The sequence below is a fragment of the Mus musculus genome, chromosome 10 (genome assembly GCF_000001635.26).
Source record: "Mus musculus strain C57BL/6J chromosome 10, GRCm38.p6 C57BL/6J".
Lineage (NCBI taxonomy): Eukaryota > Metazoa > Chordata > Mammalia > Rodentia > Muridae > Mus > Mus musculus.
In genome coordinates this window covers 29811614-29883702 of record NC_000076.6, presented here as the reverse complement: position 1 = coordinate 29883702, position 72089 = coordinate 29811614, and positions in this window count along the sequence as shown.

Here is a 72089-nt window from a genome sequence, read left to right as displayed (position 1 = left end):
GCCAGCACCATTTGTTGAAAATGCTGTCTTTTTTCCACTGGATGGTTTTAGCTCCCTTGTCAAAGATCAAGTGACCATAGGTGTGTGGGTTCATCTCTGGGTCTTCAATTCTGTTCCATTGGTCTACTTGCCTGTCACTATACCAGTACCATGCAGTTTTTATCACAGTTGCTAGTTTCTAGACAGATATCAGGTACAGCTGGTTCTTAATGTGTGACTCCTAAAGGGGAAGGAGGCATTGTATCTGACTACATTGTCTACCTTTGGATCCCTATCCCCTAACTGGGCTGCCTTGCCTAGCCTTGATAGATGATGTGCTTAGTCTTGTTGCAACTTGATATGCCAAGACTGGTTGGCATCTTTTATTCATTTTAAAGGTAAGAACTCTGATCCTTAAGGAGTTTTAATATTTTGTCTAAAATACGTAGTTGAGGCAGATTTTAGACCCATGCTCTCTTATTTGGAGGACTATCCTCTTTTCTATATAGTGAGTCTTGGTTTAAATTCATGTTGGGGAATGAGTTTACAGAGGATACCATGTTGTACCTCTAGTCTATGGGAGGTTTTGAAAGATTTGGATAAGCCTTATCAGACAATATATAAAAATATAGAAGCATCCATTTGATGGATGTGTGCTTGATAAGCATGAAAGGATTATTTAAGTTATGGTAAGATAAGATACCTCAAAGTTTCAGTAGAGTTGGTTACTTCTTTAATGCTGATTCTTATTTCTTCCAATTATAAATGTAAACTTATTTGGTACTGGGGGTGGGGTGTGTGTGTGAGTGTGCTTTTCTAGTGAATGAAAGCATGATTCAACTAATGAAATTCCATCTTATTTACTATGAAGAATATAGCCTTTCCTCACTAAGGACTTAAGGACTTAGAGGACTGATGGTGCTATGTGCTTGGAGTCTCAGCATTGTAAATGCTCAGTAGCCATTCACTCTAGTTTATTTGGTGATCTCAAAGCCAATTTATGAACCTGTCTCAAAACAAGAGTGATGTCTCTCCTTTTGTTTCTGTGAATATGGTATTCAAAACTACTGAAAGACTTCTTTTATGGGTTGAGATGGTAGAGGTTTCAGCAAAGTTCAAGCTATGAAGAATACATGAGTTGCTTATCTCTGAAAACAATAAAATAACAAATTAATAGAATGTATGGGAAAGAAGGACCAATTGCTATCATATGAGGCCAAAATCTCACCCTGTTTCTGCCATTCATCATTTTTACCAGGGACAAGAGCTAGACAAGTTTTGACAAATTCCCCAGTTCTGGAGAACTACATGATCTATCTATATGCCAGACAGTTGAAGCAGAGTTTTCACATATGTCACAAAATGCAAATTTATTTGAAAATTATTGAAGGAGCTTGACTTTTATTATAAACTGTCTCATTCAACCAACACATGGGCTATCTAATAATGAAAAATCCCATTTATCTTCTCCTTAAAAATGGGTTCCAGTTACGTAAAGGGCATGATAGAGGTGTGAGAGAAAGTGATGTTTCCTATAAGGACACAGCTGTCAGTCTGCCTGGAGTGAATTCTCACCCACTTCTTAGCCATGAGCACTTCTAGTAGTTTGTTTGCTTGTTCACTCCTCCCTGTCACTCCCTTGCTATCTGGTGAATGATAATATTATCCATCTCATAGGTTCATAATGAGGTTTTATCCACAAGTATGTTTCAATTATTTAGATGAATTCTTAGTTCATGACAAAAATGAAATCAAAGTTAATATAATATCTGTTGTACATTCTAAGGAGGTTTTGTGAGATTTGTCTGTACATTGACCAAGTCTAACAAACTCATCTCTGATATTCCAGAAAGCTTATGAAGCAGCCTTTCTCTTACGGCCATGGAAAGCATCTTTTACAAGAGCTTTACCATGAATACATGGTTAGATTCCATTTGGGCTTTGGGATTTGAGTGACAATTTCACCACAAGAATCATCAGTAGACACTGTGATGCTTTGAACTGCCACTCGATGATTCTCTTCTGGATTCTTCCTTCCTCAGCATCACAGCCACATCTTCAGCCAGGCCTTTCTTCCTGCCCTCAAATCCCCAAATGCATACTGCTTGAGTGAACTTCATGACAAGTGTGGGACTGTGGCCTTTAAGAACCAGAAATATGGGCAGACACAATCTGGGGGTCATAGTTGTAAAGAGAATGCTGATTTGCTCATGGAAGCCATTCAAAGGGTTCCAGAGCCTATCCACAAAGGCTGTCACATTGCTACACCACATTAAACACAGGCCTATGCAATACTGATGTGTTTCGTAACTTCAGAAATAACAAAAACCTTAAATGCTTCCAGGCTTTTAGTTTCCTTTGTAACCATTGTTAACTGACTCTTCAATGCAAAATGAAAAGCTAGACTTCAATCTTACTCATCCCTCTAATCCCCCCTCCCTCTAATTCTCCTCCAACACCCACTTTAGAAAAACAGTCTAGTCTCTTCTTAGCTTCATTTCTGAGTGGAGAAGTCATTCTTCCTGAAGGAAGCTTCTCCCACTGTGATGATATCTGTCACTGTGGTCAGCCTTGAGATGAAGCCTACAGACAGTCCAGTCATGACTGGAGCAGTGGGTCTTCTTTTTCAAGGAAATACCTAGAGTTTTTGCATGTTTCACTGTTCCTCGTATCTTTAGTAGTCAAGAGCATGATTAAAGAGATCATGATTATTTTTGTCATAGTTTCTTTCCCATTGCTGTGATAAAACACTCTACAAACAAAGAATTTAAAGGAGAGAGGTTTATTTCAGCTCCCAGTACAAGGTAATATCTACAGCAGGAAGTCAGAGTGGCAAGGGACAGAAGCAACTGGTCACATTGTTTTCATAGTCAGGAACAGAGCACTGAATGTTGGTGCTGCTTGGCCTCCTGTCTTCATTTCCATAGTTCAGGATTCCAGCCCATAAATGGCTCTACTAACAGTGATCATGTCTTCCACCTCAGCTAAAGCAAATCACCTTACTCTGTCACAAACATGCCCAGAAGCCAATCTCTCAGAGGTTGTAGATTATGTCAAGTTGGCAAGTAACACTAAGGACCATACCACTTGAAAAAGTCTATACTCTTTACTTCAAAAGAATGCTTTTTTAAGAAAATAAATTATTGCCATTATTAGACCACAAACTTGTTGTGAGACTGGTGATAGCCCCTAGGGTAGAAGCTACTACCATTATTTTGTTAAATGGACATAATTTTAAATGAACACCTAAGACTTGTTTTATACATAGCATATCAGCAACCCCTATCAAGAAGCTTCTTTTTGTGGTGTACAGTGATTAACATAGAGACCCACAACTGATGAAGATGCAGGGAATAAAAGATCGGCTCTAAGTGAACCTCTACATCAAGGTGTGATGTGTCAAGGCTCAGGGATTGTTTTGAAAGAGGATAAGAAACATTTTAAGAGCTATAGATGGTGGATGATTAAAAGAAAACTGTTTCTGGACACAGTTGGGTAGTTACTTATGTGATTCACTGCAGTGAAGACAGTGTACAAAAGACCTGCAGAGCCTTGGGCCAGACAAAATTCTAACATGGAGAAGAGATTTGAGCATGAAGTTCTGCCTCTAGTCATAAAGCTTTTCCGAATCAACAGCTGCTGAGAAATAGGAAGTTAGTTTTCTTCAAGTGCATGGCACCTAGTAGGTCAGCTGCATTCCAGAAAATGCCTACGTAATCAAGAGCATATAGGTTCTGAAAAATGCTCTAGAAAGTTTAATGATTCCCATCCTTGGGAATCCTTATGTTTCCTTTTGAGGGAGGAAATGAGGGCTATATACATCAGAATTATGAAGGAAAAATGATAGTAATTACTTAGGTTGCTGCATTTAAGACGATGAGGAAACAGGATAAATTAGATAAATTGGCTTAGAAATCAAATTCGGCTAATATTAAGTTGTGTGATCTTAGAGAGAAATAAGTTACTTTTCTAAATCCATTTTTTGGTCTGTTATGGAGGCATGGTTTCCATAAGTACTTTGAAAGAATGATGCAATCCTATATGTAACTCATCTAGTGCAAATTTTATTCGTCATAGTCAGTGGCTTGCAGCTCTCATTATCATGATTATGTTTCCACAAATAAATGCTGCAATATATTTAGTAATAAGTAGAGGTTGTCAAGGACTCTGTGTGCTACTTGTGTTTGTCTTTTAAATAATTAAAATGCAATTGAATGATATATATAACATTTTCTTGGCTGTCATTGGAATTGCCAGAAATTCAACAAATATTTGTTCACCTGAAATTGTTGACAATTTGAAGTATCTATGTAAGGTAGAAGATGACGATTTTAATTTAATGAGGACAGCTTCAAGCATCAAGCCAGTATAGTGTTCTTTACTGGCATGGTCAAAGTTATAGAGGTAAGAACATAAGGTTTTTATTTTCATCAGAGAAATGTGTGTGCATGCGTTTGTGTGTGTGTGTGTGTGTGTGTGTGTGTGTGCACGTGTGTGCATGTGTGCGCACACACACATGAGTTTATGTATGTGAGCGCATGCACAAAATTATAAAGGATGAGAAGGATATTTATTTATTACAAGTTATGGTTGAGTTATGGCTAGTTCCTCTGAGCTATACCATTTGTGAGAGTCACAAAATGAGTTTTAAAAAGAATATGGAAACAACAGAGCTTGTTCTGCTTAACCTGCAAGATAGGCATCCAGTCCCCTTAAGTAGTACTGTTAGGGGCAAGAATATAAATTATGGGAAGCCAATGTCTTCTGTTATTGTAGAGTACTCTAGGGCTGACCTTCATATTTCAGTATTAAATCAGTTAGTTAAGGCTGAACCTACACAATACCAATGGTATTAGTCATGTCTGCTGGGGCATCCAATACCAGATGTCACTTTTCTGATCTTTCAGGCTCAGCCTTCACTGATTTTTGGCACATTAGATTTAGCATCTGACTACAATTTAAGTTGTAACAATGCAATCAGCATGCCTCTCCCTCTCCCCCTCGTGTTTTATTCCTCTTTTCCCTCCTTCTATTTTGGGAGCTGAAGCTATGAAGTCTCTCTGCTCCCTAATCTGAGGAATTAAAGATGATTTTTCTAGGCACCCTTCCCCCATCTTTTACAGGTAATCAGGGAGTCTGTTCTCTCCTGTCTTACAAATGTTCTTTTCTAAGATTTACGGCAACCTTGCAAATAATTGCTCTCCATTGGGAAGTAATAATTTGTTATGTGAGTAGCAAGGAGGCCTGAACCCATTCACTTTCCCACCTGTGACTCTTCTGGGAGGGAAGCACTGGTCAAAAAAAAAAAAAAAAGTTTGCTGGTGTACCTTACTTACTTTCAAGATTGACTTAAAGTATCATAACTGGGAATACATCTATATGCTTTACTTTAAAATTGAGTCTAATATGTAAGTAAAAAAGGAGCATAAATCTAGGCCTACTACTATAGTTACTAATCATTAAATAATAATATAATACTAAAATACCTAGTGTTAGCATTCTGTTTAAATTCCACTTCACAGTTATCTGGAAACAGACAGATAGACCTGACCTACTATAAAAGGGGCTGCTTGCCCCCTTCTCCCTCTCTTATTCTCTTGATCTCTTTCTTATTTCTTGCTCTCCCCTTCTCATGATCTTCCCTACCCCCTCTCCAAGTGCTCATGGATGGCCTCTATTTCTCTACTCTATCCCTCTCTCTGCCTTTCTCTGCCTCTATTACCCTCTTAACTCCCCTCCCACGCCCTGAATAAACTCTATTCTATACTGGATGCTTGGGCCTGCTCATCCCTTACCCCATACCTCACCACAGATCCATAGAATATATCTCCTTTCTCTTTATCTTGTTATGAACACATCAAATGGTGCCCAGAACTGGTAAGCCCTCATCCCCCACTTGGCAGAATAACTATCTGCATGGTCCCAGGGGAGAGTTCTTGAGCTCGGAGTGTAAGACCCCCAAAGCTGGGCCTCTGCTCAAGTCCCGGGATGAGCTGGCCAGCACCCCAATGACTCGAGAGAAAAGCACACCTGATGCAAACTGCAAGAGGTTTTATTATCAGTTGGCTGAGGACGAACTCCTTCCACCATGAAGGGCAGGGGAGGTTGACCCTGAGCTGTGGCAATAGGGGGCTTTTAACAGCTAGCTGAGGAATTGGGAGGAGAGTTGAAAGGAGTTGGGAGGAGAGTTTGGAGGATTAGGGAAGAGTTGGGAGAAGTGTTCTTCTCTGCCCGGATGTCCTTGGTAAAATTACAATTATCGCATCTCTGGCTGTAAGGCTCACAAACAAAAAGACTTTTTGCTGGCTATAGAGAACAAAGAGCTTCTTTCTAGCTGTATTTTTAGAGATCAGGGAAACCAAGCTTGGGGAACGTCCAGGGGCTTTACCTTCTAGGTAGAAACGCTCTGAGTCGGGGTCTCACAGGAGCTACCCCTGTGCTGCACTGACCCTTGTTCTCGGACTCCTTCCCTTAGGTGAGACTTTTCTCTTTCCTTTTGAGACAGTTTCTTTCTTGTGACAGAGGATTCCAGGCTGGGCCTAGACCAACTGCTCTCTGTGGCTCAGGAGCAATGATTCCAAGCTTTAGTTCCCAAATCTCCAGATGTCTGAGCCATGGCTCAATCTTTCACCACCTTTGTCCCTATTTACTGGGATGTCTTGGTCTAGTTCACAGTTAACAGAAAATATTATCTCTCCATAGTCACTAAACTGGCATTTTCTCATTATCGATCTGTAACGTAGACTTTCCCCTCCCCTCTCACTCATCTGTGACTTGCTGAAGCCACTGGTTCAGCCAGGTGGCCTGAAAAGCAGGTCTGGCCCCACCCCCTGCCAACCCCCTCTGGAGTCGCACCTTGCATCCTGCCAAAGGCCCCATCTTTGAGATTTGCTTTGGCCCTGCCCACCCCCTATCTGCCCCTAAAACAGCTTTCACCTTGTCTGAGAAGCCAAGCCACCATTACTATCATTAAATTATTCAGTTATAACCAGTTTGCTAATTATTAAATTTATGACAGACAGAATTCCTGAAGCCTCTAACAGTTATCCCATGAGGGGAGGGGAGGGGAGGGGAGAAGAGAAGAGAAGAGAAGAGAAGAGAAGAGAAGAGAAGAGAAGAGAAGAGAAGAGAAGAGAGAAATGGTAGAGAGTGGCCATGAACACGTGAGTGGAGGGGGAAGAAAATGGGGAAGGAAGGAGGGGAAGGAAAGAGCCCAAGAGGGCAAGAAAGAAGCAAGAGGGAAACAAGAGTAAAGGGAGGGGGTGAAGCAGCTCCTTTTATAGTGGGCTAGGTTTACCTTGCTGTTGCCAGGCAATTGTGGGGAGGAGCATACCTGGCTATTGCCAGGTAACTGTGGGCTGGAGTTTAGACAGCATGCTAACAACTAGTATTAAACCCAGAAGTCTGCAAAGTTTGGGTGTGGACAATTCTCTAAAGATCCTATGCTAATCTGTAGAACAGTTGTTCTCAACCTGGAAATTGAGATCTCATATGAAGGTTGTACATCAGATATCTTGCATATCAGATATTTAAAGTATGATTTATAACACTAGCAAAATTACAGCTATGAAGTAGCAGTGAACTGTATGAAAGCATCACAGTGTTAGGAAGGTAGAGAACCACTGCTCTGTACAGAAGTTGGTTCTAAGATCTCTTTCTCTCTCCCTATCTCTAGCCCTCTCCCCTTTCTCCTATCTCCATTTCTTTGTCTTCTCCCTCTCTTATTTTTCTTCTCTTTCCCACTACCCCTGAATGCAGGAGCATTAAGAGTGATACATAATGGTTTTTTAGCATTGTTTCTTACTATACTGACAACACAAACCAACTAGATTTTTTATTTGTCCCCTTATTGACTTTGTATGCATTTGGAATACTATAGCTGCTGTTCAAAGGTCACATCCTTGGCCAAGCTCAAGGTTTCTCTCTGAATTGTTTCTAGATCCCATTCATTTTAGAAGCTCTAGATCAAGGCTCAGCACTCTGCTATTCTGTCTCCAGATGACATAGATCAGGGAGTGTGAAGCCTCTTCAGAGTCCACCAGGAGGTAAGGGAAAGTCACTAAGAGAAACAGGGCTTCACTTCAGATCTTTCTTATCTGAAGAACTTTGTGTTTTATGTGTTGTACTTTCTATGTGCTTTCTCTTTAGATTTTAGAATTAAAAGTTTCTTTGGTACAGTAAGTGTTTTATTAGCAAACAGTATGAGATAAATACATGCCTTTCAGCATCTATCAAAATCTACAGAACGAACTCAGAACCTGCTAAATAACAAGTAGCTAAAGACAAGGAAATAAAAATGTTAGCTGTAGTCTCCCCTCCCCCAGCCTGAAACCTGCTTGCTCGGGGTGGAGCTTCCTGCTCATTCGTTCTGCCACGCCCACTGCTGGAACCTGAGGAGCCACACACGTGCACCTTTCTACTGGACCCGAGATTATTCGGCGGGAATCGGGTCCCCTCCCCCTTCCTTCATAACTAGTGTCGCAACAATAAAATTTGAGCCTTGATCAGAGTAACTGTCTTGGCTACATTCTTTTCTCTTGCCACCTAGCCCCTCTTCTCTTCCAGGTTTCCAAAATGCCTTTCCAGGCTAGAACCCAGGTTGTGGTCTGCTGGCCGGACACAACAATTGGCGAACCAACGCGGGACTGAGAAACGGCAAAGGATTTTTGGAAGAGACGCTGCTGGTTCGGAGCTCCATAAAATAAAGGATAAGGGAAATTCATACCGGAGAAGGTATGGGCTAAGCTGAGACAGCGTTAAACCCGAGCGCTGGTTCACTTAGGTTCAGCAGTGAGGAGCTGGGTAATAGGCGGTAGGCCGTAGCTCTCCGAAGCTACATGAGGTGTGAGAAAAGAAAGGGTTTATTAAAAGGAATAGGCGGATTGCCCCAGTTAATAAAAGATGCATCATAAGGGAGGAAAATGTCCCAAAAAGCAGAGAGAAATATCTCTCTGGGCCTTATAGCAGGAGTACTCTGTTCCCTTTTGTGTCTTGTCTAATGTCCGGTGCACCAATCTGTTCTCGTGTTCAATTCATGTATGTTCGTGTCCAGTCTGTATGAATGAATGTTCTATGTTTTGTGTTGGATAATAAAGATGGTATAAAAAACTTTATCTGCAAAGCCGAGAGCTGCCACGTGTTTCATCCAGGAATCAGACACGTGGCGGGAGGGCCCCAGCTGGAAAAACTGTTCGTTTTAGGAAATAAGGTCGAGTGCACAGCCTCTAAGTTTCAGAGTAAAAAAGCTAATAAATGGTTCATGATTAATGTGTTTGACAATGGTAAAGTGTTTTTTATTTTTATGGTTGTAGCTACAAAAATTATTATTCTCTGATTGGTCTAAATGTAACTGCTTCATTTGGTTCTTTTTTATTGATAATGTGCTCTGAGTGTTTTCACAATCAGCTCATAAGTTGTTGGTTAAGATTAATAATTGTTACATTGCTACAGATGGTTAGTGTTAAATTTGATAACTCAAGTTTAGAGTCCTTCCGACACATGGCATAAGGCAGCCCAAGAGGCTGGGTCTCTAAAGATATTTCTAGTTTAGGTAATAATTAATGTGGTTCGTATCCTAAATAGTAAAATTTAAAATAAGATTTAAAGCAATGTCTCTTTATTAAAGCATTAAAGCTTGCTTTAATAGGTATTCATAGGTATTAATTGACATCCAAACTTCGTAATATGATAGTAATGCTTCTAATATTGATTTTAAAGATAATAAATTGTTTTAAACTTGGGTTTTGCTTTCCCAAGGTTACAGGTATTATCCTAACCTTGCACAAAAACTTAAAAATTATGGTTAAAACTGCTATTGTTCCATTGACTGCAGCTTGCAGTTTGACTTCAAATTTAAGATCTTTAATTCACCTGTATACTGTAATTAAGATAATTACAAGAGTAATCATCTTATGAGAGTGCTCATACAGCTCACTTCATACAAAACTGTGACAGAGTTATCTAGTTATGTTTGTCTTTGTAAATAGATTAGACAAACAGTTTGGTTATAGTTGCTGCCTGGCAGGAAACTGCAGTACGGGCAATTTTTTCACAACACTAAAGTTGTGAAGAACGTTTTAACTGTAAGTCATCTTAAGAAAGAGTATCAAAATTTGGAGGCGTAGACAGTTATATTGTTTCTCTAGAATCGGTCCTTATTACAAGAGGGCCAGGATGCTCAGATTAAAAGGTATTTTACGTTTGATTCAATGCAGGGCTCTGGGCAGCCCCAGAGCGGCTTGTGGCCTTTCTTTTGTTTTGCAAACAGTGCCTGAGAAAGTTTTTTCCCTGTGTTCAAGAGAATTTCTTTTTAACAGTGTTGCAGATCTATTCAGATGTTTAAAATAATGCTTAAATTCAAAGAGTTTTGCTTCTAGCGAACTGTAATCACTAGAAAATTTTGCCTCTAGGTATGGCTAATGTAACTTTACATTATGTAAGAAAAAATTTTATTGTTTCTGCTTCTATACAAGAAGCCAAGAGTTTTAATCTTTCAGTGTATATTGTTTCCTAAGTAAAAGGTATTTTATTAACTAATGCTTCTTAAAGTTTACCTTAAATCCTTGCTCTCACCCAAAAGATTCAGAGACAATATCCTTTTATTACTTAGGGTTTTAGTTTACTACAAAAGTTTCTACAAAAAATAAAGCTTTTATAATTGTTATTAATTGGTAATTAAAAATTGGTTGTGCCCAAAACAATTCTTTGGCCAAAAAGAAAACATTATTGTAAAGTCATTTTTCTCATCCTCCCAGCCGATCGTTGGCCCACGTGGGCCCAACTAGCTTCTGTGGGGCGGAGTCTTAAGACACAGTTTCCCCTGTTCCAGCACAGATGATCTAGTTGTGTGCTGTAGATGGTGTTTTAAAATGCTGAACAATCAAACCTTAATTTGTATATTAATAGTCAATGCCATATCTCTGAGCTCGCAATTGCTTAAATTGTTCATCCCTCAGATACTATTAATTCTCAAATTTACAATTGCTTATGCATATTTCTAGTTAATAAATAAATAAATTATGCACATGTAACTCTTAATAACTTTGCAAGCCTTCTAGTTACAACTGCTCCTTAAGAAAATTGATTAAAAGTGCAATTAGTCACTGCCCCTTTACAGCCAAGTATTTAAAATGTTTTGTCAACTAGTTATTAATTCAAAGGTTTAGGTATTGTAAAATTTTAAAACTTTAACTTCTTAAAAGACAAAAAAGAGAGAAATTATATCTCCGTGCATACTATTTAGTGCATTCCCATGCACACTATTTAAGTCTTACCTTTATTTTCAAAATCTAATATTTTAATGTCAAAGAGTTTAATAAATGCTTTATAGTATCTTAAAGGGATCTACTTATTGGCTTATAGATTAATCCTAAAACAACTACCTTATTAGAAAAGGGAAAAACAGGTTTTCTCCACAGAACGCTGCAGAAGCATATTAGTAAATTCGTGTGACGAGCTGGTAGGTAAGTTGACTCATGTCCTGATTGTATTGACTAAAAAACTAAATTAAATTCATGTTTTAGATCCATCCTTACTTGTCATTTTTCCAGTTTAGACTAGCTTCTAGCCTTTTAACTTTATGGCAATAGTACATCAGAGACTGTATATTCAGACTTAGTAAAATTAGTCATTTAATAGAGTCATAATGATTTTTCTCCTTTCTTCAGTGTGACCAGCCATTCTAACTCAATCTCAGACTGGTCTAATATTCAGTCCAATGTTAGAGATTCCTATATTCTAAATTACCTAGCAAAGTTAATTCAGAGCACATCCCCCACTTCCCCTAGATCCCTAACCTCAGAAGGATTGCTGGCCTTACAGCTAGTAGAAAAAGCTATTAAAGAGCAATTGTTCACTTAATACATTAGTAAAATGGAAGGACCCCCTGACTAATGAATAGATTTTGCCTACCCTTTGGTGTCTCATTGTCCCAGTGAACTCCTGACTTTCTGTTTATCCCATTTGCAGAGTGGGTCCATTGTATCTTGCAAAGTCCTTAGTCCATTCCCTGCTCCTCTTTGGGAGTTCCATCTCCTGTGTCTGAGAAACCATCTATCTTTAGTTTTTCCAGTATGGAGCCTCCTTTAATCTGAGGGTTTCCCAGTTCTGTTTCTTCACCTGACCACCCTCCAGTTTCAGAGATGTCTGTTTAAAGCTCCTTGTGTTACAATCTCTGTAAGACATAAATGGAACTTTCAGATAGGGTTATGTGAGAAGGGTTCAATAGCATGTTTGCTTGTGACCAGAACACAAGAATCCACAGGAAAAACATACTACCCAGAGTTAGTTGTTTACTAGTGCTGCTACATGACTGGTTGGGGAGGGAGCTATTTCTTCATTGAAGGATCCTAGAAAACAATGTTAAGAAGGAATTCTGACAGGAACTCTGATGGATGAGAAACTCTTAGGATCTTTTGGAAGTCCGCAGGGAGACAGCTGAAGAAATAAATTGTCCAACTCTCCCCACCCCACCCCCTTTTTTTCTAGGACCTAATACAAGCTGAAGGACAAGAGAGTAAAACAGACTTAAAAAATGCAGAAAGGGTTTGAAGGAGTGAATTAAACTGATCTGATATGTTGTTTTATAATTTCTCACCCCATCGAATAGTTGCGGCAACATCTGCTCCCGTTAGAATAAGAACCTATGTAAAATATTTTAGCTGACACCAGACCGAAAAGAATCAATTGATAAACAAATATTGCTACCAACAAGGAATTTCAGTAACAAAGAAACCTAAAACTACCCAGGTTTAGTGAAAACATCAGAAAGATTGCAAAGTAAAACTCAGAGAGCTGCTGGGGTTGGAACCCAGTGAAAAGCAAGATGCTTCCCTAATCCATGGGCAGGCATATTGGATTTTATGTGGAGAAGTTCCAGATCCTCACATCTCTCTGCCAAGTAGCAAGCTCTCAGACATGCAGCCTTGGTGGTTTTGCTGTCTTACACACCTGAAGCTTCGCATTCTTGTAATCTGGAAAGTTTACAGCCTCATGGCATCACAGCTCAAGCCCCATGGAATCACACTGTGGAGGCTAATCTAACCAAAGACTTGTAGTCTGTAATCACCTAAGAAAACATATTTTACATCTAGTCTTCTTGAGAGGATGGCAGACATAGCAATCAGCCAGTTTCATAGTTTGCAGGTAAAGTAGTATCGTGGTTTTATAGATTTAAGATGACATAGCCATTGGTTTCCAGGCAATGCTGTGGAGGGAAGCTGAATTTATTTTCAAAATTTCTAACTCTGGAGGAAAATGAATATGACTGTTTCACCAGAATTCCATCTAACTCAGTGTCTCTGGGCCATCAAAAAGAACAGATATTTACATTGTTATTTTTAACATTAGCAAAGTTACAGTTATAAAGTAGCAACAAAAATAGTTTTATGATTGAGGTTCCCGCAGAGTAGGGGACTTTATTAAAAGGTCACAGCGTTAGAGAGGTTGAGATCCACTGAAACAGGAGAACCATCATCAATTTAAAGGATCTCTAGAGAAAGGTACATACAGGGTAAAGAACTGGGTAGTTGGAGCTGTTAGAGGATTTTAATGACGTGAGTAAATTGTGGAGATGCTATCATGACCAAGGCAGTATCTGTCTGTCTGTCTCTCTCTCTCTCTCTCTCTCTCTCTTACACACACACACACACACACACACACACACACACACACACACACACACACACACACGAGCGTCTCTGTAGGATGGCAGCAGACAGAGTCAATGGGAGAAAGGGCAACTGCACCTATGCCAGTCCACAAGCTTCATCCAAGCTGAAGCAAAGACTCCTGGCTGCAGCTTTCCATGACTTATGAAATGGTGTTAAGGAAAAAAATCCCAAAAGAACAGAATCGAAAATGGGCCATAACACTAAAGAATTAAGGCTGAAATTTTGTAAGTTGATAAAATAGTACAGCTTAGTAATCCAAGAAGTTCATGAATCTTAGTAGATTAATTACCAAACAAACAGTATCTAAGTGTACAATTCCCAAACTGCTGTAAAGTCAATATAAAATTTCAAAAGCAGCCAGAAAAAGAAGTCTTAATACATAAAAAAAAAAAAAAGAAAAGATAATGACATCCATTTTATCAGGTACCATGGATGCCACGTTCTCCTGTATTTAAAGAGACAGCTGTCAGTTATGTAGTCATTGAAAGCACTTCTCAGAAATGCAAGTAAAGTAACAGCTATCTTAGATCAACTAAGGCTAAGAGGTGTTGCCGCCAGCATATCTACACTACACTACAGCCATGCTGTATTCTCAGGGGAAAGAAAATGAGCATGGAGATAAACTAGAAATTATGGAAGCAATAAAGAAGACAGTAAATAATGTAAGGCTAAAGACAGGCACACGTAGATGTGATACACACACACACACACACACACACACGTTACTTTAATTCAGTCAGCATTTTAAAGATATATAGCTTCAACGTGTTGACTGAATTAAAATAGTAACAATAGCAACAATAATATATTGTAGAGTTTATGACACATATAGTGGTAAATAGCTGATAAACACACCAAAATGGCAAAAAAAAAGCATATAAAAATGATTTCGAGGGATTTTGTTTTGATTTGATATTTGGGACAGGGTTTCTCTGTGTAGTCTTAGCTAGCCTTCTACTGCTTCTACCTCCAAGTGCTGGGATTAAAGACATGCACCATCATTACTTGGCCTAGAGTTCTTATGTTACATAAAGCAAGATGACCTCAATTTTGTATAATCTGATAAAGGAGCACCCCTTATTGTGATTGCTCAGGGCTGAAACAGGAGAACTTATAAAGGAATAAAAATGAGTCAAACTAACCCGGGAAAGAAAGAAAAAGGGTACAGTCAACAAAAGACACAATTTCTAAAAAGTGGCCATATGGCCACTTTGCTATACCATAAACTAAATGAACTAAGCATGCTATGTTGGGGAAAAAATTGTTCAGATAAATTAAAAAAAAATCAACACAAATCAACAAAGACTCGAACAAAGGGTATCTCAAAAACATGAAGAATAACTGGGCGGTGGTGGCACATGCCTTTAATTCCAGCACTTGGGAGGCAGAGGCAGGCTAATTACTGAGTTCGAGGCCAGCCTGGTCTACGAAGTGAGTTCTAGGACAGCCAGGGTTATTCACAGAAACACTGCCTCAAAACCACAAAAAACAAAACAAAACAAAAACAAAAACAAAAAGAGAAGAAGAAGCAGCAAACTATTCCTTACTAAATTCATTCAAAATAGTCTCAACAGGAATTTTGCAAAAATGAATAGGGCAGTTAGTAATAGTAATATACATTTAACTTAAAAGATAATATTTAAAATAATAAGGTTTAGCACATGAATTTATAATCCCCAAAACAGACTTTAATAGAACATGAGGCATAACAAAACAAACAAACAAAAACTAAAGCTGAAAACAAATATAGTCTTTCAATAATGAATGGATTGTGAAATCAACAGCAAGTATGGGCGTCAATTTGAGCAATATTATCAAATATTTTTGATCAACAATAAGTTAATTAAATAAAAATAAGTACTAATATAAATCAAAGATGTCATTTTATAAATTAGGCAACTCACTTTTAAATAACCCATGGAACAAAGAGAAAAATCTAAGAGAAATTAGAAAACATTTTGAACTCAAATATAATTAAAATACCACATATCAAAGTCTATGGGATAGAGCTAAGACTTTTTTTTCTGAGAAACTTTTAACATCAAATACATGATGTAAGAGTTAAATCAATGAACCACATTCTGCTTTAAGAAGTTAGAGTAAGAAAGGTTAATGAAAAACGAATAAATGAGCAGAAATATTAGTCAACAAATTAGAAAAGAGAAGGTAATAACTCTTTAGTTTTTTAGTTTTTATCATTTATTTATTTATTTATCTTTCGGGGTTATCTTATTTAGTTACATTTCAAATGTTATCCCCCTTCCCAGTTTTCCCTCCACAAACCTCCTATCCCTCCCCCTCTTCCCCCTGCTTCTATGAGAGGGAAGCCACCCTCACCCACCCACTCCCACCTCACTTCCCTAACATTCCCTTGCACTGGGGCATAGAGCCTTCACCAGACCAAGGACTTCTCCTCTAATTGATGCCAGCTAAGGCCATTCTCTGCTACATATTCAGCTGTAGCCATGGGTCACTCCATGTGTACTCTTTGGTTGGTGGTTTAGTCCTTGGAAGATCCGGGGGTGGGGGTGGGGGATTAGTTGATATTGTTGATCTTTCTATGGGATGGTAAACCCCTTCAGCTCCTTCAGTCCTTCCCTTAACTCCTCCATTGAGGTCCCTGTGCTCAGTCCTACGGTTGGCTGCGAGCATCTGCATTTGTATTGGTCAGTCTCTTGCAGAACCTCTCAAGGGACAGCCACATCAGGCTCCTGTCAGCAAGCACTTCTTGGCATCAGCAATAGGGACTGGGTTTGGTGGCTGCATATGGGATGGATCCTCAGGTGGTGCAGTCTCTGGATGGCCTTTTCTTCTGTCTCTGCTCCACTCTAAGTCCCTTTATTTCCTTTACACAGGAGCAATTCTGGGTTAATATTTTTGAGATGGGTAGGTGGTTCCATCCTCAACCAGGGGCTGTGCCTTGTAGCCTCCCCCAGCCTTGAGCAGGCTGATTCAGACCTTGCTGCCTTTGTGAATGAGACCACCTGGGGTGGAGCCTTCTGACCTAGATGGTTCTATTGTTCTGTCACCTGCTGCTGCTCTTCTCCAAGATGAGATATTCCTGAGATAGCTAACAATCTGTGGAATTGGTGACCTAATGCTAACAGCTCTGACAGACTAGTGCTAACAATTTAGCAACAAAGCATCAAGAAGCCTGGCATGGTGGGTGATGGGCTTTCCCCCTTTATAAGCACATACTCTTAGTAAACATTGGGCCATGATCAGAAAGTTGTCTTGGTCTCTTTACTTATCTTGCCATTTCCTCCTTTACAGCTCTGGCCTCCCACTCAGGAACACAGTTTGTGTGGCCACAGGCAGCTACAGTGCCTAACATCTGGCTATGGTCTCTACTGGTTCTTTCTCCTCCCCCTCCCCTGTTTTAAAAATTTTATTAGATATTTTCTTCATTTATATTTCAAATGCTAGCCCGAAAGTCCCCTATACCCTCCCCCCCACCCTACCCTGCTCCTCAACCCATCCACTCCCACTTCCTGGTCCTGGCATTCCCCGTACTAGGGCATAGAATCTTCGCAAAGACGAAGGACCTCTCCTCCCAATGATGGCCGCTTAGGCCATCTTCTGCTACATATGCAGCTAGAGACACAAGCTCTGAAGGTACTGGTTGGTTCATATTTTTGTCCTTCCTATAGGGTTGCAGATCCCTTCAGCTCCTTGGGTACTTTCTCTAGCTCATCCATTAGGGGCCTTGTGTTCCATCCAATAGATGACTGTGTTTGCCAGGCACTGGTATAGCCTCACAAGAGACAGCTATATCAGAATCCTGTCAGCAAAATCTTGCTGGCTTATACAAGAGTGTCTGGGTTTGGTGGTTGTTTATGGGATGGATCCCTGGGTGGGGCAGTCTCTGGATGGTCCTTCCTTCCATCTCAGCTCTGAACTTTGTCTCTGTAACTCCTTCAATGGATATTTTGTTCCCCCTTCAATGAATTCAGTCATGCACACTTACTTTCCAAGATTATTAGACCTCTGTAATGGTATAAACATTGGAGTTCCAGTACAAAGTATCTCCTCTGAGAGTACAAAATGCTTCTTGTAATTCTCTCAGGTATACATGAGAGAATATTTTAAGCAGACTTTATTACACAGATTTAATTTAGTTGTATCTTTTAAGATTCACATGGGAAATAATTTTGCCAACATTCTTACTCTGACTTAACTAGTTGTATAATTTAAGATTCATATCCTTAAAAGGTATTACCATGTCAGTGTTCTAACAGCAAATAGCATGATTTTTTTTTTCCCAAACAGGTCAAGCTTTTTATTGTTTTAGTACTAATAAGTCATGAGAGCATCACAAGAGACTCACTATTTAGCAAGATCTTTTTTAGGAAGCAGAATTTTAATTGATAGTCAGCTTTCATCTCTCTACCACCTTTCTTTATTTAGGCAGTCCCACTCAGTTAATTAAAGATTAACTCAGTATATATTTAAATTGTAGCCATTAATCAAAATTGGAAAAATCTGTCTGATCTTTTTTGACGTTCAGTTCTTATTTCAATGGAACTCATCATTATAATACAAATCTTTTACGTGGAGATCCAGTCAAGTAGGCAAGGCAAGGCATTCACTCTGTATCTTCAACCTGGTATATTGGTAATTGGTGGGCTACTCAGATAATTCATAATCAGCTCATGTAGTGGGCATCAACAAGTGTCTCTGAAAGGTTCACTGGCACTGACAGTGATAATGGAAGATGCTACTGGTAGTTAAGAGGTAGAATCTTACAGAAGGTCATTATGTCACTGACAATGAATCTTCAAAGGGCACTAGGAGTCCCTGCTCCTTTAGAGACTTTCTTCAACCTCCTATTTCATGGCATTGGCTGTTTTCCTGGCATGTGCTCCTGCTTTGTGCTGCCCTTGTCATAGACCAAAAGAATCCTGTGGTTGACAACTTGACTACATCTGGAATGAACTACAATCCAGAAATGGGGGGCACACCTATGATCCAGATATTGAGGCTGGAAGACACAGGCTTCTGACCCAAATCTTGACAGGGAGATCATGAGGCATGGTGGGCATAAAAAGTTTAGGCCCAGGAAAGATAGGTAATGTCTTTAATTCCAGGAGACTGAGATAAACAGAGTTCAAGCCAGCCTGGGACAAAACAAGTTCCAAATCCAAGTTTGGTTGCACACACCTTTAAACTGGGCCACATCTTCTAATGGAGGCCTACATAAGATCATTGGAAGAGAGAAGACTCACTCTTCTTCACAGGCTTGCACTAACTTGCCAGGAGTTGGAGTCCTACTTCAGGAATCCTCTGCAAGCCTGTGTGGGTAGATTCACACACACACACACCTATATATATATACACACACACATGCATAAAAACACCACATATGCACAGTTTATTTCTGAAATAAAAAAAAATACCCTCAGTATATGTCTGAGAGAAACAAAGCTTTGGAATGTCATGAAGTACTGGGCCACAATGAGATTGAGCTGGGAATGGTGGCACACACCTTTAATCTTGGCACTCAGGAGATAGGAGTGGGCAGATCTCTGTGAGTCTGAGACCAGCTTGCTCTAACATAATGAGTTCCAGGACATCCAGAGCTACATAATGAGTTCTTGTATGAACAGCCCAATAAACAAGTAAAATAACAAACAAATAAACAGATAAATAAATAAATGAAATGAGATTGAGCATAACTCAAGACTGGAGCACTGGATAGAAATGTGGAAATGTACAAGACTGAATCTCTGTCCTTGCAAACTGTAGCAATTCAGCTAGCCATCATGTGGATCTTTTCTGTGAGAATCAGCTGCTTACTATCAGAGCAACAATGAGAATAGATAGGATCTAAGAAGAGCTTGAGATCTAGACAGCCTGCAATCAAACAGAATTCATTATTAGAACAATGTTCTTGTAAGTAGAAATTAAAGCCTTTGAAAGTCCTTAAATCTCAAACATGTATTCTATACACAAATGATCACAGCTTGAGTAAATGTCTACAAGGAGTGTGGAAGCTGTAAGAAACAGTAGCAGAGGCAACTACCTGGGATTGGTATCCTCTGATGTCCTGTTTTGTAGGTCATTTGTCTTGGGAAAGAGGGGCAGTTATTAAAATAAATAAATAAATAAATAAATAAATAAATAAATAAATAAATAACAGATTGTCAAATGTTTATAAATGTCCTCAAGCAGATGCCTGTCAGGGAAAATTCCAGAGAATGCTTCAGGAAAAAGATTGTTCTCGTAGAGATTGCTCTTCCCATTGCTATATGTCCTACTTGGCCCACTACTGATCCATCTTCCTAATAGTAGAAGCAGAAACAGAAACTAAGGCTCCAGTTCCAAGGCTCCATCCTGTGCCTCTTGTAAGATGAGTGGGAGATGATATAGCCCTGGTCCCACGCAGCTGATTTTCACAGGCAAAATCCACATAGCAACTAGCCCTAATGCCACAGTTTGCAAGGATAGAGATACAATCGTGTTCCTTTCCTCATTTCAAGCCAGTGCTTCTGCTCTTGGGTTCTGCTCAATCTTTCTTGGGGATTGAGATTTATAGCTACGATAAGGGAAGACTTTATGAATACTTAGGAAATGTTTCCAGCTATGTTTGAGTTTATAGTAAGTTGATAAAAAATTCGGAAAAGCCAGGCAGTGGTGGCGCATGTCTTTAATCCCAGCACTTAGGAGGCAGAGGCAGGTGGATTTCTGAATTCAAGGCCAGCCTGGTCTACAGAGTGAATTCCAGGACAGAGAAATTCTGTCTCAAAAAACCAAAAAAAAAAAAAAAAAAAAAAAAAAAAGAACCAAAAACAAAAAAAACAAAACAAAAAACCAACCAAAAACCAAAAACCAAAAACAAAACAAAAAACAAAGAGACAAAAACAAAAAACAAAAACAACAACAACAACAAAAATCAAAAAGACCTTCAGAACAAGGAAATCTATTATGGCTTCAAAGTTTCTCTTTTTGCAGCTTTCCATTCTAAATCTTATCATAGAACTCTAGTTTCACAGTATCAGCTGTACACTGAGCATCTTTATACCCATACTCTAAAGATGCTTAAACAAACAGGTCCCCAGTGCTTAATATGCCCCAAAGTAAGAGATTAAAGACAAAGTCCTCTGCTTCTTTTAGCTTCTCTTAAAAGAGTAATACAGTTGACCAGATCAGAACTGAGTCATTCCTGTTCAATTCCTATTTCTTTGAAACACTTGGAGCTCATCTGTCATTAAGTCCTCATAATTCTAACCCCAGAAACAGCTCCCAAATATTCTTCCATTTCTACCACTGCAACTTCTCTGCATTTCTTGTTAAGATTGCACATATTTCCCCAGCTGCTTCCCAGGTATTCTTCCTAATGCATAACACTATCATGGTATTCTATTTTTAAAATGCTATTGTTCTAAGGGTCATCTCCAAACATCAACATAATATGTACTCACACACCTATTTACAAAGAGAAATTTGGTGAAAGAATGTTTATAGTTTCACACTATTACCAGAAACTGTCTCAATGCTGGGTCAGCAAAATAATGGAAAACTATAAAGACAAATAGATCATTTTCATTAAATTAAAACAAAATTTCAAAACCTAATATAGAGAGCTTTAAAATAAAAACAAAGTATTTACCTGTAAATACAGAACATTTGAAGAACTATCAAGAACAGGAGGCCTTCCTAAGGAAGAGGTCCAGTGATTACCTAAGCAGCTAGATACACTGCTAAAAAGACCATTGATCATGTGGGCATCAACTCTGGGTTTTGTTTTATCCCATTCAAACAACAAATTCACTTTAGCTGGACAATAAATCTCAGTGGAAAAGAGACATCATCAATGTGCTATTACCATGCAATTTTTCTTTTTCATCTGCTGTAAAATTGCTTAATATAAGACAATACTTCACTGATGTCTGTTCAGATCCCGGATCAACTTGTAAAACTAAAATTGATATTCATTCTGCTCATTTTATAGTTTCTATCAAATGAGCAGAACTAAAGCTCAGTTAATATTAGAATTTTTTTTAAAAAGAAACTTATTATTCATTGTATGAGATTGTGTTTCTGGGAGTGAGGAATTCATACATGAAGCATTCACAGTAAGTTGCAATGGTTCTTGGGCATGAAGAAACTATGAATGAAATATAAGCAGGAAGCTGAGTTAAAACTAAGATGGAAGTGTGGCAAGGTCTGGCCCTCGATGGGTTAACTACCTGCCTCACTCACTCACCTTTACATCACAGTTACATTGATAATGGCATGGAGCAGCTGGGAAGAGGAAGAGGGAATCAAGGACTGTATCTAGAGAATTCTGAACAGCTAAGATAAACAAGACCTCACACAGGCTCATTTTGGGGACACTTTAAATAGAACCCCAACTGAGGTGCAGATTTCTGTGTATCAGACTGCTAAGAGAATGAGATGGTTGTAAGTAGTTAGATGCCTGCATAAGTGACCAGTATATAAGAGTCAAGTGATCCTTCAAATTCCAATTACAATACTAAATGTGAACATGTTTTTGGGAAAATAGCTGGCATTTGAGCAGTGCTGTGTATAAGTCCAGTTCCCACGGTCCTGTAAAGGATATTGTGAGTCAGCACAGGAACTCTAGCTAGCAAGTCCTAGAGCAGTGTGGGGTTAGGGCTGGTATTGTTATGACATAAAAGTGGATCCAGAAGAAAATACATTCCACTGAGAAAGGGAACAAACAGCTCAGGGTCATAAGCTAGAGACACTATCCCTTGGGGACTCTCTGAAGGCATTGTGACTGCAAAATGATAATTTACCATTCTTCAAGTTTAGATGGCCTGAAAGGATCTCACTCACACATTGGTGTATGTTCTTCATCTTTCACCATTAAGTACGGGACCAGAATCAACATCTCACAATTAATTAAAAGTTGCTGAATGTTCTAGGAAATGGAATGGTATGAGGTGCAATGCTTTGTAGAAAATGAATTTGATAGGCTGTGCATGACAGCTTATAGCATGAAATAAGACATATTGGTTGCATTTTGCTTACAAATATTTTGATTGCGGTTATTGAATTCAGTAAAATATAATAAGGTACTGTTAGCCTCTGGACCTAACTGACATAGAATTTAATTTGCACTAGCCATTTGATGGCACAAAATGTTCCTGGGGAAAGTTATGCTGTTCTATGCAAACATGCATCTCTTAATTTTATTCAAGCAAGGAGGAAGAACTAAAAACCACTAGAACAAAGCCAGTGCTCTTTGTAACAATTTAAGCCTTTTTAGACCTTAATTTCCTTCCTAAAGTTCAATATTTTATTTTATTTTGTCTTTCGACTTGAAGCAAAGGGCATTGGCAAAAGAAGCATAAACACTGGTGTGGGGGTTGTTCTTAAGGAAATTTAGTAAGAAAAAGTGAGAATGAGTGATTAGGAGAGAGAGCAAGTGAGAGACTATGAAATTAATTTTAATTATTTCTTAATGGTGAGCACATAATCTTCTATATTCCTGAATACTGGAGATGAAGGTGACTTTATTGGAACAGAGATTTTTTTTTTTCTATTTTTTGAAGTGAGAAGCACATGACCTTGTAAGTGATTCTCATTACTGAGCTATTGACAGACATACACATTGGTTGTTTCCAGCAGGTATATGGACTGAAATTTAGGGGAGGATGAAGAGAGAACAGATGGAATAGGGAATAGAGGTTAGGAAGGGGGATGTGCACACAGTAACAGCTGGTGGGGAGCAGGTTCAGAGGGCTGTAAGCAGTTCAGTGGCAGGGAAGGTGATATCCATCAGTCAGCTTCCTCATTATGACAAGAATGAGCCTGTGCTCTGAGGGAGGAAGAAAGGGTCTGGCCTTCCCACACGCCCCAGGTGGGGACTTATCTTTCGCATTGTCAAGAGGAAGAAGGAGCCTTGAGTAAGTTGTTCTGAACAGTTGTTGTGGGTCCTGTTCAGAACACTCAGTTGACTAGCTATCTAGAAGCTGTGAATGCCCTTTGGGGATGTAAGAAAACATTTTGATAACGTTTACTACGTGGTGCTCCAGCCACTTCTGCCTTTCTGGCAATGTGCAAGGCATGTGGAGTGCTGTCAGGCAGGCAACCTACAGTGGGTTGGTATGCTCCTCACGAGAAGTGATTTATGGAGCTTGTTCATCTCTCATAGCTATGGGTATGAAGCAGATGAAAATATTTATTAAAGGAAATAAGTCAAATTGTAGAAAATGTGCCAAAATTATTTTAAGATGCAAGCAGACCTAATTTTTTTTCAGCCCATTTTCTGATTCTGTTATAACTTTACAAACTTTTTATTTTATTTTATTTTTCATTTGAAACTTCTAAAGTTATCAAAGTCAGTAAGCGGTCACACAGCAAAAGGTACAGTGATCTGGAAGAAGTTCATAGTCACATGGGTGTGAGGTGATATACTAGAATTTCTGCTCAAGAGAAAGCATGATACAACTGTGAAAAGAATGCTTGTTTCTTTCTAGAAAGAGCACCCCATCTCACTTGTAATGCTGAGAATTGACCCAGCTTCAGGGACTTCAGGGACAGAACACAACTTCTTTGCCTCTCACCTCCATGTCTTAAAAACAGTGAGGATTAATGCAAAAGCAAGGAATTTAAACAATTATTTTTTTTATTTATATAATTTTAAAGTCAAGTATAGTATCAAAGAACTGTAGAGGACACAAGATTTGTGTGTGTGTATGTGTGTGTGTTCTTCTCTGTCTCTATGTATTGAAAACATGATCCCATAGAAAGCACAATAGTTTTACAATTCAGAACATCAATTAAGTGAGTAAAAATAAACTTAACAATTAATTAAAAACAGATAAATTCATCATTATAAAGATAAATTAACACTAAGGAAAGGATAGGCATGAGTCAATGACATTTGATGTGACTGTGCATGTCATTGAGACTCTACATGCATATCTGCTTTCTTGACATCTGTCTTCTTTCCCTTCTTTTCTTCTGCCTTGTTCTGTGATCAACAGATTTTTAACTAGCACTCAATGGGAATCCAAAAAGAGGATATCTCAATAATAGTTGTGATAATGTTTTGCATTGCTATAGTTTAGAATCTAAGCTTTAGATAATATTTGGGTGTTTTTCCCAAGGTTCATATGATGGATGCTGAGTCATTACATGGCAATGTTTGATGTGTTTATAAAAAGATAAGGAGAGAAGAAATATGTTCTATGTGGTGAGGTAGTCAGATATAGTGGAAGGGGATGTCTCAGCAGGCCCAAGCCAAGGTATCAATTCTCCCTGAGGGAACAACCACATGGCAGTATAGTGTAGAATAGAGTTTATTCAGGGCATGGGGAGGGGAGTTGAGAGGGTAGTCGGGGCAGAGAAAGGAGATATATATATATATATATATATATATATATATATATATATATATATATATATATATATATAGAGAGAGAGAGAGAGAGAGAGAGAGTAGAAAAGTAGAGGCAGGCCAAGAGCATGTGTGTGTGTGTGTGGGGGGGGGGGGAATGGGGAGAGATGGCAGGGAGGGAAGAGCAAAGTAGCAAGAGCCCAAGAAATCAAGAAAGGAACAAGAGAGGGAAGAGGGGGCAGGCAGCCCCTTTATAGTGGGTCAGGCCTACCTTGCTGTTGCCAGGTAACTGTGAAGTGGAGTTTAGACAGAATGCTAACAATGTTGACAGAATCTAGTAAGAAATAGGGTCTAGAAGATGACATTTAGGAAAGTTTTGTGAGTTGCCATCTTTGGAAAGCTTTAATACACTTGTCACAAGACACTAGCTAAGTCATTTGAAAATTGTTATAAAAGAGAAAGCCTGTCCCAGATTCTCTCTTACTTCTTTGTACTTATACTAAGATACTCTTATCAAGATGTGATGCAACACAATCTGAGGCAATACAGATCGTGCTGTTCATTCTTAAACTTCCAGCTTCAAAACTATAAGCTAAATAAACCTCTGTTTTTTAAATAAAGTTGTGAATCTTGGATATTTTGTCACAGGAATGGAAAACACACCAATACATTAAATGGCAATCTTAGGTTTACATAAACAAGTCTTAGATCAAGGTAAGTTCACAGCTACATTGTTACAGAAAGTTGTGATGAAATGTTCGGAGCTCTAGGAAAAGTACTGGACTCCAGGGCTGGCCATATAGCTTCTTGTGGATTAACTAACTTGTACATTTTCTTTCTCCTGTGAGTCTATAAGCACGTTGAAATATATAGCACATGTGAAACATATCCATATGTGATATCTAGGATAGGAACACTCAGCATTTTGTTGTCATGGTCTCTGTTAACTGTGTTTACATTACAGTTTATATACTAATCACTCAGACATTTGATCTTTTTTGTTCTGTTCTTCCTAAAACTACATTTATAAGGCATCAAAGGATTCAATCTTTTTTTTTTTTAATTTACCTCCCTGTATTCTCTTCTTTTTGTTCCTTTCCATTTTTCCCTTCCTCATTCCTTCTTTTGTAATGCCATGTAGTCAATAGACTTTTGACTGGTACTGTATGAGAAATCCAAAGGGCATTGAAAAATAGTCACTGCAGATTTCAGAATGTATGACAGTTTTTTTATACCACCTGGATTAGCCTAAAAGAGGGGAGTGCCCTATAAAGAGCAATAAGTTTTCAGTATCACGACTTGACTCCTGTGAAATATAGTTGATAATTTGAATTATTAAGAATACTTTAAATTTAGCAATATTAAGCACAGTATAAATATTCACTGTTGATTGAAAGCATTTCTAGTGTGCCAATTCTTAAGTTTCCTCATGATATGGTCATGGTTATCTCTTGATTATCTTAAATACATTGAAACATCTATTTTCTTTGAATGCATCTTCTTTTTCAGTGTGTGAGATGCTTGTTTTGTTTAAAAATTTAAAAAAAATTGTTGTAATTTATATTGGAAATGTGGGCCAGTCCTGTGCCAAGGGACCCATCTTTATCTCTCAATTTAATCTGTGTGCAATTGTCTGGATTTCTCTCAATCTTAACACAGAAGTGTGACTGGTTAAAAAAAAATTCATGATCAACTATTTCTATATTTCTAATTAGATTTGTGACTGAAATTCCAAATCTCAATGTTCAGAAATTGTGAATTGAGAAGTACGGAAGACCATATGGGTTAGTTTTCAAATGCTTTGAATTTGGAGAAAACTTGAAATGTTTATTGCCAACCTCCTCCCTTCTTAATCAAAAAAAAAAAAAAAGTCATTTGTGTTTCAAGAGACATTTAATCCACATGTTTCTGGTTCATTTGCACTTAAGTTGTCAGTTTTGTGAACGTTAAGTCTCTATCTTTCTCCACAGAAAGTTGAATTTTTCCAGAGCATATGAATTGACTTCTCAGAAGAATGCACTAAATTTTAAAAGCAGAAATCAGGGATGGGCAAAAAAATTAAAAAATTAAAAACCCTGATTATCTCACCTGCTATGAAAGGACAGAATTTGGGAGCTTTATCTCTGATTCAAATCTTTTGGTGTAGCTGCCCTTAGAAATATGTGATTCTTTTGTACAAGGAAAATTCCTTTAGATTTCAAAAGATTAGAGTAGAATGTGGTAAATAATGACTCTTTTCACTATAGAAGAATGTGAACATTAAATATTAGAGTTTTATAGAAAAAAAATCTACGCATTTCAAACTTCATCATCCCCACATTTAGGTTTTGTTCAATTATTAAACCTTTATCTTAGATATTAACTTAAAGAAACAATTATACAAGCTTTCTTTCTCCATTATCTTTTATCTAATATCAGCTTGTTTTCAAAATTAATGGGAGGTGACAAATACTTGCTTAAATTTCTTTGCTGAATATAGTTCAGGATTTACAATGGCTCTTTCTTTTGAAAAATCCTGGAGAACAGTTCAAATGCTGGGGAAGAATCTAATAGCCCTGTTTGGGAACACCCAGTGCTTCTGTTTTATGAGTGTCTTACAATAGCTACCCCTGTTTGGATCTCTCAGGAAGTGTTGATCCTGAGGACTTCCTCTTTTATCATGAGATCAAACCATTTGGAAGGCTTATTAGCATGTACCTCACAAAATTCAATCTCTTTTGTTAATTATGTAAACGCAGCATTTATGGAGATGAAGCAAAAGCAGACAACTGGATAGGTGAGAAAAGATCAAAGATCTTCCTGGGTAAACGGTTAGGCTAATTAGCACTCAATTGTCTTCCAGAGCTTCTCTGAGGGAGCCTTTTAAATGCAAGCTTGAGAAAACATAATGAACTCAATAGCTTTTGCAAAACACTTCTTCCAGCCTCTCCAAACCTCCTTAAAAAATCACTAGAGTGGGAGAGAAAGGAATACAAAACAGCCAAACAAAAACAAATCAGACAGAAAAACAAAAAAGTCTAGGCTGTAAAGTACTTGGGAAGAGCTTTTAATAATTTTAAAGCAAAATATGGAAAAGAACTATCTGACCAAATGCAGCCAATTTTCATGCTAGAAAACTGCTTTTTTCTGAACTGTGCCCTGACAAGGTAGACTGTGGATGGCTTGTTATAAAATCATGTAGAGGACTTCAGTATCTCTATTTTCATGGTATATTTTAATCAAAGCACCTAAATTTTAGTAAGACAAAAACCTCAGGGAAGTGTCTTACTCTCTAAAATTACTTGGGCTTTCCCCGGCCTCATACTAATATATCAAACACTTTAATTTACCCCTATCTATAGAAATATCATGTGAGAGATACAGGTTTGTTTACATTTGCCATTTTTACTCAGTGATGACTGAATGACTGAATGGATGGATGAATGAATGAATGAATGAATGGATGGATGGATGGATGGATGAATCACCAAGAGAAAGAGCAGTTAATACTTCTCTAGTCTTGTAGAAGCAGGTTGAGTTTGGTGTAGTGTAGAATCCAAAGCCTATCTTCATAGCAATATTTGACTGTATTTGTATGTAGTTGGCACTCTTTGCCTTCCAGGGTCATGTCATGTCAGGGTTATTTCTTGAAGCTCTCCTGGCAGTGTCTGGCTCTCAGAGGATGATGTAAACTGGGAATGTTATTTTCTGTTGTTAGAATCATCTGCTCCTTTGGTGTTATACAAATTATTAAGACCCTTGGACTCAGTATCGTTGTCTATTGGGTGTTTAACCTTTCTCCTCTCTTTTCCAGATTTTAGTCCAATGAATTTTACAGCATGTTCTTGGTCACGTCAAAATAAATCTAATAGATATAGAAATTTTAATAAAATGTAATGACCTTGGCAAATATAAAATAGTCTTTATCTTTCTCCTAATTTTTTTCCCTATCTACTTCTTGGTTTCCAAATGCAGTATAGGTCAGGGGGCATGGCATTTGCAGTGTTTGGTATTGATGTTTTTAAACCCAAAGCATAACTATCCACTTTCCTCAAGTTTTTCAAGTGAAGCCATGTATGCTTCTTTACAGGTGCCGTTGAGTTGTACTGTCCCTGACCCTCTGTAAGTTCTGTCCTAGGACCTAATTCAATGACAGCTCTTTTCTGACAACCCCTCCACGAAGAAAAGAGTTTGATACAAAACCTCAAGGAATTGCCCTTTTATCATGACTTCACACGGCATCCTGCTGGTTCATGAGCTCCTGGTTGCCACCTGAAATTCAACTTAAGTACCCCTTCCATCCTACCAAAGATTTCCTATTTATAAAACATAATATGATAAAAATAAAATATATGGCTGTTTTAGAAAACATTGATAGACATATAGAAATGAGTGAGATCATCTGTAATCTCAGTAGTCTAACTTTTACCTAGCTTACAAATATGCTTGACATATGTTATAGTGCTTCTAGATATTTTAGGGTTTTTGTTTGTTTTGCTTTTTCTTTTCTAGCATAAATAAAACATTCCTATCACACACACACACACACACACACACACACACACACACACACACACACACACACACACAATAATTTTAACAATGTTACCACTGAATAGCTTCACTCCTATTAAGACAGTTCTTTGTCAGTAGACATGGGAAATGCCACATACATGAAATAAGATCCAGGTCAGCAAGGAAAATGCTAGACCATGGACCTGCTGCATAGATCAGAAAAGTCTACGTATCACAGCAAACAATAAAAACCATCATGTTTTCTAATAGTAAAGAAGAAGGGGAAATGATAGTTTTAGTTTTTCTCTTGCACAGTAAAGACATGCTAAGCTAGTCTTTCTTTTCTCTCAGGTACACCTCAAAAAAAAAGTACACAATGTATACACTCATGTCAATAACCTCAAACTCTAATCAAATTTTGTTCTACATTTTTCCTCATTGATTTTGCACTGCTATTCCATAAACAACAGTCCTCAATGAGTATTAAGTCATTAGTAGATGGTGCTAAGTCATGCTGATCTTTACTTCTGAATTTTCTCCACTTTGATTTTTTTTTTTCACTATGGGATTATAGGGATCTGCAGTGTCTTTACATGGCTATCTTCTAAGTGTCACAATTACCTGTGCTTAAATCAGTGAGCTACAATATACAGGTAACCCAGCTGAAGGCTATTTAGAGTACTTTCTGTCAGTGCAACCTAGAGCTCCACCCTAGGTATGCTGATGTACCTTGTATTCAGATCCCAGAAAACTGAAATGAGTACATCCTACTACAGAACATGATTCACTTCCAGGCAGCAATAGATGAACAATGTATCACATGAGCAAGAGAACTAGGGAAGGGTAGTGATTTGTGAATTAGGAGATAGCAAGAACTTAATAACTCCAAAGAAGGCAATTTTGTTTTTATGTGGAAACAACTTTATTTTGTAATTCTAAGAAATGGAGGAAGGTTGAGACCATCAACCTAGGTTTATAAAGCTTTTTGTTTACAGTAAAAGATTTCTTTTTATGTATAGCATCTTTTGAGATGAAAATTCTCAAGAAAAGTGCCCCTGCTCAGGCAATAAAGAAGAACTATAACGGATACAGGATGCTTTCTTCTCCACTTCCAGTATACAATGGACATTTTAGAAGTAACTAAATCTGTGTAGGTATTGTCCAGTTTCCAAATGCATTCATTACATCACTATATACAATCAACCCAAAGAGGACCAAGAAACAATCTTAATTTTTTTCAGGAATATGTGAAAATTAATATGGCATGTAGGTGCTGTTGGTTCCAATTAAAATCAATATCTGTCCTGATTTGTGCCTCTTGTTTCTATGACAGAAAGGGGGCTAGCTAAGGGGATACATCTGCTCCTCACTCCCAAAGGGGCTCAAAACAAGTGAATGACCCGCAGTGTTTATTATTAAGTTTTCAAAGGGAAAGTTGTTTTGGTCTAATTGAAGCAATAATATGAGAGAGGTTATTTCTGGTCAGTTCCCTGCTGTTTTCACTCTGGAGAATATATTCCAGGTGTTCACTGGTCTGCTCTGCAGCACGAGGCTGCCTTCCCATGAGTTTAGGCATGCTGGTGCCAGTAGAGCAGTAAACTAGAATCAGGAGTTTAAGTCAGTTTGTGTCTTGCAGAGAAGCCCATTTTACTTAGCTTCATAGTGAACCAGATGGTTAATGCTTTCATAATTTTCACAGGGCCCATTATCCATGGAATTAAGTGATCTTCAGTCACTAATGCTTTAAAGTTTTTGTTTAATTTCGCTTAGTCCCAACTGCCACACCACAATGAGGATCATCATCATTTTATTATTGGTGTGCTATTTTCTTTTAAATAAACATTATTTTCTTTCCTTTTAGAAGAATTACTGATATTTTTAAATAAGTGAAGGAATAAAATCTCTCTAATTACTGAAATTAATTCATTATTGAACCGTAGCAGCTTGTTGTATTTCTTTGTTTTTGAGAAATAAAATAAACTAGTTCATGGTTCTCAAATACCCTGGAGATTCTATAGCTGCCATCAAGGGTGACATGCTGAGGCTACACAACCTGAAGCTAGATTTTAGATATAAGACAAGTATATAGTGTGTGGTTGTCTATAAGTTGTCCAAGATTTGTATGACAAGCGTTTTTAAGAAAGTATGAAGATGGCATCAAGCAACAGTCAGAGAACTTTAATAGTAGGTTTGCACTTATTCACTAATGAGTGTATGCTGTAAACTTTGATATTATTTTAAGATACTTTCCTTTTAACATTAAAAACTGAAAACAGTGAAGTATTCAGTAGCTATTAATATTAATTTTAAGAGTGACATGCAGTATTTATTTGTGTTATTAGTTGAATGCACAAATAAATCAGTAATTGCAGAACCACGAGACTTTTAAAGTTGAAATTCACTGTTTTCTTGGTTGCAAATAGAATTGAAAATTTTGATTTTGCTTAATTTCATTTGTGAACCTAGTATGAACCCACAGAGCAAAATAGTCACATTAACAACACAGGCTGGATTTCAGGCTAATCAGGGGAAATGCCTGGGGAGGGTGGTGGTGGTGTCCTCTGTTGCACACCCATTTAATCACGCAGACTTTCCGAGTAAGGGATGCTTCCTACGTCAGAATGGTAGTGATTTCACATTCCCAGATGTGAGAGTCAAAGGGTCTAGCACTGAGTGTCCTCCAAGGTGAGGCACTGGGATGGGAATAGCTTTGGTTCTCCAGAAAGAGACTAATGACCAGAACTGTGTCAAGAGCTTTGTATTTATAAAGTGCTTTGGACTCTTTGGATGCTCTTCAAATGCTCTGAAAGATGATTGCTTACCTGTTTTCCCCGAAGAGGGCAGAAGCCTAGCTCCAGTGGCCCTATATCAATCAAAGGAAGCCGACATCACATTCCTTTCATTGTTCTTTGCCTGCCCCTCCAAATACCACACACACAGCTAGGGTCAATGACCGGGAGCAGGTGAGGTGTGTAGATTAACAGGGGAGAGAAGTGGTGAGAGTCTTGGGGGGCGGGTTAAAAATGGAGAGAGGAGAGACTCTGGGGTTCACTGATTGGGAAGCGAAGAAACAATGCCCACTAATAAACATGAAAGTCAATAAAAGAAGACTTGAATTGTGAACAGGAAACAAAACAAGTCCAAATGCTCCCTGTGCCAAGTGTTGCTAAGGTTTATGATGCTGATGGAGACCTGTCCCAAAAAACAACAAAAGGAAGTACTTAATTTAGTATGTAACTAAATAGATGCACACTGTATCAAATAAGTTAAAACAAAACAAGGAAAAACAGAATTACATTTCCTTATACTCTGGCCATTGGTTTTGTGTCCTGATATTGCTGAACTCATTTTCTACTGTCCTTTTTTTTTTTTTTTTTTTTTTTTTGGTTTTTCCAGACAGGGTTTCTCTGTGTAGCCCTTGCTGTCCTGGAACTCACTTTGTAGAGGAGGCTAGCCTTGAACTCAGAAATCTGCCTGCCTCTGCCTCCTGAGTGCTGGGATTTAAGACCTGCACCCCCATGCCCGGCTTACGCATAAAAGAGCTTGGAGAGATGACAGAGAGGTAAAAAAGACCCTGATTCTCTCCTTCTCTCTCTCTCTCTCTCTCTCTCTCTCTCTCTCTCTCTCTCTCTCTCTCTCTCTCTCTGTGTGTGTGTGTGTGTGTGTGTGTGTGTGTATCTAATGAAACCTCTCAGAGGTGATACCAGAACTGGATCACTAATCTTACTTCTGAGTGCAAATTATTCTGTGATTCAAGATAGACTAAATAAAAACCTTTACAAAGAAGAAAGTAAGCTGAAGACATGTTTAAAAATTCTATTTCACATGAGACAGTCGTATTATTACAGTTGTGAAAAATTAATACACATGAATGGCAAAGAGAGCTGTTCACTCCTTAATATTTTTATTACAATGTTCATCAAGATCACGCAATAACCCAAGTACTCAGGAGCTTAATTATCTCTTTACTTGGAACATCTCAGAGATCCATAGTTGTTAGAATGTAGGACAAAATTCAATTTATACTCTCTCCTTCAAGACCAAAGGCGATGTTTAAGTATTTTTTTCTGATATAACAAATTACCTAGTTTTAAAATAAAACAACTGACTTACTAATTTGCTTATTAAGGAAAGTGCATTGATCATCTGTATTTTTAAATTCATTGATAACTATGAAGTTTTAAAAAGTGGCTATCACTTGCATAACTTGCTAAACAAAAACTGAGTATCCTAGTAAAAACAAACAGACAACCCACAAAACTGTGCCATAGGTGCTAGCATTTTCTCTAGGCCACTTCCAACAATTACCTAGCAACAGCCAGGTTCCAGCCTGGCTTGCTATAAAAGGTCTGTTTGGCTTCACTCTCTGACCTCACTCTCTGGCCCTTCCCTCCTCTCCTTCTCTCTCCCTCCTTCTCCCTCCCTCTCCCTCCATCTCCCTGTCCTCTCTCTCCCCCATCTTCCCCAACTCCATGTTCCTGGCCGCTACCCTCTTTCTTCTTTCTCTCTCCTCTTTCTTCCTGTCCTTCTCTGTTCCCTTTCTTTCTCTACCTCTATTCTCTTCCCAACACCCCTTTCCTATGCCCCAAATAAACTTCATTTTATACTAGACTGATCATATGGCTGGTACTTAGAAAGGGGTGGGGGGGTGCCTCAGCATGGGCCCACTAAGGCACCATGCTGCCACATTACACAACATATCAATAAACAAATGAAATACTTTGGAGATCAGGACAATCGGAACCTGCTGCCTATTTATGAAAACTACTGTTTTGGAGAGGTGGAGTATGAGACACTGTAGACCCCTATTGATCCGAGCAGAATGAGCTCTCCATTGTGGATTGTGTATACACATATGTCCATGTAATATTTGTAGTAGCTGTCAACAGCTACTAATAACTTATGTGAAGTAAAAACTTCCGGTTTGTTTGGAAAGTCATGTCAAATGACATTTTACTGGAACACACAAGTGGAAGGATGTCTTGCCAGCTTAGCAAGCCATAGAAAGCAAACAGTAAGCAGCATACTGTGGGAAGCCGCAAACACCAAAAGATGGCGCTGGCTGCCACTGGCCACCACCCATGATTATGGGTAAACAACCAATGTGCACATGTGCATAAGAGATTTTTGCCGAGTCACTGCCTGGCCCGAGGCATATTAATGAGGTACTGGTAGCATAACCAATCAGGTATGGACACGTCACTCTTAGGCCTATATAATCAGCACCATTTCTGGGGCTCAGGGTCTTTTTGCCTCTGTAATTGAGCTTTCCCAATAAACGTATGCAGAAGGATCCTATTATGGTGTCTTCTTGCTGGTGAGTCGGGCGCTCACAGCATACCTCTGAAGTCTTTCTTTAGTTTCTTTCTTCAGGTTTGCCTTAAGTTCTTGCCATAACTCTTAAAGGATGGACTGAAATGAACACTTCCCTCCACAAGTTGGTTTTATGGTGTTTATCACAGCAAAGTGAAATAAATTACTGTAGGATGCATGAATCCAAAGAGTTATATGACACTCTTGCTTAAATCTCAAAAGTTAGTAGAGAAAAAGTTTGGTTTGATAGTCTGGCTTTATTAAAAACTTTATGTCATCCTTAAGACCACTGGCTTCATTTCTGCTAAGGATTCCTTGCATTTGTGAAGTTTATCTGTGTGCTGTTTATTAAGGTCAGTGGAAATGAGCATCACTTGGTCTTCTAGAAGACTTTTGAGACTATTGTGGTTTATGTTGAATTATAGTTATAGCTCCTAGAAGATAAAATGTTCCATTATGTTGCTAATTCCACACAAAAGTTGACAATTAATGAACTAGATTATTTTGCTTAGACATTCTGAGTACCTGAGTTGAAGATATGAAGCCACCAACTCAAAGCCCACGAAATAAACAACAACATGAAAATGAAAAAGACACTGAGGTGGAAATTTCTGGTTTCTTTGGAGACTCAGTTGTATCATGTGATTTTTTTTTTTCTAGAAACTGCCTTTTGTGAGTATGGTTTTATTGAAGCAGACATGTAGGATAATGTTTTGCTGAGAACAGATATGTGGCATTTTCTGGAAGCTGTGTAGAAAAGAAAAAAGGTGATAGAGCAGACAATTGAGAGAACATGTGACATTTGGAAAGGGAATAAATAACCCAACAGACAGTGGATGATAACGCTGTGGCATTGGTTCACTTTGCCACTCTTTGCTGGTCTTCACTGGGGTTTGCTGATGCTGGTCTTAGCTGATGACACAGTGGCATTGGGTTGGCTTGTCTCCTTTGTTGATCATCATTTGTCATGACTTCTTTTTTTTTTTTTCCTTTTTTTAATTAGGTATTTTCCTCGTTTACATTTTCAATGCTATCCCAAAGGTCCCCCATACCCACCCCCCCAATCCCCTACCCTCCCACTCCCCCTTTTTGGTCCTGGCGTTCCCCTATACTGGGGCATATAAAATTTGCAAGTCCAATGGGCCTCTCTTTGCAGTGATGGCCAACTAGGCCATCTTTTGATACATATGCAGCTAGAGACAAGAGCTCCGGGGTACTGGTTAGTTCATATTGTTGTTCCACCTATAGGGTTGCAGTTCCCTTTAGCTCCTTGGGTAATTTCTCTAGCTCCTCCATTGGGGGCCATGTGACCCATCCAATAGCTGACTGTGATCATCCACTTCTGTGTTTGCTAGGCCCCAGCATAGTCTCACAAGAGAGAGCTATATCTGGGTCCTTTCAGCAAAATCTTGCTAGTGTATGCAATGGTGTCAGCATTTGGAAGCTGATTATGGGATGGATCCCTGCATATGGCAATCACTAGATGGTCCATCCTTTCGTCACAGCTCCAAATTTTGTCTCTGTAACTCCTTCCATGGGTGTTTTGTTCCCATTTCTAAGAAAGGGTAAAGTGTCCACACTTTGGTCTTCGTTCTTCTTGAATTTCATGCGTTTGGCAAGTTGTATCTTATATCTTGGGTATCCTAAGTTTCTGGGCTAATATCCACTTATCTGTGAGTACATATTGTGCGAGTTCCTTTGTGATTGGGTTACTTCACTCAGGATGATACCCTCCAGGTCCATCCATTTGCCTAGGAATTTCATAAATTCATTCTTTTAAATAGCTGAGTAGTATTCCATTGTGTAAATGTACCACATTTTCTGTATCCATTCCTCTGTTGAGGGGCATCTGAGTTCTTTCCAACTTCTGGCTATTATAAACAAGGCTGCTAGGAACATAGTGGAGCATGTGTTCTTCTTACCGGTTGGGACATCTTCTGGATATATGCCCAGGAGAGGTATTGCGGGATCCTCCGGTAGTACTATGTCCAATTTTCTGAGGAACCGCCAGACTGATTTCCAGAATGGTTGTACAAGCTTGCAATCCCACCAACAATGGAGGAGTGTTCCCCTTTCTCCACATATATCAAAGAACTCTTGGTGGTGTTTTGGCACTTCTTTTTACTTCCATGGACTTTAGCCCATTGGCAGAGCCTTGCAAATTCTTCTTGATCTAAGTGCCTTTGATGATTTGTGAATGGTGTTTACAAGTGGATTGAGCTACCAGTGCTGATTTGTGTAAACTGTACTGCTGATATCCTTGCAATGCATATTGGATTTACCTCAAAGAACTATTTCTAATCAAGTCCACATCTTCCTTTACCCTATTAATCATTCCTTTCCACTACCTCTGATGTATCATAGGGCAGAATGGAGGTTAAACATTCAAATACCCGTATTAAAGTAGGTTAGGAGAAATATAAGCCTACAGGACAGACATTTGTTTCTATACTCCTCTTGTTTTTCCTTGATTTGTGAATTGTTTCTATTTTCTGGCTATGTGAAGATTCCTATCATTGCTAATGATCACTTGAAGACACAGATTCATCTGTTTATTCCATTGATTGCCTTCCAATCACTTATCTTATATTCATTACTGTTCACCTTTGCATGGTAATTGTAGTATTAATTTTTTATAAAAACATGGGTCCTGAGTTGCTTCCAATCTCAATAGTATATGTTCACAAATGAAAGACACACACACCTCTATAATTAAATATGCCCTAAGCAGCACAAAAACTGAACAAATGCCTACCCTCCATGTTGCTAGAATCCACCTCCTACCAGTAATTCCGAGTTACTGCTTACTAATTTCTATGTTCTATCTTGGATGCTCTAGACACAATTGAACAGCCCTTTTGGCTGTGTCCTTTTGGTCCCTTTACATGGTGTTTCCCCTTCTTCTTCTTCCTTGCAGCCCTGAGCCCAGAAATCCTAAAACCCCACCTCTTTCTCTTCTCCCTAGCTATTGGCTGCTGGCATCTTTATTTACCAGTCAGAATTAATTGGGGACAGGTTGCCCAGAAGATACATGCAGACCCTCTTGTGCAAACTAATTTGGGGGACCCAATTAGAATGCAAGCAGCTACCAGCAGGCATTGTGCCAAGCCCAAGAGAAGGGACTGTAGAAAAATAAAAACTTTCTATGCTCATTTGATTATCATTTGGAGACATTGAACAAATAAACCTTAAAAACAATAGGTATGGAACTGAAAAAAAAAATCTGAGAATGCAGTAAGGAAGGGGATTGGGAACAAGGAGAAGGGACAACCATGGCTATAATGCAGAACAGAGAGGTGTCGAGGAGGAAATACCTGAAGAAATGAACCATGTTGAGATCAAAAGGAAAAACAACAAAAAAGAAAGAAATAGGGAAGAATATGTTAAGTGAAAGAAAGCAAAATACAGGAAAGTTATTTTATAGACATAAACAGAAAAGATGAAAAAGAAAGTACATAAAGTCCCTCCCCCCACCCCCAAAGCCCAACCAGATTCAACCAGATTCTTGAGGTGTACTAAGGACACAGTAACACAATTGAGCTTGTAGAAAAATATTCCACAAAGATCAAGGCCTGGAGTTCAATCCACTGAATATTCAAAAGAAAAGAAATATAAATGTAGTAGATAAGGTGAGTTGCGAACTGAACTGATAAGCATAGGTCGGCCATTTTAGACCAGTGAGTGATAGCATCCCTTATTGAAGAGGTTTTAAAAAAGAATGAAGAAGTCTCAAGTAATCTCATTTTACACACAGAGAAAAATTCCTGCCGTAAATGATGAAGGCCTAGGAACAAGCTAGACAATTTGGTTCTGGACGATCTTTGGTGATAAAGATGTGGGGAGGGGATCTTTGAAGAGTTGATATAAATGAGATGTAAAGCAAATAATAATTCTTGCAGAGTTTTAGGCCCAAATATTAGGATTGTTCTGTTCCTTTAAAATATATATACATGTTTAGTAAAGCATCAGAGTTTTTCCTTCGCATATCTTACACTTGAGATACACAAGCATAAGTAGAGATCTTGACAAGACAGTTGGATTAGAGTATCAAGATTACCAGAAGATAGTTTTGGATTATGGCAGTTCAGAAATCTGGCTGAGGGGCCAGATAGATGGCTATGGCTTCACAAGTAATAGTGCTTGCCAGCAAGCCTGGCCTGAGATCTATCACAGAACCCACATGTCAGAAGGAGAAAATCAATTTCTACAGTTGTTCTTTAACCATCACACACATGAACAGCAAGGCATCTATGTGAACTTATGAATAAACTCACACGTGAACCACACATACATACACACACACACAGAGCATGTACAAATATGAACAAAATATAGAACATACTTACAGCAGCAATTATATTTTATTTTTTAAAAAGACTGCAAATTTTATTTTTTATTTTTAAATTTTTATTAGATAGTTTCTTTATTTACATTTCAAATGTTATCCCCTTTCCTAGTTTCCCCTCCAAAAACCTGCTATTCCCTTTCCTCTCCCCATGCTTACCAATACACCCACTCCCATTTCCTGACCCTGACATTCCCCTATACTAGGGAGTAGAACCTTCACAGGACCAAGGGCCTCTCCTCCTATTGATGATCAACTGGGCCACCCTCTGCTACATATACAGGCTAGAGCCATGGGTCCCTCCATGTGTGCTCTTTTGGTATCGGTGGTTTAGTCCCTGGGAACTCTGGGGGTACTGGTTAGTTGATATTGTTGTTCCTCCTATGGGGCTGCAAACCCCTTCAGGTCCTTGGGTCCTTTCTGTAGCTCCTTCATTGGGGACCTTGTGCTCTGTCTAATGGATGACTGTAAGCATCCACTTCTGTATTTGTCAGGCACTGGCAGAGCCTCTCAGGAGACAGCTATATCAGGCTCCTGTAAGCAAGCTCTTGTTGGCATCCACAATAGTGTCTGGTTTGGTGGTTGTTTATGGGATGGATCCCCAGGTGGGGCAGTTTATGGACTGAAGAGTCTGTGCTTCAGACTTTGTCTCTGTAACATCTTCCTTGAGTATTTTGCTCCATCTTCTAAGAATGAATAAGGTATCCACATTTTAGTCTTCCTTCTTCTTGAGTTTCATGTGTATTTCAAATTGTATCTTGGGTATTCCAAGCTTCTGGGCTAATATTCACTTATCTTTGAATGCATACCATGTGTGTTCTTTTGTGATTGGGTTATCTCCCTCAGAATAACATCCTTCACATCCAAGCCTTTGCCTAAGAGTTTCATAAATTCATTGTTTTTAAAAGCTGAGTAGTACTCCACTGTGTAAATGTACCACATTTTCTGTAACCATTCCTCTGTTGAGGAGCATCTAGTTTCTTTCCAGCTCCTAGTCATTATAAATAAGGCTGCCAAGAACATATGGGAGGATGTGTCCTTATCGAATGTTGGAGCATCTTCTAGGTATATGCCCAAGAGTGGTATTGCTGGATCCTTTCATAGTACTATGTCCAATTTTCTGAGGAACTGTCAAACTGATTTTCAGAGTGGCTGTACCAGCTTGCAATCCCACCAGCAACAGAGGAATCTTCCTCTTTCTCCACATCCTCGCCAGCATCTGCTGTCACCTGAGTTTTTTTATCTTAGCCATTCTGACTGATGTGAGGTGGAATCTGAGGGTTGTTTTGGTTTGCATTTCTCTGATGACTAAGGATGCTGAACCTTTTTTTAGGTGCTTCTCAGCTATTTGATGTTCCTCAGTTGAGATTTCTTTGTTTAGCTCTATACCCCATTTTTAATAGGGTTATTTGGTTCTCTGGAGTCTAATTTCTTCAGTTCTTTGTATATATTGGATATTAGCCCTCTATGAGATTTAGGACTGGTAAAGATCTTGTCCCAATCTGTTGGTTGCCATTTTGTCTTATTGACAGTCTTTTGCCTTACAGAAAGAAGCTTTGCAATTTTATGAAATCCCATTTGTTAATTCTTGATCTTACAGTACTAGCCATTGGTGTTCTGTTCAGAAATCTTCCCCTTGTGCCCATATGTTTGAGGCTCTTTCTTACTTTATCCTCTATAAGTTTCAGTGTCTCTTGTTTTGATCTACCTCTCTTTCGCTGTACCAGTACCATGCAGTTTTTATCAAAATTGTTCTGTAGTACAGCTTGAGCTCAGGCATGGTGATTCCACCAGAGGTTCTTTTATTGTTGAGAATAGTTTTTGCTATCCTAGGTTTTTTGTTATTCCAGATGAATTTACAAATTGCCCTTTCTAACTCTGTGAAGAATTGAGTTGGAATTTTGATGGGTATTGCATTGAATCTGTAGATTTCTTTCCATAAGATCACCATTTTGACTATATTAATCCTGCCAATCCATGAGAATGGGAGATCTGTTCATCTTCTGAGATCTTCTTTGATTCTTCAGAGACTTGAAGTTCTCATCATACAGATCTTTCATTTCCCTAGTTAGAGTCACACCAACGTATTTTATAGTATTTGTGACTATTGTGAAGGGTGTTGCTTCCCTAATTTCTTTCTCAGCCTGTTTATTCTTTGTGAAGAGAAAGGTCACTGATTTGTTTGACTTAATTTTATATCCAGCTACTGTACTGAAGCTGTTTATTAGGCTTAGGAGTTCTCTGGTGGAATTTTTAGGGTCACTTATATATACTATCATATCATCTGCAAATAGTGATATTTTGACTTCTTCCTTTCCAATTTGTATCCACTTGATCTCCTTTTGTTGTGTAATTGCTCTGGCTAGGACTTCAAGTACTATATTGAATAGGTAGGGAGAAAGTGGGCAGATTTGTTCAGTTCATGATTTTAGTGGGATTGCTTAAAGTTTCTCTCCATTTAGTTTGATGTTGCCTACTTGTTTGCAGTATATTGCTTTTATTATGTTCAGGTATGGGCCTTGAATTCCTGATCTTTCCAAGACTTTTATCATGAAGAGGTGTTGGATTTTGTCAAATGCTTTCTCAGCATCTAAAGAGATGATCATGTGGTTCTTGTCTTCAAGTATTTTTATATAGTGGATTATGTTGATGGTTGATGGATTTTCTTATATTAAACCATCCCTGCATCCCTGAGATGAAGCCTACTTCATCATGATGGATGATCGTTTTGATGTGTTCTTGGATTTGGTTTGGGAGAATTTTATTATTTTTGCATCAATGTTCATAAGGGAAATTGGTCTGAAGTTCTCTTTCTTTGTTGGATCTTTGTGTGGTTTAGGTATCAGAGTAATTGTGGCTTCATAGAATGATTTGGGTAGAGTACCTTCTGTTTCTATTTAGTGAAATAGTTTGAGGAAAATTTGAATTAGGTCTTCTTTGAAGGTCTGATAGAACTCTGCACTAAGCCCATCTGGTCCTGGGCTTTTTTTTTTTTTTTTTTTTTTTGGTACCTGGTATTTGTCTAGAAAGTTGTGCATTTCATCCAGGTTTTCCAGTTTTGTTGAGTATAGCCTTTTCTCCAGGATCTGATGATGCTTTGGATTTCCTCAGATTCTGTTGTTATGTCTCCCTTTCATTTCTGATTTTGTTAATTAGGATACTGTCCTTATGCCCTCTAATTAGTCTGGCTATGGGTTTATCTATCTTGTTGACTTTCTCAAAGAACCTGCTCCTGGTATGGTTGATTCTTTGAATAGTTCTTTTTGTTTCTACTTGGTTGATTTCAGCCCTGAGTTTGATTATTTCCTGCTGTCTACTCCTCTTAGTTGAATTTGCTTCCTTTTGTTCTACAGCTTTTAGGTGTGCTGTCAAGCTGTTAGTGTGTGCTCTCCTAGTTTCTTTTTGGTGGCACTCAGAGCTATGAGTATTCCTCTTAGGACTGCTTTCATTGTGTCCGATAAGTTTGGGTATCTTGTGGCTTCCTTTTCATTAAACTCTAAAAAGTCTTTATTTTCTTTCTTTATTTCATCCTTGACAAAGGAATCATTGAATAGAGTGTTGTTCAGTTTCCACGTGAATGTTGGCTGTAATTCTTTAAGTGTTTGCTCTTCAATGGCTTCTACCTATTTACCTGTGTTCTCCTGTATTTCTTTAAGGGAGTTATTTATGTCCTCTTAAAATCCTCTACCATCATTGTAAGATACGATTTTAAAACCAAACCTTACTTTACTCGTGTACTTGGGTATCCAGAACTTGCTGTGGTTAGAGTACTGGTTTCTGATGATGCCAAGTAGTCTTGGTTTCAGTTGGTAAAACTCTTGCATTTGCCTTTTACCCTCTGGTAATCTCTGGTGTTAGATGTTCTCTCTGTCTCTGGCTGGAGCTTGTTCCTCCTGTGAATTTGTAAGCCTGTGACAGCACTCCTGGGAGACCAGCTCTCTTCAGCAAGACAAATGCACAGAGTGCTCCCGAACAGCCCCACCTCCTGGGTGCAGGTGTAGGCCTGTATGACCCTGTACTAGCTGCTCTGCTGCTTCTGTGGCTTGTGAGCTCCTGAGTGGACCTGCCCTAGAGAGTCACCTGAGAGAAAATAAGGATCTTCCCTGAGTTTCAGAGTCAAAACACTTCCTGGAGACAAGCTCTCCTTTGGCAGAGAAGGTGCGCAGAGGATGGAGGATCAGCCCCACCTCCCGGCTGCAGATGTAGGCCCGTAGGACCCAGTCCCAGCTACAGCAGCAATTTTTAAATGTTTTAGCCTTATTACCTGTTTTGACTACCATTTACTTGAGAAAGTTTTGTTCAACTCCAAATATATAGGTGTAAAGAATAGGTATACAAATTAAATATCTGCTGAAAATAAATCACAAAATATATTTTAAAACACATTTGGTATGCACATTATTTACCATTTATTAACTTTGAAAGCAATTTTGTATCAGAATGAGATTTTAATTTTTACATAAAGTGTAAATACTTGACTGAATATTTGATATAATAATTTTAGAATTTAATAGTTATTTTGACTTTAGAGTTAACTATGCTAAGAATGCTACCTAACATAAAGATGTAGCAGAAAATGATAGAAATATGTTTTATGACTTAAAAATATGATGGATATTCTATCATAATCCTAAAGTGGAAATTTTAACTATTTTTTAACGAAACTGAAGTAAATAAGTCAAACAGTAAGTTTTAAAATCAAACATGCTAACACAGTCAATTCAACTTATTTGCTATTTTCATAAAGCAAAATGAGAAAAAGTCTGTTTTTTATTATTAAAACATTGTGCTTTTATAGGAGCAGAAAACTTCATATGTAGAGAAAGAACCCCATTATGATGTATAACAAAAAGCAGTCAGGATGAGGGGTTTTCCACAAATTCTGCTGATGTGGCCTGGTGTGGGTAAAAATGCAGTACACAGTGAATCCACTCTGTGGGGGACCAATGCTGCCACAAATTGTGATGCTTCCTGGAGAAGTGATAACACAAATACCTAGAATCATTTGATTTTGTATTACTTTTAATCTTTGTGCATTCATAAAACTTTCACACCTGCCAAATTTCTCCTGACCATGACTGTCAGTTCTATAGACATAGACATGTTTATGTTATAGTTATATGTATATGTTAGTTATATGTATATGTTATAGTTCATATTTATGACCCACTGTTTGTGAAGCCAGAAGGCATGGGCTTGGCAATTGAAATACTGGGCAGCAACCCTGAGGCCAGATGAAGCTAGAATTTTAAGAAACAAATTCTTTATTGGGTCTGACTTCTCATTTGCTTTTTTATCAAGAAGAATTTAAGTTCTGGTTGAAAATAAACTGTGAGATTGTGGTTTAAATATGATTTTAATTTTATAAAAATTATCCACTTGGTCAGATTTACAGGATATTATTTATTTATAGTCTATATTCACAGTCATTTCTTGTCTTACTTGATAAACAAATAAAAGTTAGGTCTGAGAGGGTTTGCTCTAGTATAACGTTTGGGTGATCATTAGGAAGACAAATGGTAAAGTAAGTAAGTAAGAAGATTGAATTTCCATTTTGTCACAGAAAATGTAAAGCAAACATCATGGAAAGAGCAGTCTGTGGATGAACATTGGTCTTGGACACATGGAAAGTATAACTTGGTCATTCTGCTTCCATCTCTTCCTCCTACAGGGAAAGTTCTTAATACCTACTTCAGAAAGCTACAATGTTGCAGGAAATATTAAAACGTTCCTGTGCTACACTGGACTCCTCTACCCAGGCACGCAGGCTGGCCGGACCTGTTCTTATCTCTTGGAGATTCTCTGACTCAGGAACTTCAAAATCTTTCCACCCAGCTCACTAATTTCCCACTGGTGGGTTGTTACCATTCCAGCCCCATGTTTCAATAAGCCCATGGTGTTTTATGGTGCAGATCTGGCAAATCCACATTTTTTCTCTATCTTTCTCTCTGGGACCCAGTCAAACCACAGCATGAAGGAAAATACAACACAAATTTAGTTCAGAAACAATGGTAACTCAATCGCTGGGTGCAACTACTAGAATCCTAATCTTGTAAGCCATATTAAATCTAAATCCTCCAGTGGCAAATCCTGGAAGATACTCCAGAGAAACCAGGGACACCAATAGGTACATTTTGTCCTCTTGTTATCCCTGTCCGAAAGTCCCTATCTCTCCTGCTTCCTCTCTTCCTCTGTATGTGATTCACTCCTAGTTCGAAGCAGCCCCTCCCAGGAAAACAGAATTAGCATCAAAACACAAGAAACACCAGGGCTATCCACAACACTACAATTATCTCTAAATGAATGAATAAATGAATGAATGAATAAATAAATAAATAAATAAATAAGAGAAATTACATACCTTGATTCTCTAAGTATCTTTCAAAGTACTTCATCACTTTTAAAATATATGAAATATGAGCATTGCCTGGGTTATCTTGATCACAAATTATTCAGTGACATATGTTTGTTTATTTTGTTGCAGCTAAATTTAGTCTTTAAAATTTTAAAACAATTGTTTCCTTCCTTCCAGAGTTAACTTTAACTTTGGAAGACAGAACAACTAGAAAGTCCCCTCTTTTCCTTTTTCTCATAGCCATTCTAGTAAGACGTGCCTATCTCAAAAGACTTGCTGTTCCTTCTCTCAACTTTTCCCCACTCAGTTGAAAGACACAAATTAGAAAATCTTCATGAAATATCTGGTGCCTCAAGTTAAGAAGAATTGGGGGGGAGGGTGGATGTCTTAGTCAGGGTTTCTATTTCTGCACAAACATCATGACCAAGAAGCAAGTTGGGGAGGAAAGGGTTTATTCGGCTTACACTTCCATACTGCTGTTCATCACCAAGGAAGTCAGGACTGGAACTCAAGCAGGTCAGGAAGCAGGAGCTGATTCAGAAGCCATGGAGGGATGTTCCTTACTGGCTTGCTTCCCCTGGTTGCTTAGCCTGCTCTCTTATAGAACCCAAGACTACCAGCCCAGAGATGGTCCCACCCACAAGGGGCCATTTCCCTCTTGATCACTAATTGAGAAAATGCCTTACAGTTGTATCTCATGGAGGCATTTCCTCAACTGAAGCTCCTTTCTCTGTGATAACTCCAGCTGTGTCAAGTTGACACAAAACTAGCCAGTACAGTAGACTATATATTTAAACATACATAAAAAGTATGGGAGAACATATTAAGCACTCTGGATTTTTTTCTCTAAGTTAGCATTTTGTGAAGCCCTAAATAGATACAGAACCTGAACAACATATTAACTGTTTATCAGAAAGATACTGAAACGTTAATTTATATGATAGGTCTATAATTGATTATGAAATTAAAGAAAGGTCATTTTCAAAGGAAACCTGAACAGACAATTCTAATTCAAAACCATTTGCTTCTAATTCTATTATTTTATCTCCAGGCTGAGGCAGTCATTGTCACCAAGGCATGCTCACATTTAATTGGGATTTCTTCTCCTCAATAGACCTCAGTAGAGACCAGAACTGTATACCCTCTGAGCTCATTAGCATGGAACCTTTGTTCATTACACACATGGTTTTGGTTCAACTGGGAACCATCTCAAGATATTGGTCTTTCCATTATGCCTCTAAGCCAAAGAAATTAAGGAGAATGAAGCAAAAAAATATATAAAGCAGACTTCAAACATAGAAAAGAGAAATGTTCTTTTACCAATTTAGGTTTAAATAGAAATAGGATTTTTTCTTTCAGTTTGTTTATATAGGGGATTATATTCACAGGTTTTTGTATGTTAAACTCTCCCTACATGTCTGGGAGGAAGCCCACTTGGTTGTGGTGGATGGTCTTTTGATGTGTTCTTGGATTCAGTTCATGAGCATTTTATTGAGATTTTTTTTTGCATCAATGTTCATTAGGGAAGTTGAACTATAATTCTTTTTCTTTGTTGAATTTTCATGTGGTTTGAGTGTCACAGTGACTATAGTCTCATAAAATAAATTGGACAATGTTCTTTCTGATTTTATTTTGTGGAACAATTTGAGGAGTATTAGAATGATCTATTCTTTGAAAATCTGGTAAAAGTCTGTGCTAAAACTATTTGGCCCTGAGTTTTGTTTGTTTTGTTTTTTGTTTTGTTTGGGGTTTTGTTGTTGTTGTTGTTGTTTTTGTTTGGGAAACTTCTAATGACTGTTTCTATTCACTTACAGGTTTTAATTCTATTTAAATTGTTTATTTGATCTTGATTTAAGTTTGGTAACTTGTTTCTATCAAGAAAATCATTCATTTGTTTTAGATATTCCAGATTTTTAAAGTATGACCTAATGATTCTTTGGATTTCCTCACTGTCTTATTGTATCTCTGTTTCTTTTCTTATTTTGTAAATTTTGATATTTCCTTTATGCATTTTAGTTAGTTTGCTTAAGGGTTTGTCTGTCTTGATGATTTTCTTAAAGAACAAACTCTTTCCCACACAGATTCTTTGAATTATATTATTTGTTTCTATTTTATTGATTTCTGTCTTCAGTTTGATTATTTCCTGTCATCTACTCCTCTTCAGTGTGTTTGCTTCTATTTGCTTTAGAGTTTCAGGTATAAGTTGCTAGTGTGAGATCTCTCCAATTTTTTTTGTCTGGCACTGTGATAACCATCACTATGTTTAGCCCAGGAAGTGGTATTATTTGCAGGTGTAGCCTTGCTAGAGGAGGTGTGACCTTGTTGGAGGAAGTGTGTCACTCTGGGCATAGGCTTTAAGACCCTCTTCCTAGATGCCTGGAAGTCAGTCTTCTAGCTGCCTTCAGAGCAAGAGGTAGAACTCTCAGGTCCTCTAGTACCTTGCCTGCCTGGATGCTGCCATGCTCTGACCTTGATAATAATAGCCTGAATCTCTAAACCTGTAAGCAAGCGTCAATTAAATATTGTCCTTTAGAGTGTCCTTGCTCATGGTGTTTGTTAACAGCAGTAAAACCCAAACTAAGATAGACACTTAGTGCGATGAACTTTCCTCTTAGCATTGTTTCCATTGTGTCCCATATGTCATGCAGACATTTCATTGAACCATAAGAAGTCTTTAATTTCTTTATTTCGGCCTTGACACAGTAGTCAGTCAGTAAAGAGTTGTTCAATTTCAACGAATTTGTAGGTGTTTGGTTGTTTCTGTTGTTGTTGAAATCCAGCTTTAATCTGAGATGGTCTGATAGAATACAGAAGGCTATTTTTATTTTATATGCTGAGACTTGCTTTGTGATTGAATATGTGATAAATTTTGGAGCAAATTCACTGAAGTGCTGAGAAGATATATTCTGTGTTGGGTGAAATGTTCTATAGACATATGTTTGGTCCATTTGAGTCATAACATCTGTTAGTTCCATTTTTCTGTTTAGTTTTTGTCTGCATGACCTGCCCATTGGTGAGAGTAGGGTATTGAAGTCTCCCACTATTAAGGTGTAAGGTTCTATTATGATTTTAACTTTAGTAGCATTCATTTTGCAAATGTGTATGGTCTTGCACTTGTGGCATAGATATTAAGAATTAAAATGTTATCTTGTGGATTTTTTTCTTGATGAGTACAAAGTGTCTTTCACCATCTCTTTTGATTAATTTTGATTTGAAGTATATTTTGTTAGTTATTAGAATAGCTATACCAGCTTGCTTCTTGTTTTCATTTGTTTGTAAAATCTCTTTCCAAACCTTTACTCTGGGGAAAACCACATGATCATTTCATTAGATGCTGAAAACAAAAACAAAAACAAAAAAACTCTGACAAAATCCAACATCACTTCATGATAAAAGTCTTGGAGAGATCAGTGATATAAGGGATATACTTAAATATAATAAAGGCAATTTACATAAAATCTATAGCCAATATCAAATTAAATGGAGCGAAACACAAAGCAATTCCACTAAAATTCCACTAAAAAAACAAGGCAAAGATGTCTACTCTCTTCAAATCTATCCAATCTAATACTTGAAGTCCTACCTAGGGCAATAAGACAATGAAAGGAGATCAAGGGACTACAGATTGGAAAGGAAGAAGTCAAATTATCACTATTCACTATAATATATTAGTACATATGAATAATCCTAAAATTCTACCAGGAAACTCTTATAGATGACAAACATCTCCAACAAAGTGGCTGTATACAAAATTAGAAATGATAATATAATAATAATAGTAATAGTAATAATGTAAACCTTCCATATGTACATGACAAATGGGCTGAGTGAAAAATTAGAGAAGCAATTCCCTTCACAATAGGAACAAATAATATAAAATATTTTAGTCTAACCAAGCAAGTTAAAGTATTGTATAACAATAACTTCAAGTCTTGGAAGAAAGAAACTGAAGAAGATACCAAAAGGTTGAAAGATCTCTTGTGCTCATGGATCAATAGGACTAACATAGTAAAGAGGGCCATCATACCAAAAGCAATCTACAGATTCAATGCAATTCCTACAAAAATTCCAATACAGTTCTTCATAGATCTTGAAGGACAATAATCACCTTCATATGGAAAAACAAAAACACAGTATATCTAAAACAATCCTGAAGAATAAAACAACTTCTGTTGGTATCACCATCCCTGACCTCAAGCTATAGCATAAAGTAATAGTAATAAAAACAGCAACATATTGACATAAAAACAGACATGTTGATCACTGGATCAAAGAGGCAGACACAAGTCCACACACCTGTGGATACCTGATTCATGATTAAAGAAGCCAGAAGTTTATACAATGGAAAAAAGAAAACATCATCAACAAATGGTGCTGGTCTAACTGGATGTCTGTGTGTAGAAGATTGTATATAAACCCAAATCTATCACCCTGCACAAAACTCAAGTCCAAGTGTATCAAGGACCTCAATATAAAACCCTAAACATAAATACACTGAACCTGATTAAAAAAAAGGAAGTGGGTAATAGCCTCAAATACATTAGTGCATGCACTAAGATAAATAATAAATAGGACATTGTGAAACCAAAAAGCTTCTGTAAGGTGAAGGACACCATCAGTAGAACAAATTAGCAGCTTATAGCAAGGGAAAAGATTTTCACCAACCCCATATCTGACAGAGGCTAATGTCCAAAATTTATAAGGAACTCAAGAAACTAGACATTAAACAAACCATACAATCATATTTAAACTTGGTGTACAGATCTAAATAGAGAATTTACAGAGAAATCTCAAGTGGCTGAGAAACATTTAAAGAAATGTTCAGTACCCTTAGCCATCAGGGAAATTCAAATCAAAATGACTTTGAGATTCCATCTTACCCCATCAGAATGGCTAAGAGCAAAAACAAAAGTGATAGCTTATACTGGTGGGAATGCAAACTTCCACAGCACTTTGGTAATCAATATAGCTGTTTCCTAAAAAAATTGTGAATCAATCTACCTCAAGAACCAGCTATACCACTCCTAGCTTATATCCGAAGATTGCTCCATCCTAATAAAAGAACATTCACTTAGCTATATTCAGATCAGATTCATTCACAAAAGGGAGACGATTAAAACAATCCGGATGTCCCTTAACTGAAGAATGGATAATGAAAATATGCTACATTTACATAATGGCATAGTATGTAGTTGCAAACAAACAAACAAAAAAAAAAAACAAAAAAAAAACAAACCAAACCAAACCAACCAAACAAACAAACAAAACCAAACAAACAAACAAAACTCATAGAATTTGTAGCCAAATGGATGGAACTCACAAAAATGAACCTGCTAAAGCAACTCATACCTAGAAAGACAAACCCAGATTTATAAATATGGCATTTACTCACTTATAACTAAATATTAGCTGTAGAGGATAAACATGTACAGACCTTAGACACAATCCGAAGACCCAAAGAAGCTAAGTAACAAGAAGGGCTCAAGATGGAGATGCATAAATCTCTCCAGGAAGGAAAATAAAATGGATTTAGAGGGTGGACTGGGGGTACGGTGGGAATGGGAACAGGAGAGATAAGGCTGGGGGTAAAGGGAGAGAGTACTCAGAGAACTGGAATTGGGGGACATTTCAGAGACAATGTAAACTCCTAGAGCAGAGGAAACTCCCTGGAATCTACAAGGTGATCCTAGTGTAGACCCTGAACTTCTATAACTAAGTGAGGCAGTGGATGGACTGGGACATCAATCCAGCCATAAAAACACCAACCTAAAATTTGTCCTGTCTGTAAGATGTGCTGGGATAAGGAGCATAGAAATGTGGGAGTCACCAACCAATGCTGGTCTGAAGACCCATACCACAAGAGGGAGTCCACCCATAACATTACTGGCAGGCCAGGAATCAGAGATCAAAGTCTGGATAGTCCAGAGACCTGGGATAGACCAAATATCACTGGCAAAAACCAAATAAACAAACAAAAGCTGTCAATGAAATCATTCCTAATGATACACTCGTAGATCACAGCATAACATCAATAGAGATGTTTCATACAGCAACTGTTAGGAACTTTTGCAGAGACCCACAGCCAAATATTAGGCAGAGGTTGGGGGAATCCTGAGGGGGAGAAAGGATTGTAGGAGACCAAGGGGTCAAAGAAACCACAAGGTCATACCCCACAGATCAATTAAGCAGGGCTCAATAGGGGCTCATAGAGACTAAAGTGACAATCAGGGAGCCTGTGTGGGTCTGACCTAGGTCCTATGTATATGTGTTGTAGTTATATAACTTGGTGTTCTTGTGGCACTCCTAACAGTTGTGATGTGGTGGTGAAGGCAGTTCATGGATGACTCTGACCCTTTGTGCTGACATATGGGACCCTTTTTCTCTTATTAGGTTGCCTCACTTAGTCTTAATGTGAGGGCATATGCCTAACTTCTTATTCCATGTTCTTTTGATATCTCTGGGAAGTCTACTATTTCTGAATAGAAATGGAAAAAGAGTGAATCTGGGGAAAGGGGGAGGTGGGTGGTTGGAAGAAGAGGAAGGAGGAGAAACTGGTGTCTGGATGTAATAGATGAAAGAATAATGAATTAATTAAAAATAGAAAGAAGAAAAAAAATAAAATTTTCATGGAAAAAGGAAAATAATTGCTCTAATACTGGTTAGGAACAGCTTAATTTAAGGTCTATGCAATTTAATTTCAGTGCATTAAAAAGTTAGAATGGACATCTACATTAAAAGTAGAGAAGATTTCAAGTAAACACAGTAATTACTTAAACATATTTTATAGGTTATAATTAGTTCATATTAATTAAATATTATTAAGCATAAAGTCATAGGAAATCATTAAGGAACAATAAAATAATTCATAAGAGAATAAAATAGTTTTTCATGTTTTTAAATTAGGTGTGTGTCTTTCTTTAAATACTAAATAAGATGTTAATATAAATTTTTACATTCATGGTCATGGCAGACATATTATATATACATATGCAAACAAATATATTTTCTGTGTATATGTACATAATGTATATATACACTATATATATATATTTTTTTTTTATGGAATTTTTACTAGCTACAAATTCTGTTCTAGGTCCTGAGATTATGACAATGAATAAAAATATAAGAACTGACTCACCAAAGAAGCTGAAATTTCTGTCTAATTTAGAGAAAACTTCAAATGAACTGTAAGATAAAATTAGGAAAACACATCACTACATGCAGAAAAGGAAACCTGTTATTCTTGACTGCTGATCACAGTAGGCTAGTGGCTATGCTGTGTAAAATATCCATAAATCAGTAGCAAAAAGGAATGTTGATTATGTATGTGTTTAATTCTTAAGAAGAGATTGTTAGGACTATACAAATCACGAGAAAGATGCACACCATCTACCATAACTCTTTATGTGAAGTAGGCATATATTTTGGATATAGGTTCAGTCTGCTCTGAGAGTTTTTTTTCTTCCCTCTTAAATTTTCATTTTGAAATTTATGTTATCTCCTGATACTTAAAATAACTCCTTTACCCCAAATGGATGGGAATAGCTTTGGCGTGGCTTTCTACAGAATGGTTAGGCACATATGACATCTTGTCTTGTGAGCACTACACTTACATGACAACCTCTGTCTTTTCCAGTTTTACTCACTGATTTTTACACCCACTGGGTATCCTCCTCTTCATTCTTGATATCACCTGAAATAAAATCAGTCTCACAAGCAATATTCTCCTGTTCTGCTAAGTTTGGCATTCAAGGGTCTTAGCATTGGTTAGAGAAGTTTTAATCTGCCAACTGTACCCCCAGATTACTGCCCTGTAATGGCATCCATATGGCAGAAGCATTGCTAGCCTTCTCTGCCACTTACCCATTTTCAGCCTTGGAATCCCATCTGTGAGCCCCACACCAATGACCAAAGTGTTTCTGTCTATGAACAAAGAGATCCTGACAGCCTTTCTATTCCCTTCATCTGTAATTCCAGCATATCCTATTGCCAAACTAAAATTATAACCATAACTATATCTCTAAAGAAACTACTTCTATAACCAAACTTTTCGGCCAGGAGTCTTTTCTGACTTCTCTATATTCGATGGTACCAATTGTTAAGTATTTGACTCCTCTACTTTTATGCATTTTCCCACTCTGACTCACATGCGAGTACACAGGCATACCAGTCTACAGAGTTTCAAAATTGTAGAAAGTTGTTAATTTCTGAACAACAGTGAAAGTAACAAAATAAATACTTCTGCATTATGTCAATTAATGGACATTAAAAGCCAGGTTCATCTATATTGAAATAATGAGAACTTGGACTCCTTGCTTGAAAACAAGCAAATGAACGTCTGTATTGCAGAGTTCCACAGCAACAGGCTACGTGTGGAGGTGTCTTGTGCTCTGTCATCACTGTGCACCCAGCCAGAGTTCAAATAGTACTTAATCAGAGGAACATGCCAGGAATGCAAACAGGAAGAGGAGGAAACCAGTTCGATTGACTGTTGGTCCATTAAAAAAAATGGAAATTCTCACTTTTTAGGGATGTAATATGTTAATATTTTCAGCCAAGATAGTACACTTAGAAAAATTTGAAGAACAATTCTTTAAAGGTTTTAATCTTAATTGTATTGTCTCTGTGGTTTCTAAAGTTAATTGCTAAATGCTGATTTAAACAAAATTAAAGTTGATAACATTTCTGTGTGTTACAGTCCTCAAACCTGAAAGATAATAGGTTTCCTTAAGACCTTTGGACTGAAGGTCTTTCTCTGCAAATTCCTGGAATCTGAGTAACAATTTCTCTCTTCAAATAATGTGAATCATAATTATGCTGGGAAGCACTGGTCCACTGTACAGAAATATAAAAACAGTATTATACCTTGTATATGGTAGCTTCCTATCCCAATATGTAAACAACACAAAGCTCTAACTAAGTTGGGCTGCTATAGTAAGATCTGTAGTCAGTGACGTATAAGCTGCAGCTTATTTTTCACAGTTCAGGGGCCAAGAAAGCCAGACCTAAGTACTGTCAAACAGCCTTGTAAGGAGCCATTTCCTTGCTGCTGAAAGCCATATTCCTGTTGTTTTCTAATGGTCAAAATAAGGAGGAATGTGAAGTAGTCAAAGGACTTTTCATGAGAGTATTAATCCTACATGAGAGGGTCTAGTCAACCACTCAAGTCCTCAGCTCTTAATATTGCCACATATAATTTATAGAGGGCACAGATATTAGTCTGTAGTACTTCCTTTTTAGGTTTTTCTTTCAAAACCAGGATGTGCCTCAAAGATGAGTGAGTTTTATGGATTGTTAACTGATTGAAAAAGCATCATTTCTACTTCTCCAGACAAAATGAAGCAGGTACTCTGAGTTACATTGGGGCAGTGAGAAAAGATGCTTAGTAAGATGTACATATTTAATGAAGGAGCACAGACTAGTGTCCAAGCACTCTCAGACACCAGACACATGGATTCACTCTTCCTTAAGATAATGCGGTTTGATCAATATAATATCTGGTCAACCAGGAACTACACCTTTAAGAGTTAAGACAATTCTTATAAATTATACAAGAAAGCCTAACATGAAAGCCTATGCTTCAGTAAAGATACCGATGGCATGGTTGTGATTGCAATCCTTCTTGTGGTTTTCAGAGTTTAAGTCTAACCACTCAAAACTGGAAAGTTTTCATATATCTTTCAGAGGATCCCTTGTGCTTATCTATTTAGTCTCACCAGATACTCACACCAAGGGAGATATAGAGAAAGATGAGGTTCAGTAAGTTTCATCTTTAACCATTAACCCTGCAAACCAACTGAAAAATTATGCTTTTGGGGTAAGGAAATGTCTTAGCAACTAAAGTTGCTTGCCCTGCAAGCCTGCTGGCAAGATTTTCATCCCATAAACCCACATAAAGCCAGATATGGTGGCAAATACCTGTAATCTCAGGACTCCTAGGGTGAGAAGTGAGATGGAGACAGGATAATCAGCCAGAAAGAAGCTCCTGGGCCAGCTACCCTGTAGCCCACAGCACAGCAATTTTGTTGTGAGATACCCTATTTCAAACAAACAAACAAACAAACAAACAAACAAACAAACAGTTGTCAGTTGTTGTTTAACCTCTACATATGAACTGTGTAATACAAGTATCTACACACACACACACACATACACACACACACTTCACATTCAAAACACAACAAACAAAAACACATGCACATGACTTTCTCTTCAGGACCTTTCTAGGGTCCCAAGACCCTTCCTGAGAAACAATTTCAGAGACCAATCTAGCCCTGCAGACTAGACTGCATGCCATACAAGATTATATATAGAGAAACAATCTTTCTTTTCCTTGAGCTCCTGGCACAAGAAATATAACGTTCAATTCTCTTACAGAAAAAAATCCAAAAAATTACATAGATAATTTCTACTACACTTTAACCCTGCCAAATTCAAAGCAAGGAAGCTAGGTTACATTTCAGAGATCATTATAAGAATGTTTTATGGTTTCAAAATTACCATGTTTTATGATTTGATAACCTTCACTATAAAATAATCCTTCTTCTATATAATTTAAATTATCTTCTTACAAATTTTTCTCCAATCACCCTTAGAGGAGACAGTGAATATCTGGTCAATGGTCAACTGATGTCCCAATGGAATTTATGACAATGATGTTTCCATTTAAAATTTAACGATTCCAGTCAGGAGTTTTAAAGAGACTTCCACTTTGATTTAGATTCTATTTTTGGTATATTTTCTGTTTAAAAATATTTGCCTAATGCAACAGAATGTATATGACTTATACAAGTGTTTTTCCTATATTTTATTTCTATTGAAATAACCCTAACTCTAACCCTTTATATATTAGAAAAAATATGAAAGATATGTGCAGTCTTTTGTGTTGACATTTAATTATTGATATTAATAATTTAGAAGGCCCATGGTGTCCAAGCACTGGATGGGTCAGCCAATCAAATTCTTATTGGGTACAAAGAGTTTCTAAGCCAATTGTTACTTTTGAAATGCAGTGAGTAGATCATTTCCTTTTCACCTCAATCTGTTCTCCTCTTATTTCTCCAATGTTTTCTGCCAGGCCAGAGATTTCTTTCATATTTTTCATTTTCTCTTATAACTTTGGTACTTCATTTACTAGGGCCCATGCCTTGGCCCCAGCAGAGGAGGGTGATCTCAGAAGGCTGAGAGCTTGAAGAGATTATGAGGAAGGAGGCATGGATAAAGCTCCTTTTATTTACCAGTACACAAGCCACTCAGAGGTAGATACACAGGCCTACAGACAGACGCACACAGGCAGGCTGGCAGAGGCAAAAGACTAAGGCTTTCTGACCTCAAGGTCATATTTATATACAAAACCCAAACAAAATGTGGCTTTCTGCAAGAGATGATTATGTAAGGGATGAAATCACGGTTTACTTTTGGGTTCCCTAGACATCTGGTGTCAGCCATTTTGCACTGATTCATAGCCTACCAGATGTCACTGCTAGGCATCTTGCCTTATATTGGGTATCCATATCAGTGCCATGTTGTATAAACATAAATTGCCCCTCAGGGCTCTCTATCTCATATACTTTTTTCTTTTTATTGGATATTTTCTTTATTTACATTTCAAATGTTATCCCCTTTCCCAATTTCTCATCCCCCTTCCCCTGCTTCTATGAGGGTGCTCCCCCCAACCACCCACCAACTCCTGCCTCCCTGCCCTGGCATTCCCCTACACTGGGGAATCTAGCCTTCACAGGAGTAAGGGCATGTCCTCCTGTTGATGCCTCTGCTATATATATGGCTGGAGCCATGTGTCCCTCCATGTGTACTCTTTGGTTGGTGGTTTAGTCCCTGGGAGTTCTGGAGGATCTGATTGGTTGATATTGTTGTTCTTCCTATGGGGTTGCAAACCCCTTCAGCTCCTTCAGTCCTTTCTCTAACTCCTCCATTGGGGACCCTGTGCTCAGTCCAATGGTTGGCTGCATCTATTTCATACATTTAGCTAATTAATTAAAACTCCATTCATTCTTTCCCTCTTTGTGCTTTTTTTTCGAGGGGGGGGGCACTTACCCTTACATTAAAAATGCTCTTCAAAGCTAACATTGATAAATATCATAAATACATCAGCAATGTTCACTGTACTGGTTAATGAAACAACAGGAAGCTTTAATTGTGTCTAAAAACAGACACTGAGGCTCTTTCTCTCTCCAGCAGCACCTATAGTGGTTTTTGATCCTTTTCAAGAAGTGGAACTTCTCATTTGTCATTTCCAGTTCCAGTTCCAGTATTAATGTCTTTCACAGGGAGATGAGACAGGTAAACCACTGAGCATCTTTATTGATATAACATGGTTATACTACAGGAAGTAATTACAATTTGTTCTGCTTTTTATGGTGCAATATAAATCTCACATTGTTGAGAAAAGCACCTAAAACTATTTGAAGTCATCAGGGAGGCTACTGTGGCTATTAAGCTTGGTTTCCTGGTTTCAGTGACACTTACTTAGTGATAACAGTTTGTTATGGACTAGAAACAGCCGCTGGGGAAAGCTGAATGTTATTTGAAAGCTTCCCTGGAGAAATTTTGTTGTATGAAAGAATTATAAATTGATATACACTGTTTAAACTTTGATATCTTAATAAACTCTTCCTAATGAATAGTACACTAAATTTTCTAATACTTTTGGCTAAACATAATAGGACATGGTGTTGGGCTGGTTAACTTTTTATTCTCTCTAAATGGTAATTTAGGAAATGAGCTGTAAGCTCTCGGTGCACAAGTGTACCATAAAAATCCCATTGACTGAAATGCAAGCACAGTGGATCTGTCTGCCATGTGCCTGCCTGTCATGGCCTCTCAAGAGGTGTCACTTAATAGCATTCCTAAAATCACCTTGAACCACTAATAAGAAGAGAAAATGAAAAAGGGGGTAAAACCAGTTCCCCACTTAACAAATCAATGGGCATTTTTGTCTAGAGCCAAGTCAGAATTGAGAAATGCAATAACATAATATATTTTGGTCTTCTTCCAGAATCAGTGAGAGTCCTGCCAAAAAGCGAGAAACAGTATATCTGAAATGTTTGAAAGGCAGGAGACGTGCCAATCCTCATCCGAAAGGTTACTTGAGACAGGAATAGGGAGTTCCTGAATGATTGGCAGGACTTGCTGCCGTTATCAATTAACAGTTAGAAAGCTCACTTGATATGCCTGGTTATTTTACCCAGTACCAGAAAGGCAGCATTTCTCCATGGCAGAAGATAGTTACAGTTTATATAATATAAGCAACCAAAGAGTAGGCCTAAATGCAGTAAGAAGGGAGGAATTTGCTTGACAACAGTCATTGGCAACAAGACTAGGCCACGAGTGATGTGCCAATCATCCCATAATTTGATCATTTATCAATATCTTTCCTGCTAGTCAAAGAACACCTACAAGGAGTACTGGCTAGTGCTTATCAACCACTGTATAGCTCACAGAAACATAACATTTGGATAGTAATAGTTCTGCTCAATAGGCATGCAATGATTTGTGTAATGCCTCAACAAGCTAGTCTGGTTTGTTTTCCTTTAAACATAAATTCTTTGAGGCTCTACATGACTACAGAAGGAGAACAACTAGGGACAGTTCCAAAAAAAGATTGTACAATGTGTTCCTTTGCCCACTTCTGCTGCCTTTTATGTGACTATGGGGCCTGGTAGGACTGAAGACAGGAAAGTAATTATAAAGCTGCATCAAACCAAATATGTTTTACCTTTTTTTCCTCTCCTACATTATTGCTGAGACAAAAATCTGATAGCACAATGTTTTAATTTGAGAAAGAACTTTCTATTCTTCCTAATAGATAGATGTTTGCTTTGAGGGTACACTAATTCCTTCAAGTAACTGGAATATTCATTTTTGGATCATGGTGAAACATATGGCCCATAATAATGGACATACCCCTTACATTAGAACATATTGCACTTGACATGTATTCAAGGATTATAGACTGTTATGTTTCAGGGCTACAGTTTAGCATTATTTTAGAAACTGGTCTTTCTCTTTCTCCTGTTCTTCCTTTTCTTTTTTTAAAATGTGTGTTAATGTCTCCTTGTTGTTCATAAACCACGAGTGATCCATGACATAGATTTTCAGTGGTAAACCAAACTCTCCCTTTCATAGATAACTTGATATAAAACCGATTGAATGAAATGTTAATTTGAGGTAAATTGAATTGAAGATTTTATTAATGCCTTAGAAGATCTGGAAGTACTTTTAGAAAAATCTAGTTAACGTTCTTTAATTGAAGAGAGAAATTTTCAGATCCAGAGAGATTAAATCAAACTCTAGGGCTGTAGAGATAGCCTAGCACTTAAGAGCACTTATGGTTCCTGCTGAGGATTGGTGTATAATTCCCCACACCCATGTCAGGCAGCTCCCAACTTCTTGGAGCTCCAGCTGCAGGGGATTCAATGTCTTCTTCTGGATTTGGAGCGTGTGTGTGTGTGCGCGCACTCTCTCTCTCTCTCTCTCTCTCTCTCTCTCACACACACACACACACAAATAAAAATAAATAAAAAATCTTTAAAAGTAAAATTTTCAACTAAAATTGTAAATAAGGTGCACATATTTAGCTATGCTAACAGGAGATCCATTAAAAAGAACATTGAAGAATACACAAGGAATAAACTAAACAAGCAAAATGTTTAAGAAAGTAGAAGGCAGAGTGATAACAAGGTTAATAGATTTAGAAAAAGAAAACAGCAGCAGCACTGTTAGTGGTGGAAATGCAGATAAGCTGGATTTATACATGCAATGTCCTCAAAGCTGAAGTCTCAGAGGCGTCAGGGACTCCTGGTATAGAGGCACAGAAATGGAGATACAAAAAGAAGTACAGCTCCAATTCCAAAATGATTCATATGCTGAAAAAAATGAAATTAATGAGCATTTAAAATAGAAAACTGGGATACGAGCCTAGAAATCTGGCTTACCATTCTGTGTTTTATTTATTATGTGAACATTAACATGCTCTCTCTCTCTCTCTCTCTCTCTCTCTCTCTCTCTCTCTCTCTCTCTATGTGTGTGTGTGTGTGTGTGTGTGTGTGTGTGTGTGTGTGTGTGTGTGTGTGTAAGATAGTCAGAGACAGAGAGACAGAGAGAGAAAGACAGAGAGACAGAGAGACAGAGACAAAGATGGACAGAGGCATACACAAAGATATTCTTTTTTTTTTTTCCATTTTTTATTAGGTATTTCGCTCATTTACATTTGCAATGCTATACCAAAAGTCCCCCATAGCCACCCACCCCCTCTCCCCTACCCACCCACTCCCCTTTTATGGCCCTGGCGTTCCCCTGTACTGGGGCATATAAAGTTTGCGTGTCCAATGGGCCTCTCTTTCCAGTGATGGCCGGCTAGGCCATCTTTTGATGCATATGCAGCTAGAGTCAAGAGCTCCGGGGTACTGGTTAGTTCATAATGTTGTTCCACCTATAGGGTTGCAGATCCCTTTAGCTCCTTGGCTACTTTCTCTAGCTCCTCCATTGGGGGCCCTGTGATCCATCCAATAGCTGACTGTGAGCATCCACTTCTGTGTTTGCTAGGCCCCGGCATAGTCTAAAAAAAACTAAACTAAAGATTGTCAGTAAACATCTAGTTGCTAATTCTTAGAGCTCTTCTTTACTCCTTTTCATTTTAACTAGGAGACTATCTTAAAATATTTGATTGAACATATATTTAAACATATTTTACCTTTGTATTTTTAAAAGATGAATTTTTAATTATGGTTATGACATTGGGTAAAAGTAAAAAAAGTATTGTTTACATTTTATTTTCAAACATCATTACTTATTTTGTGTAAAATTATGCTCACCTTTGACCTTAAGTCAAACGTAGTTATATCTTATGCCACCGGATCAGTAGGTAACTAACTAATTGTTATCTTTTATGTCTTTGATGATAATCAAAGATCAACTTATATAAAAATGAACATAAATCTGCCTACTAACTTAAAGAAATAGTATTACATCCCAGTGGACATGTGCCCAGGACTGGCTTTTCTATTAAAGTGTCATATGAAGTGACCAACCTGTCCTTGTGTACTTGGGGCATTACCCACTTAGGATCAGAAAGCTCTACATCAAAAGAAATCCCTCAGCTCTTAACAAGCAAGTGTTTCTCTGACCCCGAGAACAAGCTGTCACATGAGGACCTGTAAACCAATTCTGTGGGGAAAAGCAACACAGTTTCACAAAACCCCAAATATTGATATTCCACAATATTAAAAAAACAGTTTATTCTTTAATTTTATATTTGCAGTTTGTAAGCAGCCATCAGAAACAGAGGTGCCAAAAATCCTTATAAAAGACCATCCTTCTGTGGTTCTAAGCCAGGGCCAGTAAAAAGCCAAAAATTTCCAGGCCAATTCTGAGGACTTAAAAGGTTCCGATAGTTCGGATAAGCTTTGGACAAGCGGCCAAATTCTGGAAGCATATCTGAACTTGCTCCAAATCCCAAACCTTTTGAGGTTTACTTCTTCTTAGTCCAAAGTCATTGCAAGAGCTGACAGCCCCTTCACAACTTTACATGAACAATAATGAGTCTGAGATTATTGGAGGCGCCAAGTCACGCCATCCCTTCATTGTTTGGATAATAAAGTTCAGAAGTACTGAGGGTAATCTTGGAGAGAGACAGAGACCAACTTTTACTTATCTTTTTTGGTGTTCACTTCCTTTTTAGCTAATTAAACCTTCGTTCTTCACAGGAAATAAAATTTTGCAACCTCCATAATAGTTTGGCTTCATAATACTGTATATATCTTTTCCCAGTTTGTCTGGAAAAACAGGAAGAGAGAGGTGCCAGCGTGAGGACCCAGAACAGCAAGTTATCTTTTTAAATTAGCAGATTTTTCTTTGCATATGGCCAAAGATAGCTGTGCCACTGGGTCAACAAGAGTGCTTACCCTGGATCGCTGTCTGGAGCATTAGGGAGATGGCAGGGGAAGAGGCCTAGAGATAAATGGGGCTAATTTTTAAGCACTGCGGGTCAGTGGTTCTGATAGTTTCTTAGAAGCTACTTTATATGGTCATGTATAACCCTCCCAACAGGCTGAGTCAAGTCTGATGCAGAAGGAGGCAAACAAGAAAAGAAATCCATTTACAAGCTTGAAGCACGTTCAAGACAGTGACGGTTGTTCATATCCTACCATCTTTGTGGGGACTCTGGACCATACTCTATGTAACTCCCAACTTTCTCTTGCCTATTCATTGAAGACCAGTAAGCAAAGAACACTAAGGACCATCCATCCATATAGTCACACAGCTATTATGAATTCTACTTTAAAACCATCTGAGGAAATCTTTTCCCTAATGAATTTCTAAAGGAAGATAAAAGAGTGGAAAGGAAAGAAAGCTACATAGGAGATACACACAATTAACACATTTTGATTTACCACTTGGAATTTTACATATGGAATCTAATAACAATGAATATTCATACAGAATAACCAACTGTCAAGCAATGTGCTAATTAAGCAGATTTAGTGGGAGAAAGGGGTGGAAATAAATATGCTAAAATGAAAAGGGAACTCAGCTAAGATAAATGTGTGTCTTTATTTCCATGTTTTCTGTTTTGAAAAACACTGTAATTCCCAAGTTCCCCAGGGGTTACAATATATAATAATGTAGATTTTGCTGTATGTTGTATCTATGCTTACAAACAATGACAACTCACAACACTTAGAAATCTTGTGTGATAAGCAAATTTGAGAAAAGTTTTAAGTCAGATCACTGTCAATTAAAAAACAGAATGTTATTCAAAGAAACTTAGGAAAATTAAATACCCTTTAGATGACGTGTCTAAATCCTTTCTGCTTTTTCAATGATGACAATGATACAAAAATAGGTTTTTGCATTTTTGATGTTAAATGTGAAAATCTAGTGTTTGGAGTATTGAGGTTCTTTTCTCTCTAATTACAAGCATTTGTAGCATGAATAAATTAGATAATATAGTTTTGATTCTAGAAGCAATTCTAGCCGCCCTACCTTACTTCACAGACGTGATGCAGCTTCTGTGAATGGCAGTGAGGGCATAAAGGGAAGGTAGGTAACTCAAGCAAAGGATTTTCCATTTCTGCAATGAACAATGGTCAAAGGATAAAAGGGGAGAGTGGTAAATGGTATCTTATATTGGTGGGGTTTGCCCCAAACAATGTGATGGAGAACCACCCACTGGGGGTTCTCAGCTGTCTGTTGCTTGGGTATGCCTCCACGTTTTACACCGCTATAAGCACTTCATAAAGTAGAGTATGTCAGAGGTGCGCACTTTTCAGAAATCTGATTTTTTATGCAACTGGTAATTGAAAAGCCATTGAGAAAGTATTAAAAGCCAGAAATAGATCCACTTTCCAACATAGTTTCTTGAGACAATAATGGCTGTGTGGGAGCCATTTTAGGATAGAAGAGGACCAAGAATTGAGTAATAGAGAAGAGCACACATTTGACTGTTCCTCTTCAGCGTTAGCATGCAGCCTGAATAAACCTGACCATCTCATTTAGGATAATTAAGTATTTGAGATAAAGGAAATGGCATCACTTGGTGAGACATCATGTGGTTCAACTTATTTGTTTTACACGTGATTGAACCAATTTTCTAGGATCTCAAAACAAGCTGATGAAGCAGGGTGACAGCCAAACTTTCTGAAACCAATGCCAGTTGGTACAAGAGACACTGGGGGTGTGATTTCCAGGAAGCTCTCCTGCATACAATGTCTGCAGAATTCTTAACCAAGTCAAACTACTGGTAGCAGTGAATGAGTATATATTTATTATTAAATAATCTTTAATACAGAAATACCCATGCCCAGATATTGCACTGTCCTATAATAAAGCTATGTGTTTAGTGTGCAAAACAATCAGTTATATAATACTATCTGAACAATAAAATATATAAACATGACTATTCATATATGACTTTATTTTATCACCCTGGATTGTCTTTTACACAAAAATTAGTTTGTGCAGGCTGCAGTACTTCCAATATATGTACACAAGTATATATAAGTGGTAGTGTATTAAATATAACTCACACACACACTCTCTCTCCCTGGACTATTGAAAGTTTATTCAGCTGTTTTTGATGCCTTGTTCCTAGCCATCTTTTAAATTATTTTTTTTCTTTTATGAAAATAGACCAAATCTGTCCATATGGCATTTGGATATAATACTAATTTTGATTTCTTGTTGATTGCATGAGGAAAGAACTTGAACATTAGCTTTAACAGGCTTATCACAAATTCTCCTCACCATCTTCCAGCCCACAAAGTGAATTTTGTATGACTGTTTTCTTTACCCTTTCCGTGTAGACAGCATTATTCACTATAAGCACCGTTATGGAACTAATTGTCATTGAACCACACAGCAAGCTGACAGCTACTTAAACAGCTCATGATCCAGAGCGGGTTGAGGGAGGCCAAATGCTTCTTTTTTTCAACAAGTTCATTTCATCTAAGGGGTGGAAAATAATTTCATTTAAAGATTTATATTTATGAACATGTTATGAATGTTCTGGATGTTCCCTGTAAGATTTTTATGAAAGATACAGATGCAATTCCGAAAATCATGAAGCAAGCCGGCTGGCCAAGGAGACAGTTTGGCCCTTAGTAGGCAGAGCCAAGGGATGCAAGGAGTCAGCTGATCCCTAGAGAGGGATTTGCTGGCTTGGCAGTGGGATCGGCTGAGTCTCCCTCCACCTGACAGTATTCTCTGGTACTCTGCTTTGTTCAGACTTCCTCTCAACTCTCCCCAGATGTGTAGTGAGAAGAGAGCAGCTGCTTGGGAAACAGTCACTCCTAGGAGCCCTTCCCAATAGTTCAGGTTGGAGGCTAACCACCTGAAAAGACTTTTAGCCAGCAAGTACTTGTCCAGTTCTCTGGTGAGCTGCTCTCTGGAGCTGACTGAGAGGAGAAGGCCAAGAAGAACAGAAGGCTGTCCCAGGGAGAAGAAGAGAGGGGCTCCTGGGAGGGAGACTGAAAGCAAATTCAGGCATCTACAGCAATCTCTTTCATACAGTTAATACAATTATCTATCATATTAGTAAAAATGGAAACACTATCATTTGTACTGTTCTAGTTTTAAATTTTAGATGTGGACTTTTATTTCCTGGTTAGACTGGTTGAAGCATGGGGCTCATTAAAAAAAAAAGTGTAAATAAATGTTCTCTAAAAAGATCTGTAAACATTCTTCCAAAGAGATGTTTGTATTGTTAAAAATCTGTGCCAACAAAATCAGATATTTCCTCCAGTGCCATGTGGTTGATTAGAAGAGTAATGAACAATAGGATTGTAAAAAAAAAAAAAAAAAAAAAAAAGATTAAGAACAATACACTACTCATATGGGAAGAGCTATTTGGTGTGTTTCTCTCTGGTGGCAGGTGACTTTGCTTGAGATTCCCAGAAAGCAGTCTGAGACAAGGTTGATTTTGCAAATGATTGTCAGAGCAGGAGTGGAGTGGTGAGAAAAGGAAAACAGAGAAGGAAAGATAATATATGTTGTATTAATAGGTCCTGCCCCTGGAGTCTCAACTCACTGCTGGGATTCTTCTGGGGAACCTTCTACAAGGCCCATACAAATTTCCTGAAGAGTTGAAGGGGGTCTATTTACTCATGACTTCTACTATTTGAGGTCATGATTTATTCTGTGGATTCTTAACTGCACTGAACTCTTAACTCGTAAATTCAGTTGCAATTGACAGAGCCTCTATAGAGGAACACCCGGGTAGAAGTCGGAGCTAAGTGATATTGTGGAGGCAGGTGATAAGGATAAACATTTGTGCAGCTAAATGATTAGCAACCTCTAGGAGAGTGATTCCCAACCTTCCAAATGTTGCACCTCTTTAATATAGTACCTCCTTTGTAGTGACACCCAACCATAAAATTATTTTCTTGCTTCTTCATAACTATAATTTTGCTACTGGTGGGAATCATAATGTAAGTATGTGATATGCAGGATGTCCGATGCTGACCTCCAAAAGGGTTGTGACCCACAGGTTGAGAACTCTTGAGCTAGGAGGAAAAGTACACTCACTGTGTAGGAGCTATATCATGGGATGTATCTCAAGCTTATACTTCCTAGGAAGAATGTCTCCTGTTCATCTTTCTTCTCAAGCTGGAGGGCCACACGACTTTCCTCTTTTCTAGGAGTCTAAATGATGTCATCCATCTACATTCAACTCCTAGTTTTAAAATCATGTACTTACAAAGCACATTTAATAATAAGATTTGTTTGTTTGTTTGTTTATTTATTTATTATTTCTTAGCTCACAGCACCAGTTTTCCATCCTAACATGAGTCAGAACTTCCATGCATTGAGCTCACTCTGTTTCAGTGGGTATGTGGGGTTTTCTGAGCCAATATTCTGTCTTTTACTTTTTCTCTCATCCAATAAGGTTTTTATATGGTGCTTCCCTCCTCTCTACTGTGTTGTTGATCTCCCCTTCTCTGTTTTACCATCTGCATTAGTACACAAACCTCCTGGAATATTCCCAACATTGACCATAAAACACCCTTTCCATGTGCACATAATCCTATCTACCTAGTGTCCCATTTCTCTGTAGTCCTTTATAGCATATCTCCTCTAAAATCAGTTTTACTTTTGGTTATATGCTTTCACTTCTCCCTTTCTCTTGAGCATATCTTCATTCGGGTTCTTACTTCTAGCACTATAATAAAGTTAATCTTCTAAAGGTCACTTGCCTCCAGTTGTCTAAATCTAATGTTTTGGGTTTGTTTTTGTTTTTTGTTTTGTTTTTGTTTTTGTTTTATCTTTGGTTCCTTTTGTGGGTGCATGTGCTACAAAATACATGTGGATGTCAGAGGATAACTCTCTCAGCAGTTGGTTCTCTCCTGCCACCTTGTGGGATCCAGGTATGAAACTCAGGTTGTCGTTTCTACCCACTGAGCCATCTAGCTAGCTTTGAAGTGTTTGATAATATTTGACATAGTAAATTTCAGTGACTGACCAATTTTGTTCCTTAAACCTTAGGCTTGTTGCAAGTTTAACAAATGGAGAATCCAAGATTTATTCTTTTTTGTTGTTGTTATTTTTTTGTTTTGTTTTGGTTTTTGTTTTTGTTTTTCCGAGACATGGTTTCTCTGTATAGCTCTGGCTGTCCTGGAACTCACTTTGTAGACCAGGCTGGCCTCAAACTCAGAAATCCGCCTGCCTCTGCCTGAAGAGAGCTGGGATTAAAGGCGTGCGCCACCACGCCTGGCTCAAGGTTTATTCTTAAACTAAGTTTTGGGATTTGTTTGTTTGTTTGTTTGTTTTTTATAATGGCATTTTAAATGATCTCATCTAAACACATAGCTTTAAATGTTACCTACATTCTTCTGGTTCCTAATTAATATTTCATTTTGATTTTTACAAACCCTTGTCCCATATGATGAACTTCCCACTCATTTGTGTTCACTTGACTATCTAATGGATAGCTCAAAACTGAAACACCTCCAATAGAGCATGTAGATTTTTACTCTTACATGCCAATATTTCCAATGTTCATAAAATGTGTTTAGGCTAAAAAGCCAGAAGACATTCTTGATTTGTCTCAGCACTAGCCTCACTGGGGATCTGTGTTTATGCCTCTGCTGTCCTTCAGTACATTCTCTCCTTTGAGCCAGTAAAGACTTCTAAAGAAGTCATTACAATCTTTTACTCTCCTGCTAGGAACAGCCCCATGGCTTCCCAGCACATCCAGATAATATCTATAGGCATGCAAGGGATTTGTGGGATCTGGGCTCTGGTTAACTCTTCATCATCCTCTCCCATAGACTTCCTCTTCCATCACATCAACTAATCTGATCTTGCTATTCCTTCTCGAGCCATGTTTGTTCTTGCCTCATTGCCTTAGCATGGGTTGTCTCCTCGATCTGGAATGTAGCTCACCCAGATTTCTAAACACTTGCTTTCTCATTTCATTTTAAACAGTTGCACTCAAATACAAATTTCTGAGAGAACTTTCTGGAACACTTTTGCTAGACTATCACAACATATTCACCAGCAGTCGAGTGTTCCTGTTCGTGCCTTTTTCTTTTTTCTCGACTCTATTTACTTCTTCATATAAATGTATTCCCGACTCTTTGCTTCCAGTTACCAACAGTGACAGGTAAGCTGTACGAGGCAATAAAAGCATGGCATTGGATTAATTGCAATTGTAATGAGTAGTATCCTCAGCAATGTTTAGGCCATAAGAGAAAATCAGTAAACAGTCATCAAAGAAACATTAATTGAAAATACTACCGTCAAGTTATCACAGCCACTTATGTGAGCCATTACACAGCTCATAACTCTATTCAATAAAACTAATCCATTTAATAGAAAAAAGAAGGCAGAACTGCAGAGTACAAAAAATATTAGTCATTTTTTGTTATCTCATTTAATTAATGATTAGAAAATATACTTTTAGAGACTCCAATGGAAATCATAAATTGATTATACCTTTCTTCTCTGAGGCTACCTAAGGTCTAACCTATACACTAAATACTTTCTTAAAGTTTACTTTGTTCAGACTTTTTTTACAGTCTGCTTCCTATATGAAGCCTTAGAACATGTCTTGATTCATTTTTTTTTTTTTAATCAACTTGACACCTCAGTTGGGGAAATAGCTTTATCAGATGGCTTGCAGAAAGGTCAATAGGGATTTCCTGATTAAGGACGAAAGTGAAAAGTTTCAGACCACAGTAGTGGTGACACCATTGGGCAAGTGGCCAGGAGGTTTGTAAGAAAACAAACTGAGCAAGCCAGGGGGAGCAGACCATCTTGTTTTTCCTCATATTTCTCTTGGGTACTTACAAGCTTGCTATTCTTTTTCTATTTTCTATGAACTTATGACAACATCTGTAGCTGGTTCAGCATAGTATGTGTATGACCATCTCAATCACCCACCATTTGACCAGTCAGGTGACCCCAGCACCTATCTCTGATGCTATAGACCATATGAAATAACAAACATAATTGATCAAGCTTGTTGGGCTGGCCACTGACATCTAAACTGTTTTATAACTATGTTTAGTATGTCAATAGTATTTGAGAAAGCCTAGGTATATAGGTGCTAAGTTGCCTTTATGTGGTTTAACTTATGATCGATATCTGCCTGCCTTAACTTGCCAAGATCCTCTTTGCTGGCTGCCATCCAAGATATGTTTTAGTATGAATGTCCTTAAAACTTGCATTTTGCATAGTATTATGGTATTTGGGCTAATGACCCCCTACTCTGTTTGTGGTCAGGTTTCATACTAGGGTTATGTTATTCAGAAATACCACCCCTTCTTCACTCATATTCATTCTTGCAGCCTTTCCCCAGTTTCCATTAACATAAAAGATAAAATACTGAAAAAGCAATAGTTACATTAACAGGAAGATGATAAATTTTGATTATCTTGTTCTTTTGTTATTTTGTCATTCCTATGTTGAAAAATGACCTGGCAAGTCACTACAAAGGAAGCACTATTCTCAAGAGTGAATGCAGGGAATTATAAACTGTAATGAACAGGAGATTGACGTTATTAGATATCTTAATTAGAGTGTCTTTATGGTAAAAAGAACAGAGCTGATTCAGCAGATAGCATGGCTTAGGATGAGTAGGAAATAATAATAATAATATAAAAATGAAGGAAAAGGAGACCTAGATCAGGACAATGTGTGATAAAGAGATGAAAAAGAAGACAGAAGAATAAAGGGAACAAATCCTATGTTGAGTCTGAACACAGGTGATGAAGTTGACATGCAGACTTCTGGTTAAGATCTATGTTTACTGTTTAATGACAATCATTCCAAGGATTTTTAAGTCTACGGCTGTGGTTCTCAACCTGTGATTCATGATTTCTTTAGGAGTTGCATGTTAGATGTACTCTATATCTAACATTTCCATTATGACTCACAAAAGTAAAAATGTATAGTTATGAAGTAACAGCAGATATAATTTTGTGGTTGGACGTCACTACAATATGAGAAACTGTATTAATGAGTTACCTCATCAGGAAGGTAGAGAGACACTGGTCTATGGTGATAGTCTATACCATTGGAAGTAGAAATAAAGTGGAATATGCTGAGATATGTTTCAGAATAGATCATGGTCCTAAGATAAAAAGGTAAGATTGCCTAACACAAATATAAGTGCAAATTGATGGACATTATGACACACAGATAGACTGAAACAGAATTTTCTAATAGGTAATTTTTCAGAAGATGCAAGAATATTTAAAACTTTTATTATTTTGAGTATTAGGGTGAATTATGGTCACAAAGTTCTCCAACACTAAAATAGCAAATAATATTGAGAAATTAATTACAAAACTAATGTGGGTCTTGTAATTATGTTGTACAAGTTCTTTCCTTCTACAGTAAATGATAATTTTGTATGTGGAGTAATTTCATGATTGTTGCACTGAAATATTTTCAAGAAAGGCTAAACCATTTAATAAGCACAGTGTACTGTTCTTACCTCTTGATTTGCCATCAACATTCAAAAGTTCCCTTTTATCTTTCTTCCTTTGTATAATACATTAAATTCATTTTAATAAATTTTCATTATAATTTCATTTATTGTACAACAATTAATCAATAAACATATTTCATTCCCTGTGATGAGGAAAGTTGGTCCTTGTTGTCCAGTTGTTTGTCAGTTCAAGCCAGTTTGATATGAGTACCAACAGTGAGTTAATGAGATAGCTACTCTGTGGTTGATATTTTATAAAATGCAGTATGTCTAACTGCTCTGGCAAGAACTTCAAGCACTATCTTGAATAGTTAGGGAGAGAGAGAGCAGTCTTGTCTAGTCCCTGATTTTAGTGGCATTGCTTCAAGATTCTCTCCATTTAGTTTGATGTTGGCTACTGGTTTGCTGTATATTGTATTTAGTATGTTTAGGTATGGGCTGTGAATTCCTGATCTTTCCAAGACTTTTAACATGAAGCAGTATTGAATTTTGTCAAATGCTTTTTAGCATCTAATGAAATGATCATGTGGTTTTTTTCCTTTGAGTTTGTTTATGTAGTGGATTACATTGATGAATTTCTGTATATTGAAATATTCCTTCATCCCTGGAATAAAGCGTACCTGATCATCCTGAATGATGATTTTGATAATGTTCTTGGATTCGATTTGTGAGATTTTATTGAGTATTTTTGCATAGATATTCATAATGGAAATTGGTCTCTTTCTTTGTTGGGTCTTTGTGAGGTTTTGGTATCAGCATACCTGTGGCTTCATAGAATAAATTAGGTAGTGTTGCGTCTGTTTCTATTTTATGGAATAGTTTGAAGAGTATTAGGTGTTCTTGAAGGTCTGATAGAACTCTGCACTAAACCCGTCTGGTCCTGGGCTTTTTTGATTGGGAGACTTTTAATGACTGCTTCTATTTCTTTAAGGGTTATGGGACTGCTTAGATAATGATCCTGACTTAACTTTGGTATTTGGTATTTGTCTAGAAAATTGTGCATTTCATCCAGGTTTACCAATTATGTTGAGTATAGGCTTTTGTAGTAGGATCTGATGGTTTTTTTTTAATTCCCTCAGTTTTTGTTGTTATATATCCCTTTTCATTTCTGATTTTGTTAATTTGGATACCGTCTCTGTGCCCTCTGGTTAGTCTGGCTAAGGGTTTATCTA